This window comes from Triticum aestivum, chromosome 6D (genome assembly GCF_018294505.1).
Source record: "Triticum aestivum cultivar Chinese Spring chromosome 6D, IWGSC CS RefSeq v2.1, whole genome shotgun sequence".
Classification (NCBI taxonomy): Eukaryota; Viridiplantae; Streptophyta; class Magnoliopsida; order Poales; family Poaceae; genus Triticum; species Triticum aestivum.
In genome coordinates, this window is record NC_057811.1 from 126,455,862 (window position 1) to 126,527,950 (window position 72,089).

Below are 72,089 nucleotides of genomic sequence, written 5' to 3' on the forward strand. Positions count from 1 at the left end.
CAATCCTTATGTCGAACACCGCGATGAGATAATAATCGTCGTAGCCGCGCCGCTTTGTCGGTGGGTCCGCAATTGCTATCTTCTTCAATCTCATGTAGGCATCATCATACGTATTCAAGCCCAGCCAGTCCTGAAGGCCAATCCCAATGGTGGAGAAGGGGTCTACGGGAATGGCCGCACTGTTGTGGATGTTGTGCAAAATGATGGTGGTACCCAGCCAGAGGTATGCAAGCCAATCTTTGTTGGCACCGACCCAGACCTATAAATAAGATAGTGGGCAGCGGAGAAATTACGGGATGGAAATGGAATAACTAAGTACTACACGATCAAACTCCATGACTGACTTGCTCACTGGACAAAATCCGACTACCTCTCAACGTCGGCAACTCTAGCGGAGTCAACGTGCAACCATGGCCAGGGTGCGGTGGACAGTTCGAAGGATTGTCCCATAGAAGAACCTTCTCCTTGAGGACGCATGGAAGACCAACAAACATGTCCTTTTCCCAAGCCTTTTTAAGCACCGCCTTAAAAAAGTTGGTGCAGAAAGCACCGAGTCTTGCAGCGGTGAGGACGTCGGAGCGGCGTGTGATTTCTCCTAGAGGATCGTCGTCCAAGGTCTCCCAGCCCCGACGAGGAGGAGAACCGCCTGGCGAATCCATGGGAGCAGCGATGAACTGCCTTCTCTTCGGGGCGAGGGGAACTGGCGAGGAGGAGATAAGAGCATAGTAACCGCATAGCCTCGTCCCTTCCAACTGTAGCTCCTCGGTCATTCCTTAGCGAAGGGATGAGGCTATTATTTACTACGCACTCATACTATAGCAATACTAGTACTACTTTCTCAACTAGTAGTGCGATGTAGTGTACTTCTAGTATAGTGCACCAGTTTTGAACTCTTGAATCTCAGGGCCAAGGAGCTACAGTTGGAAGTGGAGGGTACTACTATTCTCTAGAACCATCGTTGTACTATCAATGCAGGGAAAGTACACCTGCGTAGTGGGTACTCTCGGTGCTCTATTCAAGCGCGTATCTGGCCTACTCAGCCGCTCCTCTCACGCACACACTAGCAGCTTGCTTATCAGCGACGGTTACTGCGGGGGTAGAACATTTGAGTTATTTGATACAGTGAGACTAGGCTTTTCGCTTCCATTTGTGGAGGTGTAATCGATCTCATCGAACTTTGTTAGTAGTTCCTCATTATGAATGAGATGAGGCAAAGCTTTTGCCTCCGTTTCAAAACAAAAAAAATCACGTGAAGAGGAATTTCTTTTATAGAGCCGATAATGGAGTGACGTCCATGCGTGCAGCGCCACAAGCTACAGAGTAGTACAGTACTAGCACTTTACGTACAGAGCCATATTGCATAGTTCCCAATGCTGCGCCAGGCTTTTCCGGCTCCTCGGGCTTAATTGGGAGGCGCTAGTTTAAATATGCTAGCTAATGAGGAAGCTGCAAGCGAGGTTCGGCTAGGGAGAGCACGCGAGCCACGAGATGATGGGAGGGAAAACCCGTTCACGTGGCTGGGCTATCCAGTGCACCCAGATTGTGGTGTGACACATCCGTTCGACTTCAAAAGTCAAACTACCAGTGTACAATATTGGCTCACAGCAAAGTTACTATTTAGAAAAAGGCCGCCGTGCGTTCGGCCGGGATCGAACCCACAAAACGAACTATACACTCCCGCGACCACTAGTAATACTCATTGGAGTACAACGCAACCTAGAATCGCCTTTTGTTGCTAGTACATTGTTCCTTACAAGAAACCACTAATAATGCTAAGAAACTACTACCACTTGCATACGTGGCAGACTTAAGATAAGACTACCTTATCAACCATTGTACATGCCCTTACCAACCAGCCCTACCAAGAAACAACTACTCTACAAAGTGCCATTATAGGCACGTTTCAACCCATGTCGCCCCTTAAGTCAATGCCTTCTATTCGACCGGCAAGTTAGGCGTTATGACTTGTGGGAGCTACATGTCAGTCTGGATAAAAGTCCCCGAGTGACCTCCTACCTCCGGGCCGTCCACCTAGTCATCCTTGGCCATGGGACGCAGCTACCGCCACCGGTAGAAGGCGAGGTCAAAACCGCCGGCAGTGCGGATCCCATCTTGTGGCAGCCCGGTTGCCAGCTCCGTCCGGCGCTCGCGGCCGCTAGCTAGCCAAGATAGCACACACCCTGCTGGATGCATCCAGCTGCTTGTCTGCAAGGTTTGCTAGCTAGATTGGCACGGTGATGCGGCGGGTTGCTCGCGCGCGCCGCGCTAAGGCCAGCCATCTAGCTCGAGCGAAGGCTAGTGCGGCGGCTTGCTCGCGCGTGAGTCACGCTCGGGCCAGCCAGCCAACCCATGCGGAGGCCAACGCGGTGTCCGGCCCGTCCGGCGGAGCGACGGCCAACTCGCTCATCACCGGCGCCACCGACGAACACGCATCAGTACTGTTTGAAGTAATGTTCCGGAAAAATAATGATTTGAGGGGGAATAACAGGATAGAAGGTCAGATGTGCGTCCCTCGTGTCAACGTCAAACAAAATGTGTTGGTTTAAGCTGCCTCGTCAGCACGGACGTGTGGCCCAACTATCATAAACGGGTTTAAACGAGCCTAATCAGCACTAGGCAGTAGTTTTTGGCGCGGATTAAGAAATTTTGGGTATGTTTTTTCTATTTTTTTGTACAATAGTTTCTTCCTAGGGCTGGTTGAAATTGGTAGTTTTTTTGTTAAATACTCTACATACTGTAAGTAGGAGTGAAAGTTAAGCTTTGTAAGCCAATAAGCAAGGCTAGTTACATAGTGCCTATGTGTACGTGATTGAAACTAAATATCAACCATGAGTGACTAATATCTTGATGGAAAACTCGAAACTATGAAAATACTAGCATTTTTTTGCATGGTTGGAAATACTAGCAATGTTCACGTGTGTTGCAACGGATCATAATTAGAATAATACTTATTCACAAACTTGATAGAACACTCTAATTTTGATATACATATATCACTAGAGATATATTACGTTTCAATCAGAATATATTCCTTGGGCTGTTTTGGTGAGGTGAGGGAGGGATGTGGTTGGTTTTAAGATACTAATTATGGGTTTTCTGCAAATTGGTAGAGAAGTCGGATGTTGGTGAGAAAAGGTAACAACTTACCTCACAGTCGTTAGATGTAGATCTAATGGTCAGAAATGACGGATGGCAGACACACCATCATCACCAACTAAGTCTTCTGTAGGAGTTCTAGCAAGATGTCCGTGCATTGCACGGAACATCAAGATGCATTTTTTTATAAAACACCTGTTGTGATTGACCCATGCTGGAGTAATCCCGTGTGTAAAAACTAATGACATCTCGAGAAAGAGGAGATAAGGTGAAGAGGAGTGAGGCGTGGTGGTGATTGGTGGTCGGACTGAGCAGAGGCATGGGGATGGACAACGCCGATAGCGACCACCATGCCAGTTTGTTCCAGAGGCTTCCTTTTTTAATTGCTCAACAATGAGGTTGTTGGAGATAAGGATGAAGGAGGGAATGCCTTGTCTACAAATGTGGAGAGAGGTGCGGGTATCTTTTAGTTTAATTTCTATCCATCAGATATAGATCGAACGATCTATATTGCAAGATGGCACGTGTACCATCATCACAAACTCAGTTTTTTTGTAAGAGAAGAAATACAAGTATGCAGATACAAATGTATTATCGATACTTGTTTCCATAAACTTGGATCTACATTCTATTTAACGGCTCAGCATGTGGGGCCTTAGCACAATGACTTCTCGACTGTGTAAAACAAAGGTTTTCCCGTCGCCGATAAGGAGGGGGTGACGGCGTCGCGCTTTCGGCTTGCTCTAGTCCTAGTAGTCATACTAGGTGGTCTACGCACGTGTAGGTTTATTCTTTTTCATGTCTCGTGTTCGCCGTACTGCCATGACTGTTGATGAATAGACGATAAGTTATTCACGGGAAAACCTTTGTTGAGCATGTGTGCGAGAGAGAGAGACAGTCACTACAAAAAAAAGACACATCCATGACATTTTGGGCCGAACGAATTTTTTTCTGTCATGCTTATGACACTTCTATGACGATACTTGTGACAAAACCCGGTATCATCATAGATGTGGTGGGCTCCTACTTCTATGACAAAAAATCATGACAGAAAGTGGGCTTTTCGTCCTGGGCGGGCCAGAGACGCAACTGCATGACAATCTTTGGGCCGTCCATGTCGGAGAAAACCGTGGCAGAAGCGAGGGCGAGGAAAATATCGGGGGAGTTCCCGGTTACGGTGGGTGGTCGGGGGCCGAGCGATGCGTGTTTCTCTCGTACACGGCGCGTGGGTGCGAGGCATTGGGCTCTAACTAAACCCGAGCGATTGCACTGCAGCTACGTTACTGAACCCGAGCGATCGGATCCCTTGTTGTTAACTGAACCTGAGTGATTCCTTCGCTACTGCTGCTAACTGAAGCGATCGATGCTGCCTCTGGATGAACAGTGAGCGTTGGTGGGGGGTTTGGATGAACAGTTCCCGGTGGGGGGTTGGATGAACAGGACCCGTGGTAGTAGAGGCCGTTGCCTGGAATGAACAGTACCCCGATCGATCGAGCCGGTGGGATGAACAGGACCCCGTGGAGGCTGGAATGAACAGGACCCGTGGAGGGGCTGGTTGAACAGTAGCCGGTGGAGGCTGGATGAACAGTAGCCCATGGAGGGGTGGTTGAACAGGACCCCGTGGAGAGGGCTGGCTTGAACAGTAGCCGATGGAGGAGCGCGCGTGGAGGCTGGATGAACAGGAGCCCGTGGATGAACAGTCGCAGGTGGAGGCTTGGAGGAGGTCGACGGTGGATGAGAACAGTAGCCCATGGAGGCAGTCGACGGTGGAGATGAACAGTATCCCGTGGAGTCCCGTTTTGCGGTACGCCACACCCCTCCCGATGAACAGGACCCCCATTTTGACCGTAGCGCTCCAACACAAGTCCGTTTCCTTCGTTTTGTGATACGCCACACCCCTCCCGATCAACAGGACCCCGTTTCGACCGTAGGAGGTCCGCTTCCTCCGTTTTGCGGTACGCCAGACCCCTCCCAATGAACAGGATCCGTTTCGACCGTGGCGGTCAAACACAAGGCTGTTTCCTCCATTCTGCGGTACGCCAGGCCTCGTTTCCATCGGCTATTCCGTCCAAGCCGGTTGGCTCCCGATGAACAGCATGCATTCCGTTGCCTCCCGATTAACACGACGCATTCCGTTGCCACCCATGAACACGACGACGACGCAGTTTCTCCGTTCCGACCCAGCCATGTACACGAGCCCTGGCCGTACATATGCACGAGTAGGCGTTCGAGACCCCGCCGTATGTACGTACGTGGCCGTATTTACTTTCTTGCACCCTGGCCGCTGTACGTACGTGTACATGCTACGTGCGCGCCTCTACTATACGTGCGCGCCTCTACTACGACACGTGCCCTTCCTTACACGGCCACGGTTCATCGCTGCAGCCTGCAGACAGACCGATCGTATGTACGTACACGTTCGCGACCAGAATGACAAAGCTACGTACGCTTCGACCAGGTGGGTCCCGACTGTCAGGCACTTCCTTGCGTGCGAAGATGTAGCTGGTGGGTCCCAGCAGTCAGGGGCGAATCATTTTTTGCCCGTAATATGGACGCACTTCCTTGCGTGCGAAGATGTAGCTGGTGGGTCCCAGCAGTCAGGGGGAAACGTTTTTTCAGAAATACGGTGGCCCGTCCGGTGGGTCCCTGCTGTCAGGTGGAGGAATAATTATTTTGCGCGTAATAAGGAGGCACTTCCTTGCTGCGGCCGTGGACCCAGCTGTCAGCCTCTCCACGTACAGTACTCTTCCGATGGAAGTCGTTCGTTGACCACATTGACCACGCCGCGCCGAGAGCACCAGGGCGGTGGACGACGGCGAGGCCTAGGAAGGGGACGACGCGGAGCCGGGGAAGACGCGGCAGTGGATGCCCACGCGGAGGGGAGTACGTGGGTTGACTGCTTCGGCTGCGGTGTGAGGCTGCCGTCGCCGGAGAATAACAGGAGGTGTGGGTGAGTATAGAGGGATGGCATGGCCAGCGGTGGCAGCACAGCCGGACATGGGAGGCAGGAGCAGGCGGCACGGCCGACGCTTGTTTGGGCGGCTGGAGCAAGAAGACCAGAGGTTGAAGAAGCACTACGGCCGTTGGATGGACATCGTACGGTCACTGGAGCTAGAATCGTTCATATTGACTAAGTTGACAAAGCCCTCCGTCCCCGTCATCTTAGTAGGCCCACAAGTCAGCCTCCCACTATGGTGGGTCCCAGCTAGCAGGGGGAGTATTCATTTTTTTGTGCGTAATAAGGAGGCACTTCCTTGCATGCGAAGATATAGCTGGTGGGTCCGACCTGTCAGCGGGGGAACATTTTTTTCGCGAAATACAGAGGCCCTTCCGGTGGGTCCCAGCTGTCAGGTGGAGGAATCATTATGTTGCACATAATAAGGAGGCATTTCCTTGCGTGCGGCCGTGGACCCAGCTGTCAGCCTCTCCACGTACAGTCCACTTCCGATGCATGTCGTTCGTTGACCACGTTGACCACGCCGCGCCGAGAGCACCAGGGCGGTGGACGACGGCGAGGCCTAGGAAGGGAACGACACGGAGCCAGGGAAGACTCGGCAGTTGTTTCCCACGCGGAGGGGAGTGCGAGGGTTTACTGGTTCGTCTGCCGTCGCCGGAGAATAACAGCAGGTGTGGGTGAGTAGAGGGATGGCTAGGCCAGCGATGGGAGACGATGGGGCGGTGAGGCCTGCGCGGCAGCATAGCCGGCCGCGGGAGGAGGGAGCAGGCAGTCCCGCCGGCGCTTGTTTGAGCGGCTGGAGCAGGAAGAGCAGAGATTGAAGAAGCACGACGGCCGTTGGATGGACATCCAACAGTCACTGCTCTCGTGTGTTGACTAAGTTGACACGGCGTTGCGTGTGCGTCAACCTTTTTTTAGGAAAGCATACGCGTCAACCTGTAGTAGGCGCACAAGTCAGCCTCAAATCTGTGGAAAACAGCATACAACCCATCTGCCATTATTTCTAATAATTTACAGCCCATTTGCCAATTCTTAAGAATTTTTTTGGAGCCCATCTTCTTTTTGTTAGCATTACACCCCATATTGTGGCCACGGTTAAAAATTATACGAAATTTTGCATATTTCGGTGCGGTCAACTGTTTTTAATCCCGAAATATCGAGTCACATTCAAACTATTTTGAAAAATAATTTATATAAATATAAAATCCAAATAATTGTCCACGCATAAAAATCAATGGAATTTAAAATCTTGTAATGAAAAAAATTGAAACTAATTCCCGGTTTGATGTGTTTTAAAAATGTACAGCCCATTTCTGGGCAAACCGAATGAAACTCTCCTCGTCTTGAAAGATTTGCAGCCCAGCAGGGCTGATAAAGCAAGTAGGCCTCGTTTGGGTATTTCTTTAAAAAAATAGAACTGGGCTAGCCATTTTCAGCAAGAAAAAAACACAACTGGGCTCATGATGTGGTAAACATAAATAAAACCCTGGCTAGACGGGCCACAGCCCCGCACAGCCCCGTTGTTACCCTGATCCGTCGCTAAAACTAGTATAAATAACAACTGCTTGTTCCTAAAAAAAGTAAATAACAACTGCGCGACCTGCTGGGTCCCTGGTGTCAGCCGCTCGTTGTGTAATTCTCTCGTTTATTGACTACGTTGACAATGGCGTGAGCCCCGGATCTCCAACCATTAGGAGGAACCCTTTTTTGGGCTTGTAATAACGAGGCACTTGCTTGCGTACTGCCATGACGCTGGTGGGTCCCTACTGTCGTCCTCTCCACGTACAGTCATCTCCTTGTTCCTCTCGGTTGTTGACGACGTTGACAACGCAAGAGGGCGGCGCACCACGCACGGAGAGCGAACCAAGGCCGAGGATGACGGCGAGGCCTCGGACAGAACGAACAGGAGCCGTGGAAGATGCGCCGGTCCAGTCGCAGGCAGAGGGGAGTACGAGGGTTGACTGGTTCGGGTGCGGGTGCGTGTTGGGGCTGACGTCGCCCGAGAATAACAGGACGTGTGGGGGAATAGAGGGAGGGACTAGCCAATGTTGGAGAGAACGGTAGGGCGGCGGAGGAGCAGCCTGCGATGGGAGGCGGGAGCAGGCGGAGCCGACGGGGCGGCTCGAGGAAGAAGACAAGAGATAGAAGATACACGACAGATGTTGGATGTCAATCCAACGGCTGGTAGGCAGAATCGTTTGTTGACTAGCTAGTAAGTCGACACCACCTTGGATAGGCTATTTCCTGGTGGGTCCCAAATGTCAGAATCCAAATCTGTCACGGTCATGCAGCCTTTCCTATGAAAATTTACAGCCCATTTGGTGTGCTAGTTCGAAATAAGTTTGTGGGTGCTGGTGGGGGACTAATCACTTGGCTTCTGTAATGCACAGTGAGCTCAAGCAGCCGGCGAGAGTGATGTTATTTCCCTTGGTTGGGATTTGTTACAATATTTCACTCTAAATTAAACGAATGGCAAGCCATTTGCCTTGTTTCAAAGAAAATATGACAGTCACAGCCGAGTTGAAAAGGGCAAGAACATCTAACTCCAGCTTACAAACTGTACAAAAGCACGAGGGTTAATTGTTCATCAGGTTTAGACAAAACCCAGGTTGAAAAGGGCAACAACATCTAACTCCAGCACTGTTTTCGGCAGTCACAGTCAAATGGATCGGTCAGGTCCATAGAATGAACATCCTGGGTCGTAAAATTTACTGGATTATGACCACAATATGTTGTAAATAGAAGCCCGGCACGTTCAGAAGCTCTTTTGCCCACCTGAAACTCCTTTTTTTGCTCTTCGACATACCCATCCGTCAAAACCATGCTGCTGATAAACTTAAGCCTGATGGACAATAGTAACCTCGCATTCAGCAGGAAGAATGTGACAAATCTAGTGTTTGCATGGTTGGCTACATATCGTTCTAGCGTTATTGTCTTCAATCGAATGTCATGAGAAGTGAGAAAATCCCGGTGCTTACGAATCCACCGATTGGTTATAACTTTCTTACCCCGTCCTGTTGCCTAAATAGACATGAAGATTGAAAACAGTTAAGGTCTAAAAAAAGAGTGTGGAAAGAGCAACAGCTGAACGGTTAATTCTAGTACACTATATGCGGGCTTCCAATGTGCGTGAAATTATCACCTTTATATACAACTTCTCCAGACATGGAAAGCATTGCAGCAAGCCAATAATCTTGTTCAGATCAAAACTATTCATTTGGATATATAAGATCTTGACAGAATCCAGCACCATTGATAGGCTATCCATGGAGAAACTCTTCATTGAGCATAGAACATAATATTAGTACAAAATGTGTACTCCGAGATGATATATAACTTATGCGCAGAAATTTAAAATGCAGCTTATGGTTACAAGTGTAGATGATAATATAAAGTACCTGAAGAACTGTGGAGCCAAACACCATCTTGAAATGAGCACAGAGATCATGTATTACACCCAAGGTCTCCAGTTTAGGCGCAGAGAGGACGGTTATTTGCGACGGTGAATAACTAGAATCAAGGATCAACCTTTGAAGTGAAGGGGCATCTTGGATGATGAGCTGCCTTCCGTCAAAAGAAATTCCAATTCTTACAAGGTTAGGCGACTTTATTTGGAGACAACCGATTCTAACTGTGAAAACAAGCACCAAGCACTCCAGGGCAGGGCAACTGGAGTGGATGATGCTGTGCAATGAGGCCTCCGATATACGAACCCGCACAAGTGAAAGTTTCTTGAGAAATGGGAGTCGAAGGTTTAGTACCAGATTGTCTGGTAGGTAGCACAGCGCAAAGGTGGCGGTGTGGAGAGAGGAGGAAAACCGCGAGATGGACATCGGTGCTGAGGGCACAGGTAGATGGCGTTCGGTATCTGGTAGGTGATTTCCAGGGGAATAGTAGAACTCAAGCAGCTGTAGTTCTGTGAATTCAGGGGATTTCAGCCAGGCGTCCACCGTGCAGGGCATGGTATGCTTGCTCAGGTAGCATGACGGGATGCAGAGGCTTTGAACGGAGCCCTGGTGGGAGGAGATGATGGCTCTGGGGATTTCAAAATCATTGAAGAGAGATAGCTGACGACAGTCGAGATTAAGGGGCACGGCGCGCCATAGAGGGCGCCACCGAATTGAGAGGACTTGGGTGCGGCAGCAATCCTTGGTGGGGAGAAGCGAGATGATCTCCCCAAGGACGGCGTCCGGGAGATCGCTGATGCGGTCCACCCGAGATTCTACGGGTTCCTGGGATCCGGTGGGGGCGGGGTCGCCGCTTCTCCCCGCGCTGCCGGGTGCGGGATCTACAACAGGCGTCGCCGCTGGCGGGAGCCTCATCTTCTTGGCGCTGGGGTCAGCCGACTCCATTTTCCTCGAGGGCGTCGCGTCGCGCTCACGGATTTGAGCAGAGTAACGAATGACGAGCCTAGTTGTAGTGCGAGTGAAGAAGAAGGGGAGCTGGGGTTTTTCTGTAGTAGTGAGGAAGAAGGGGAGCTGGGGTTTTCTGTAGGAGTGAGGTGAGGAATTTGGGGGTACGAGTGGAGCGAGCTGACGTGAGGTGGGTGGGAGTGAGGAGGAAGAAGAGCACCCAGGTTTTTTTGGGGGGCGGTGTGCTGGGTGTGGGTAGCGCCTCTCATTAAGTAAATATATGGGCTTTTGAATTGATTTTATTATTTACTAGGGTGGATGGGCTGTTTTGTCTTGGGCCCAGAGAAACAATTACTACTAGTACAGTGGAGACACTCTACAGCTACCAGAAAAACAATTACTACTAGTACAGTGGATACACTACCGCTTCTGGCTCCTCCTAGGTCATCGAAACGTCTCCCTCTACTGAATGCCGTTTTACTTTTGTTCACCGACATGCGGGCCATGCCGCGCGCGGGCCCAAATGCCATCCACCAAATTAGAAGGCAGTATGCAGGCGGAGAGTCACCCCGGTCGTAGCGCGGCAGTAACGAGCCGTCGTATCACAAAACCCCACCTCCCCGCAGTCTAAGTTTGACGGACGAAGCAACCATCATTTCACTCTTCGCTGAATCCCCTTCTCCCTCACCGTCTTCAAGAAAGCCAACACTCGCATCTGCCACTGTTCTTCTCTCCCAACGAAGGGAAGGTAAGCGGATCCGTGATATTGGTATATTTTCGTTCAGAGAAAAAAAGAACTTTTGCAAAGCAGTAACCGATCCTCACTCTCTTTTTTGTTTCATTGTCATTGCGATTGTGTTTTCCTTTCAGTGGTCTCCTAGTATTCGTCAGTTTCATGATGGACCAAGGAGAACCAGGCAAAGATCTGCCGATATTGGAGCAGACGCGGGAGGCTGATCCCCACGAGACAGAGAGCTCCAAGAAGATGGAGGCAGCCACCGAGCCGACCCCAGATACGCTCACGGCCACTACTGAGATGGTCAATGCCCCGTTTGAGGTTACAGCCCCCGTGGCACTGCAGGAGCAGTTTTCCCCCTTCGAGGATGTGTCCCCCCCCCCCCGCTGAGCTGCCCAAGGTGATTTTCTTCTTTGCCGATCTCGATTGTGGTTTTTCATCTAAGTATGTGGTGATGAATAATGCAAAATTTTATTAGCTTCGATGCCATGCTATACATAGTGGTTTAAATAACTTGTGTTTCTTATACTGGAAAGTAATTCAGAATTTGTTTCTGTTTCAATTAGAGCCCTGATGCAGACAAGGATTGTGTGGTTGTACATGTCACTCGCTATGAGGCGGATGACCTGAATATACGCACTGGGAAAACAGAGTTCTTAGGCTGTTGGATCCTGGAAGCCATTTGCGCTTATACCGATGTCGAGTTGTATTCCAGCCTCACTGTTGTCAGGCGTGTTGTCCAGGGTGTACTGAAGCACAAGAAGTTCAAAGCTACTCCTTCGTTTGTGAGGCATACTGTTCTTGTCAAGCTTACGCAGGAAGATGACGTGGCATGCCTCCACAAACAAGTTTATGAGTGGCAAGGCCACAAGGTTATCTTCATGAAGGTTCACAGGATTGAGCTGCTGCCGGACGTCCTCGATGATGTTCATGGCAAGGTCCGTCTTGTGTCCAGCCCAAATTAGATCGAGGCATGAAATAGTTGCCCCAGCTAGTGTTTAATACTAGTTTGGATTGTGTCTACTTATCCGAACCTTGCCTATTATCGAGCCCTCTGGGGCTAGTACTCTGTTTGAATCCGTCTATGGGAACTGCTGCTACTTTTGTGTGCCCGTGAATCATGTGAGAACCATCGTAATTGTTGCCGAAACAGATGCGTCCTCACTAGTTTTTTCATGAATATGGCATGGTAAGACATAAGTTGTCACGGTTTATCATACGAGCAGTGTGTGTTTGATGAAATAGAGTACTCGTTCGAGAACTGTGCGCCGACGTATACATAAGTACTTGTAAACACTGTTGGTGCTACCCCACTTGTAAGCAGTTGTGCAAAACACGGCACATTGGCTCAGCTCGCTTCAACACTAGGCTATCGACCAGCTAACAATCAATAATCTGTTGTCTGACATATAAGCAACTACGTATCTTGTTACAGTGGTTCATGCAGTTAACTGAGGCCACAATGTAAATTCCAAACGTTCACACGCTAGTCCAGCGTTCATGTGGAACACTCACATTAAACTCGGCTTCATAAAAAACTTGAAAAGCATAAGTTAAGCTATTTTATACATCTCAATGATTCATAGAACATAACAAACATATACTAGTTCACAGCAAAAGACAAAGTTGTGAGAAGGTTTACAAATCAGGAAAAAACAAGCAAGGCTTCTCTGAGCAAAGGGCCTCCCGGCAGGCTTAAATTTCCTGGAGTTCACTCTGGTTTTTTCTTGTTGCCACCATCCAGGGTTAGGTTCTCTCATTCCAGAATAACCAATTATAATTGTGTTCTCAGTTGGAATGCTGAACTGAACCATGTAGTGTACTGACAAGGTGAAATTCTTGTGCATTCCACTAAATTTAAGCACCGCTATTTGCAGAAATAAGCAGACCACAATGCCTCTTGTCCGCGCACCTGTCCCAAAAACCTCCGTGCAGCCGTGCCAGCTAGTCCTCGGTCCATGGATCAACTCGTAGAAAGTGCATTCCGGACTAGGATGCAGTTGTTTTCGCTCGTCCCTGCACTGCAATCAGGAAGTAAAACGTACGAATCAGCTTCTTTTAGATTGCGTTGGTCATTCTACCTAGTTACTACCAATGTAGGAATACCTGGAACACTGGAGGTTAGAGGACGGCAGCTAGGAATAGCCATCTCATTTTGTGCAGTTGTACTAAAACTGAGGTGTGTACTTTTGATTGCGCAGATAGAAACGATATGGAGACAGACATCCCTGTTTGCGCAAATATGGAATATGGTTATTTAAACAGTGACATGTATTTGCAGTGGCGTATGATTAACAGCAGCATCTATTGTGTTATAATTGGCACTAGATTGACAGTATGAAAGTGCCCTTAAGTAAGTAGCATCACATCACATCAACACTGCCACTAGATTAACATGCAGAACAATAGCATTAGTATTACTGTCATGAGAGTAGCACATGGTCAGTAAATGTGCAATCAAATTTGTGCAGTTCCACTGGGATGACGCAATGTTAGCAGTGTGAGATTTAAGTGTAACGGCAAAAACACAATTCATGGGAAATAAAACAAGACGGAAGCACTTCATAAAATGGTGGTGGCATTGCTTCAATTTGTCAACGGCACTAGACCATTACTTATAGTGACATTAGGTGGCATTGCTTAATGCTTCATGTGATTTTACATTAACGGTAGCGATATGGTCGTAGGGACAGCAGGGGCATAAAGTGGTGAGGCAGATGTGGTTGCCGAGAGCGGCAAACACTCAGGCAACATGTCTGCATTTGTCCCATTTTTATCTCCTCGGCGACATTTTCCTATGTGAGCACAGGAAATCTAGACCTGCTCATTCTCATTTGCGTTGTCCCCCAAGACCCCTCACTTTCTTTCCTTTTTCAACCAAGAGACTCCACTTCCCCCCACCCTTCGCCATCCACCATGCTTTCTTCGCCTTTTCAGCCAAGAGACCGGTTGGGTAGCCAGTATCTACTACTTTCCCTCGTTTCCTCTTAGAACCAAGTCCTAGATTCATGCTACAGCTTTCCCACTTTCTTCCCTGTTTGAACCAACTCTTAGATTCGACTGTATGAACTACCTTTACCTCTAATAATAGTAAAAGTCTAGGTGGCTTTGGAACAGCCGATGGAAGTAGAAAAAGATCCACACGCAGCCACGTGGGGAGCTGGGGCAGTAGAGAAAGGCAGGTTTCGAATGAATATATACCTGAGGGTCGTCGGCATGTGGCAAAGACGGCATCGGGAGGCCGCATCTTGGCCACAATACCGCAGGGAGGAAGAAGGGGTCGGAGGCCCTCCCGAGCCGGCGCTCTATCGGAGAGAACGACACGGCCGCCGTTCGGGACGCGCGGGCAGCCGTTGGTCTCCTCCCCCGCCGCCGACGATAGCGTGAATGATGCACCTACACCCCTGCCCCAGTCGAGGTGGTCCGGCCGGATTTGTGACCAGCCGTGAGCAGAGAGAGTGTGGCCACCTATGTCTTGCTTAGATCTGAAGAGCATGAGAGAGTGAAAGAGAGGAACCCTAGTAAAGCAAGCGCTAAGGCTCCTGCTTATATATATATATATATATATATATATATATATATATATATATATATATATATATATAGTGGAGTGATTTTGTTGTACCAGCTTCAAAAAAATGTGCTCCTACGTGTACCCGCGAGTGGGTGTGAGAGAACTAGTGCGTGCGTGCACCACTTCTCTTCGTGAGAGTAAAATATACTATGCCCAAAGAATGTTCGCCACAAGAGTAATAGTATAAGTGTGTGATGTGTGAGCTAAAATAAAAGGTGCGCGACGTCTTTTGTTTTTTAGAAGTTCTGAGTGTAGGGTGTGAAGAGCACATATGTGTGTGACGTCTACCTGCAGATAGACGGTGGGTGCGAGAGGACTCGGGAGAGTCGTGACTTGTGAGGGTGCGTGTGTGCGTGAGAGAGAGGGGGCACGTATCAATGCAATGCATGTGTCCGTAAATCATTATCCGACAAACGTTCGCCACAAGCAGTTTCCTGACGAACGCCGTAAGAACCGTTAGATCGGCATCCGACAGTGTCATTTTTGCCATGTCATTTAATAGAACATCCGCTCCTCCTACACACAAATCTTCCACGTGAGTGTTAGCAACTGCCGTATGCTCCTCCCTCCGTTCAAAAATGCAGTGCATATAGCTTTTGAAAATTCGAACCTCGCAAACTTTTACCGAGTTTTCGTGTACCAAAATGCACATATAGAATACCTAGTATATATCATTTCATTCATCTTCGAGAGGTAACTATAAAGATGGGGGAGGAGTCTACAAAGAAAGACCGTCGTATCACCTACAACAATTTCAACCATCCTTTGGTGTGGAGGAATATCATAGGAACTCTATATGATATGATTTTTATAGGATTTTTTCCTTTAGAGCCAATTGGTTCATAGGAATAGATTCATATACTCCACATTTCAAAGGAAATAAACATGATATCATTTTTATAGCTTTAGAGCCACTTGGTTCATATGAATGGATTCGTATACTCCCATAATTTCAAAGGAAAATAAACATTAGCGTATATTCAATAGAAAAGTTCGTATGATGTGAACCAAATGACATCTATTTTCTAATCCCTCCTCATAGGAATTGAGATACATGTCATCTCTAGATTCAATAGAAAAGTTCTTATGATGTGAACCAAATGACATCTCTTTTCCAATCCCTACTCATAGGAATTGAGATACATGTCATCCCTTTCCCTACAACTTCCATGTATACATCTTCTATTCCTAAATAGCTAGTACAACCCACTAGTAGCTTTTTTCCTAGACATGCAACTATGGCACAAGAACACGTCATGCATGCAAGTCATAAATCACATTGTTTTTCTACTCTATGCACGCAAGCACCACATCATCAATTCGTGCATGTTACTCATAAGTTATTTCTTGCATTAAATTTTGTATTGACAATGTATGTGCTGGTCACATGCACACATATGTAGTTCACATTCACATTTTTGTTAGAAATGTCATTCTTTTAACTGCAATTCATTTTTCTCATTGTACTCCCTCCGTCTAGGTGTGGAAGTCATTTTCTGAAAACAAAATAATCCCAAAACACTTTGGCACGGTACATTAACTCCCTCCTCGTTTCTTGTTTCGTGACATATCAACCAATAAGAGATGTGGGCCGTGCATGCTTTCCCAAAACACAAGCACTTCTCCTTTGTTCTAGAATCTTCCGTATCATAATTGACCAAACTTTTTTTCTAAATGAATTGCCATTATTTGTTTTTTACTTTATGCTTTACAATGCACAATCCCATGAATCTTAACCTTTTTATAAAACTAATTGATTTTGAATGAGATTAACTATAAGAACTAAAGAACATCTACATCATGCATATATGACTCAAAGCTTTACATGCTATATTGTGTATTTATTCATAATTTGGTTTCCAAATCTCATGCGTTCAATGCATGTGTACCTTACTAGTTTTGAGTACAGTAGCAAAATTCACGCGGCCGCGGGTATATCAAAATGCAGGGCCCATGCATCATTGCCTTTCGGTCGAACCTACGTCCACAATTTTTTGTACGTATATCTCCACTGGTCCCCGAACCCAAAATGCTGCCTCGTTCCCATAAAACCAAGCGGCCCACACATATTAAGGCGTCGACTCGAACTCAATCCCTCTCCCGTTTACTACGACATGGCTTCGCACGCCATAGTACTCCTACAAACCCTACCGCCGCACGCATCATCGGTTTTCTTTAAGAGGATGAGGGAGAAGCGGATTTGTACCGGAGGCGCTTTAAAAAAATATGGATTTGTAGTGGAGGCCCCTACCCTAGGGTGCCCTAGGTAGCTGCCGCACGCATCATTGGTTTTCTATTTTCTTTATGCTCTTGCGCCCTCGAGTGAAATGATGGTTGCTTCCTCCGTCCAGCTTAATGCGGGAAAGGTGGAGCTTTGTGATTTGACCCCTCATCGCTCATTTACTACTACTGCGGCGCTACGACCGGGGTGCCTCCAAGTCCAACCGCTGCTCCGAACTGTAGTTTGGTGCATCGCACGTGGAACAAGATGGTGGATGAGCCACATGTCGGCCAAAGGGGTCCTGTTAAGTGTGTCACCATTTCATGTGCGGACTGACCCTGCTTGAGTTGCTACGCCAATACGACAGGAGCAGCCTACCACTTGGTTTTGCTCCTTGGTGAATCCCGACTATATTGATCTAAAAAGATACGTACTATACTACCCTCTCGGTCTCGGTTTATAAGGCGCACACGTAGTTCTCGGTCATCCGTTTGACTAACAAAATATGAGTTACTATGTCACAAAAAGTATATCATTCGATTCTTAAGCGGATGTAGTTTCTAAACATATACTGTTCATCACATATATAGCTAGTTATATTCTCAACCTAGAACGACGTGCATGCCCTATAACCCGATACGGAGGAAGTAGTAAAAATGAGGTGATTTTACCGAGCGATGGGCGGGGGAGCATGGCCTGTCATGCGGTCCCACGTGTCATGATGTACCAAGGTGATGTGTGTGTCCCTCTTGAGGCAGAACAATGGCAGAAGCAATACTACGTGGTTTTCTTGAAGGATATGATGGCGAAGCGAAGTGTGAAATAATGGTTGCTTCGTCCATCTGGCAAGGTGCGGCATTGTGATTTGACGTCTCATTGCTCATTACTACTACAGGGGTGCGTCCCCCTGCTGTTTTGCACTGTTATTTGGTGCATGACACGTCGACCCGGTTGCTATATGTCCCACATGTCGGCAAGAGGAAGTACATAATTCATGAAAGCGAGCGTCGACGGAGGAGTACAAGACACGGCTTGGTTTTTGCTGCTTCGCGCGATCCGTCGATACAAACCCGGACTAAAAAAAGGCGAGGGCGGGTCTTTTCCCGCGCGGCAGGCAGGGGAGTTTGGCATAGTCTGTTTGAGGCAACGAGGCAGGAAGGGAAACAAGCAAATAAAGGTTGGGCGACTTAGTTTTGGGAAAATCTGATTCTACGGAGTATGTACCCACTATGGAGGTAGTATACTACTTACTACTCCCTCCTTTCCGGTTTATAGGGCTCGTCTAAAAAAATCGTTTTTCCATTTTATAAGTCTCAATTCTACTAGTAATAGTAGTACCATCACATGTTGGATTTCAAGGTGCGTTAAATCACCCGATGCAAGCATTGTCAAGAGAAAACTCACCAATGCATGTAGAAGTTCATGGAAATTTAGTGGTCATGCATGCATTCATTCTAATTAATGCCTCAGTAAACACAACTTCTTGAGAAAAACGAGCGTACATTACTTGTGCAAACTACGAAATTAATTCGACCACTCACCGTCTACCTTGGTTGGAGAGATTTTGAAATTGAGCCATAAACTGGAAAGGAGGGAGTAGTAACATAGCCTAGGGTAGCTTGCTGCACCACGGACTCCAAGGAAATTGTTGTAGTAGTACTACTCCTATATACCACTATACTATTCCTACTACTACTAAAAGACATATATTCCAAACAATATGATAATCTCTCTAACCAAGGTAGGGACGAGGAGTAAACGGAGGGAGTAGCAAAATTTTCTCCCCGTCCTGCGAGCCACCGCGCGCGTGGGCGAGGGAACGGGCGTAAGGCGTAGTACTACTACCCCCGTCCTGGTTTATAGGTCACCTTTCTAGTTCGTGCCAAATTTTGACCAAATATTTAGCTAACAAAATGTTAATGCATGTCAACAAAAATTATATCATTGGACTCGTATTTCAACATAGTTTTCAATGATATAATTTTTGGTAACATGCACGAATGTTTTGTTAGTTCAATCTATAGTAAAAATTTGACACAATATACAATGGAGACCAATAAACCAGGACGGAGGTAGTAGTAAGCAAGCTTCACCTCGTCCTGCGAGCCACCGCGCCCGTGGGCGGGGGAGACGGCGTAGTAAGCAAGCTTCTCCTCGTTTTGCGAGTTGACGGGACATATCAAAAGTAATTTGTTTGTTCAACCGTGGTAGACGATCCAAGTGGTTTGCCTCTTTTTTTACATAACCAGTTGTAAGGGCATATTTATCCCTTAGTTGTTTTGGTGATTGATGACAATGCTTTTGCGGACTAATCGTGTGCATGGAGTATTTCAGACATATCATGACTAGGCACAAGACGATTTGGTGCCCCTCGAAGACTATTGAAGACGGCGTTTCTCTACGTTTTTCTTGGTGGATTTGAGTCGTAGGAAAGCCGTACTATTAAGAGGGGGTCCGCTTTGGAAATGTTTGGGTGGAATCATCACGTACACGTCTACTCCTTTTGCACCACCTTTCCTTTGGCTCTTTGGAGCATCCTCCGTCTCTCCTTATCTATGCAAAATGAAGGACTCCTAGTGTTGTTGAACTGGGGCAAATGGTAGTACTGCTCTTCGGAGCGGTAGTACCGTAGGCCCTTGCAGTAGTACCGGCCTCTGGCGCAGTAGTACCACACCTTGGGAGCGGTAGTACTGTGGCCTCAGGCCAGGCGCTGCTGCTAGTGCGGTAGTAGGGGCAGATGTAATTTTTTACATCCGCGCCCTACGCGGTAGTACCGCTCCATGGGCGCGGTAGTACTGTGCGCTCTGGCCAGGCTTAGCAGCATGAGCGGGAGTAGTGGTGGATGTAATTTTTTACATCCGCGCCCTATGCGGTAGTGCCGCTCCAGGTTTGCGGTAGTACCGTGTCGGATTTTTGCATGGATCAAAACTCAGCGGAAGTAGTCATGGATGTATTTTTATATGTCCGTGCCTTCCCAGCCTAGTCCATTCCTGCCTTGCGGTAGTACCGCGCCAACGGTTCTACCGCTCCTTGCCTTAGCGCACCAGGCCTGGTCTTAGGCCCTGCCGTGGCAACGGAAGTACCGCGGTTCGCCGTGGTAGTACCGTGAGCCTCGCGGTAGTACCGCTTGTTTGGGCGGTAGTACCGCACGTCGCGGGCTGGTTAAGTGGATAACGGTTGGATTTGTTCTTTCACTATATAAGGGGTGTCTTCTTCTCCAAGTTGACTACCTCTTCCATCCCCAAGCTCCATTGTTGCTCCAAGCTCCATTTTCGCCCGATCTCTCTCCCTAGCCAATCAAACTTGTTGATTCTTTAGGGATTGGTTGAGAAGGCCCCGATCTACACTTCCACCAAGAGAAATTTGATTCCCCCCACTAATCCCTTGCGGATCTTGTTACTCTTGGGTGTTTGAGCACCCTAGACGGTTGAGGTCACCGCGGAGCCATATTCCATTGTGGTGAAGCTTCGTGGTGTCGTTGGGAGCCTCCAATTAAGTTGTGGAGATTTCCCCAACCTTGTTTGTAAAGGTCCGGTCGCCGCCTCCAAGGGCACCAATAGTGGAATCACGGCATCTCGCATTGTGTGAGGGCGTGTGGAGAATACGGTGGCCCTAGTGGCTTCTTGGGGAGCATTGTGCCTCCACACTGCTCCAACGGAGACGTACTTCCCCTCAAAAGGAAGGAACTTCGGTAACACATCCTCGTCTTCACCGGCTCCACTCTTGGTTATCTCGTGCCTTTACTTGTGCCTTGCTTGCTTGTGTACTTGTTGTTGTTGCATCATATAGGTTGCCCACCTAGTTGCATATCTAGACAACCTACTTTGATGCAAAGTTTAAATTGGTAAAGAAAAGCTAAAAATTGTTAGTTTCCTATTCACCCCCCCTCTAGTCAACTATATCGATCCTTTCACGCGTCAAGTTGCAATTTGTTTGTTCAACCATGGTAGACGATCCTCCATCAAGTGGACAAGCAGTACACGTGTCAAATTACCACGTGCGCTGCCTTTTCGTACAGAAATGAGCTCCACCGCGCGGGTGTGGTTGGGAAAGAGATAGGAGTACGTGCGCCATGCGTGCACCTCTTCTCTTCGTGCACGCCCCCACCTACGTGGGTGTGTGTGAGAGAGATACAAACCTAGACATAATGCGCCGTCCATCCCCATGCCTCCGCCCAGTCCGACCACCAGTCACCACCACGCCCCACTCCTCCTCACCTTATCTCTCATCTTTCTCTAGATGTCATTTTCGATGAAATTCTCAAGATACCATTTTTTCGATAAAGTTCTCGAGATATCATTAGTTTTTACACATGGGATTACTCCTGCATGGGTCAATCACAACAGGTGTTTTGTAAAAAAATGCATCTTGATGTTCCATGCAATGCACGGGCATCTTGCTAGTCCATGAAGACAACAAATGGCAAAATTTCACGGCGAACGAGGGATTTGAATCTGCTGGGAGGGGCTGTTTGGATTTTGCCCGGGGTAGCCAAAATATTGGTGACCCTTTTGTCCACCGGTGCCTTTGCCACTGATGAACAAGGAATGGCTCGGGTGCTCATGCATCCTCCAGCGCGCACGTTGGAGACGAGCTCGCATGAGCTGTGCTTTTTTTTGTCCCACCACGCCGCCCGAGCCGGCCGCAGACCGACCGGCGACCCGCATATTACGCCATCCAACCGTAGCCGCACACATTCTGACAGCAACTCAACCAACCGGACGAAATTCATGCAAACACGGCGATATTTATCATAAACAATGACGGAATTCATATAAAATACCGGATTTTCATACAAACATGACGGATTTCATTACATTCAAATCAACTAAGCGGTGCTAGTTCTCGACAGCACAGGTATATAATACCTGGCCTAAATGGTCGCCCGTCGATCCATTTGTGTTCCTCATGTCCGGCAGCACGATCACCGGACTGCCGGGAGCCCTGGAGGTATATGCTTCAGTGCAAAGGACGGCTCGCTTCCCCACTGCCCAACTGATATGGTTGGCTGATGCACAAGAAGATGGTGGAAGGGGGCTTCTCTGTTTTCGTGGAGCCCATGCGGGGTCGATGAAGGTCCTCGCAACAAAAGGATCCGGCAAGACACCTGCTGTGTACGCCGGCGTCGCCTCCGCGGTGGCCTTCATGGGACCCAAGCGGGGGCGGCCTCCCGTGTACTACTTCTCCTCGATGATGGCGGCGGACGCGAAGGCGCTGGCCACCGACTTGTCGCTCTCCGCGCACCCGGCTTCCATCTCTGCTTGCATGGCGCGGCCGCCGGCAATGGAGTCTCGGCCACAGAAACGGGAGACGCGGTCGCAGACATGGAGGCGCGGTACGAGGCAGTGGCGTGGACGGCAGCGACAACGCCCGTGCGCCGCTCCTCATCAAGCTGGCCTGGAGCGGCGAGTTGCTGAACCGCGTGCCGGATTGGGGCGGCAACTGGCTTCGTCGCGCGAGGGGAGGGAGGTGGATCAGCGAGCTGCATAGCTCGTCTCCGGCGGGCTCGGCGGGCCACCCAGCCGGCTTGGATGCGGGATAACTACTCTTCGTAAGCCATTGTCAGAGTGGACAAAATGGTGAAGGAGGAGATAGGGGAGCGGCGGAGGTGTGCGATTCTTGGCCGGCGTTTGGCCTCGTTTAAATAGGAGATTAAATAGATGGCGGACGGGAGGAGCTCGACCGGCGTTGCATTTAATGCCGGCCCGGTCATGAACGGACGTGTGGCCAGAGTGGGTTTCTCGGCTTCCACACGGGTTTCATGGAGGTATTTGAATGCGGCAAGGAGGCGTGTTCACCCGGGCGTGCATCGAGTGGCGCCCTCTACTCTGACGTACGACACCGTGTCGTTTTCCCACTGACGTGTGGGCTCTTTGGGTACATGGCCTGCTTGTCAGTGACCCAACGCAGGCAGCGCACGACAGAGGAACTTTTGGTGGGCCTGGGCGGTCAGAAGCGGGCATTTCATAAACCGATGATTGTTCATTGAGTGTGACATCATCTATTTCATCTAGATAAGCCTACTAGTATATAATGTAAGAGAATTTTAAAAATTTCATATATATGTTGATAGCCCGTTAGATACGTTGTGATTCATAAAGACCACTCCAAACATCAATGTTCTGCTTATCACAGATAAGATTGATTAATACCCGTAACAATCCATGTCCTTAACAAAGGGTGAATGCACATATAGGTTGAACGTGTGTCTTGCGTCGTGTGCTGTGTGCATGCAGGCATGCGAGTGTTGCGTGCGTGAATGTGTACGTTTCAGTGTTGCATGCATGTGTGCGTACGTGCGTGTGTTCGTGAGTGAATGTGTACGTGTCAGTGTTGCACGCCTGCATGCGTGCATGTGTTCGTTATGTGTACGTGTCAGTGTTGCACGCTTGCATGCGTGCGTTTGTTCGTGCGAGTGTTGCGTGTGTGCATGTGTACGTGCGGGGTGATGCTACACGTCAGTCGACTGACTTTTTCATCTCTGGTCAGTAGATTTTCCAGCTGTTGGATACGAAATCAAGGGCCTGCAGTTTATCTTCAACCTCCACCCCCCTGAGCCGCCAGCCACCACCGGCCGAACCGCCGGCCGCCGCCGCCCGCGGCCGGCCCGCGCGACCATGCCGCCCCGCCCGCCCCGAAACCACTCCCCAACACCGGTCCGCCGCCTCCCCGACCATCCCTCTAGCCCCCCCCCCCACCGCGCCGAGCTTTTTCTCCAGCGATCCGCACGCCACCGCCCAATCACCGCGCCTCCCACCGCCGGCGACTGCCAACCAGAGGTCTCACGATTTCGAATCCCCACCGACCACTAATTTATTACCATTTTTGTCCTTCATATACGCGCTGACGGGTGGACCCTATGGTAATGTGCACTGCTGAATGTGGACCGTTTGACTGGTCAATTGATCGTGTCATCAACAAATTACGGAGCTGTATGGTGAGCCAGTGACCATATGATCAACCTAAAATGTATTTTATTAACACGGTACATACTCAAACTACCATTTCTTTCTTTCATGTACGCGCTGACAGGTGGGCCCCACGGTTACGCGCCCCGATGGTGCAACACTAGTTGCGCGACGTGGAACATTTGACTGGTCAATTGGTTGTATCATCAACAAAATACGGAGTTGTACGGGTGAGCCAGTGACTGTATAATCATGACATGTATTTTTTTAACACGGTACAGACGCATGCGCTCATATATACGTGCAAGCACTCACCGCTATAAGCGCACACACGCAGACCCTACCCCTATGAGCACCTTCGAGAGAGTGAGCCAGCATATGATCTTGAGATTTTACGAAGTCACCATAGGTGCCTCGTAGTCGAGTGGAACCTCTCCTCCCACTGAACGCACATCGCCGGAAAAATACTGAAATTAACCCAGGATAAATGCGAGCACTAGGACTTTAACCCTGGTGGGCTCAAGAAACCACTATCCTCCTAACCATCCAACCACAGGTTGGTTAGCACCACAAAATGTATGTGCTGACCGTGATGAGCTTATTCTGAAGTCCAGTGACCATATTGTGCTTTCGCTTCAAATACAATGTCCGTAAGTGTCATCAACAAAATACTGAGCACGCATCAAATACAACGTCCGTCAGTGTCATCAACAAAATACGGAGACGTATCATGAGCTAGATACCGTAAGATCACCACGAGAATGTATACGGTGACCGTAATGAGAATATTCTGAAGTCCAGCGACCGTATAGTGCTTTCACTTGAAATACAGTGACCGTCACGCGTGAATGTGTCATGGGCATGCATACTTTTAGAGGGCCGAGAGATATTTTGTGTGTGTACGTGAAAGTGGTGTAGAAAGAGGGGGTGTCCGGTGGAGACAAGGAGAGATATGCCCTTCGTTTCTCTTTCCCGTGACTAATATTTTAGGAGAAAAATATAAACATTCACAATGCAGAACAAATATTTTTGGATGCACCATGCAATTAACTTTCATGTATAACATTGTACTATTGTATATGCTTATTTTCTTAGTGACCGATTGCGTGTGTGGTGTGGTGGGCACATCATTTTTAGTTGTGGTGGGTCAACATGAGGACTCATGGGTCGGTTCCATCCTGCGCCACATAGGTTGGACCGAGACGCATTATACGAAGACCCATGTGGAGGAATCGGCGTACAACACGAAGCTACCAGAGTCGTGGAGGACTCTATCCCCACTGGTGATAAGCCGACTATATATGATTTGTAACCCTAGGCCCCGAGTATGTTATAGAAGCCTGGGGGCTAGTTCGTCGATAGTATACACACACGCACAATGCCTGGTATTCACGTGTACTTTGTACACACCCCTATCACTAATATACAGTACCAGGAGTAGGCTTTTTCCTCAACTGCAAGGGTCCGAACTTGGGTAAAACTCTGCCTCGTATTACCATCCAGCCTAACAGTCAGAGATATCCTACCGAATGATTTGATGGAATCATATCTGCCAACTACTAAGAGAGAGGTGTGTCTGGGGGGGGGGGGCAATGTGTGCGAGAGAGGCCTAAAGATAATGTGCGTGCCGGAGACACGTAGGCACATATATGTGCGTATAGAGGGCTAGTAGAGACCATGCGTGTGTATATATGCATGTGAGAGAAATAGTGTTTTCCAACTGAGATTAGTGAAAAGAGTGGTACACATAGTAGTCAGAGAGAGAGAGAGAGAGTGCGTGAGACACCCCAACACCCCGGAAGAGATTGTGAGCATGTGTGAAAGAGAAATGCTGATGTATATAAAGTGTGTGCACTTATGCGTTAGATAGAGAGATATATATCGCGTTTGTGAGAACGGGCCGAGGCATAGTGCATCTACGTGTAAAAGGCGGTTCTACACATTAAATTAAAATATAAATGACATTATTATTTTTGGATGAGATCATGAATTTTGCAATTTGCGTATGAACGAAAATCGGTCTATCAGACACCCATACTCTATTGAATTCTAGCATGTGCATGTGTTTATTTCATATTATCGATCCATAGAGTGAGAGCGGTTTGAAATACAGGCAATGCATTGCTTTTGCAATTCATATATAAACATTAATTAGTGCACTCCATGTTGTTAGTGTGAAGCACTTTATACATTTGTCACTTACATGGATACATTCCAAATTGCTAGCTACGAAATAGAATACATGTTGAATTCAAAATAAAGGGGGTTTCGAAGATTTGAATTCATAGGAAGTGCATTCATCTATTTGAACCCGAGATAATGGCATTTGTAAATCAGATCTAAAAGGGGTATCAATCTTTGTTGTGCGTTTGAACATGCTATATGTTCATACACATGTCTAACTATTTTTTTGCAACCAAGGAGATTATATCTGGAACCATGCACGAACTGAGGTAAGTTGCATATTTTTTAATATATACTCGTGTACAATGAATATTCAAATGTACCCCCTCCATTCCAAAATAATCGTAGTTTTAGGATTTTCAAGAGTAAAGATTTGTGAAGTTTAACAAATCCTGAAAGTTCAATTCAAGAGAATCGAAAACGTTAATGCTTCTGCTCCCAAATATTGTACAAAGCGCCAAATAAGCCTCTGGTTACTCGAAACCGCGCGAGACTAATGTTTGGTGGTAGGAAATTACTGTCCTGACTCTGGCACGTGTAGCCTATCGGCCCGATGTCCAAAGGTCTAAACCGGGGTAGGTTTGTAACTTCACCAAGACGCCAGTCTTAACCGCCTCCGAGAAGCATTCATACGCCGTGGGCGCCTAAACACCCATGCGCTCGGCCGAAATCTATCCCGCCCACCATTTGGGACACCTGAGATTACTGTCCTACCCCAACCCGCAATATGTCTGAAATTTTAGATGGGGGCAAAGTTTGTACCTTTCCCCAAATTTCAAACAAGTGCGTCCCAAACCGAAACATTGTTCACCCTTAGTTCCCCCACGCCTCCCTCCGTTTCCCCATTCATACTCCGTGGGTGCCAAAACGCCCTCTCCACCAGCCGCGAAACCCCAGCCTCCTCCGTCCTCCACCCCATCGCGCCCGATCCACCGCCGCCCTCCTCCATCACGCCAGAGCCGGTACCCCGACGTCGTCGTCCAATGCAACCGCAACCGCAACATCCTCAAGGACTTAGGAGCTGAAGCCGAGGCAGAGCTGCCTCCACGACGCCGACGCCAACGTGCGCCGTACCAGAACCACTTCGACCACACCGTCCTGCGCCTCACCACTGCCGCTCCACTATCGCAACCGTCCACCGCACCGGAATTGTTCCCGCTACGCCGTCGTTCGCGGCCTCGGATCTGGTTCCCCGCCGCCGACAGACGGCCACCGCACCACACTCAACAACTTGGCCATGGGTTCGTCCAAGGCTCCACCGTCCTCCACAACTTCTCGTTTCCAGCGAACCACAAGAAGATCGTTGGAAAAACAGAAGGAGAACACAACACTGCCAGCAGAAAGAGGTACTCCTCTTCCCTTATTCGTGCAAATCTTACGTCTCTGCTCACACCGTATTCATCCCACGAAAGAAACTAGTTGAGCGCTTCGTACTGCATCTTCTTCGTGATACTAAATGCACAAGGTTTTCTCCCATTTACTATTTCACCTTTGCTAGAGGTCAGTAGCCCGCCTGGATTTCAATTCAGGGTCAGTCGAATCGCAGTTAAAAGAAGCAGCATCCGCCTAGGCGCGCGGAGCACATAGTCCGCCTGTTCGCTGGGGAAGCGGTGCATCGGTGTCTATCATAGGGGTGTGGGTTGCAGGAGCTGCTTGCGCCCGATCTGGAGGTCGGCGGGGCTTGAAGGGATGGCTGGGGGCGGTGCCAAGCACGGCGGTGCGGTGAGGTCGAGGGGAGGGCGGAGGCAGGGGACTGGGCCGATGGTCGCTGGCGTTTCGAGAAAGATTGTAACACTGACTGGCTGGAGGTAGATGAAGGCGATCTGCCCGTTCTTTGTACATCGGACGGTGCAGAAAAAATGGACTGGCCTATTTGTTTTCAGTCGACTGTTATTTTCATAGGACCACACCTTGTGGTGTGCTGGAGGAGCATCTGCATTTCCTAGCCATCCCTGTGCTCATATTGCAAAATCCTAGTCCCTCCATTCTCAAATATTTGTCTTTCTAGAGATTTCAACAAATGACTACATACGAAGCAAAATGAGTGAATCTACACTCTAAAATATGTCTACATACATCTGTATACCATTTGAAATGTCTAGAAAGACAAATATTTGGGAACGGAGGGAGTAGAATCTAGTAATTTCGTGTTCCATGCATGTTGTAGAGCTATCATATGTCTCCCGTCATTTATTTCTCACCGACCTGCTATCTGCTACCTTTACATTGTACTACTTATGCACACACTTCACCCATACTCACACTATTGTTTTTTTATGCATGGGTATTTCAGACTCTGACGCAGTGTTGATGAATACAAAAAATAAAAGACATAAGTCGCTCCAATGTAATTCGAAGATAAGCACTAAACGTCTCAGCGCTCTAAAGGGTGCAGTGCCAGCAGGTGGAGACAGTAAACGTAGCTCTGCAGTTGATGATCTCAATTGCCACACATAACCATCCCAGGTGCTTGCTTTAACTTCGCGCTATCAAATGTTGTTGCATGTTGCATATGGTGCCTAGCTTGTATTGATTCCAATTTGGTTAAATTGCATCAGCTTACTTTACACATTATACCTTTGATAATGACATGCCTTCCTGTTTTTGATACATACTACATATGTCTATTAACCATGTTCATACATCAAACTAATGCTTTTTTGTATCCCTCATCAACCACTTATGACGAGATAGTCACCCCCGTGGGTTACTGTGAGACGCGCTACTTGTTTAAAGAATGCAGTGTCATCCTCCCCACATGATTCTCAAGAAACACCAAGGCTAAATGAAGATAGTCAACGTAGCTCTCTAGTTGATGACCACAATTTCCCCACACCACCATTGCAAGTGCTTGCTCTTACTTCGCAGTGTGATATGTGGTTGCATGTTACATATGGTGTCTACCTTGTAATGCTTTAATCTATTTATATATAAAAAGTGCTTTACGAGGTAACAAAAAAAGAGAATTAGGCTAGAAAATCCCATAATAATGAGAAACATCTGGCCATCAATTTAAATTCATTAGGCGAGCACAACCAATGGATTGAAAAGATTAAAAATTACCCACCAATGCCCTTAATAAGTTATCTTGCCCTCGTAAAAAAGAACCCTCTTACCAAAAAAACTTCAAAGCCCTTCGCTCATGCACGTCAAAAGAAAACCTCATAGCTTTTCCCTCTATCTGTTGCATCCTCATAACGTGAAAAAGAGGCAAGCTTCAAAAGAAAGAAAAAAGAGGAAACGACCTGGCGGCAGCCATGACTATCACTGAGGCCTCGAGCGCCGGCGACGTCGGCTATCAGCGGAGACCGAAGAAGACGACCTGGTACTCCACCGACTCAATTCTTCCAGTTATCCTCTTAAGGTATGCTGCCCCTTTCCAAACCCTAGGGTGTAGATCGGTTGATATTCGCTATCCCATTGCTTTAATCAAGATGTGCCAAGATTGATTAAGGAACTTGGCTTCATAGAAAAACATTTAGATTCATGATAAATTTTAGATTGGTTGTAGATAGCCGCCGCGCGCGTAGCTTGGCAAAGCTAGCTTCGTCAAGTGGCTTGATATGTACATGCACGGCTAGCCGGAAACACCTCGTACATTGACCTGCTAGGGCTAGCTTGGTCTATGACGCCGCCGCACACGTAGATTAGCAAAGCTAGCTTGAAGGAGTATCTCTTGATCAGTACATCCATGGCTAGCCGGTAATCCCCCGAACGTGCGTGCATGCCCCCAAGTTAATCAGCCTCTGAAATCCATAGCGTGCATGCCCCCAAGTTAATCTTGCTAGCTTTGTACCAATTGATTACTAATTCTGCTATGTTACAAGACGTATATACCAGGAGTTGGATAATTTAATCCTTACTTTATTAATTTACAGTTACAAGTGTCGCTCACTAGCCGGAAACAGAATGTGACTGCATTTTGTTCCATATTTATATAAAGTGGGCAAGGGAAGCAACTTAAGCAATACAATTTAAAATGAAAAGTAATGCCGCCCATGGCCAGGTGATCTTTCTTAGTGTAGCGGTGGCACCAAACAGACAGATAAACACAGCTTGGTTAAATGATGTCTTCAGGTCAGCAGCTTTTACATGTTAAGACCATGTTACTGCGAAAAGGAGCAGAATACAAAAGAATAAAGTTGCGCATTTATATATATTGGTACTTAAATAGATCAATGAATACTATAGTATGATAGAAGCAAATATATTCAGAGTTAGGAGCGGTAGCGTTACCGTGAATCATGACAATACTTAAGATAGAGCTGCACCTTCCTTTATAAGGCAAATGTACTGAACTTTGCAAGAGAATGCAAATTTAGAGTATAAGTAGGAACAACAAATATCACAGAATAAGATGGTCTTGTTAGAGTTATAATATAAGTCATGTACCCCTTTGTATTTATCCCGTTGTATAAGGGGTTTCCTGCATATGTTCCACACCTGTACATGTATATATATCGGCCTATGGCCTCATGGGAATACAAGTTGCTTATTCCTAACATGGTATTAGAGCTCTAGGTTTCTTTTTCGCACGCCGCAACTCGTGCCCGATCCGCTGCCCCGGCCGACGCATCGGCCTCCTCGTCACGCGTCGTGCGCAGCTCCCTCTGCGCCCCCGCGCTCCCGCTCGTCTCGGCGCCCTGCATCGGTCGCCTCGCCCCCGCTCGTCGGCCGCCGCCGAAGCTCCCGCTCGTCTCAGCGCCGCCGAAGCTCCCGCTCGTCTGCTCTCCCCGTGGACTCCCTCTGCGCCGCCGACGCTCCCGCCGCTCCCGCCCGCCAGCTCCCGCTGTCCCTGCGTTCAGGCGCCGCTCCCGCCTGGCAGCTCCCGCCGCCCGCCGGGTACCTGCTGCTCCCTCCGTTCCCGCGCTCCAGTGCCTGGACTCCGCCCCTCCCGCCTGGACTTCGCATCCCCTTCCCGCGGCCGCCGATCTCTGCTCAGATCGAGCATCTCGATTGGAAGGTCTGATCTCTGCTAAAAAAAATGTCGGGCTATGTTGCTGTCCCTCGCTGCCCGGTGATTCCTGACGGAGTTTTCAGTGTTTGCTCTACTGACCCCGTCTCGCACATGTGCGTTTCTTCCGCGCTTGGTGCTCGTTCGTCTGTGCTATCGTCCCCTGTGGCGACTCTCGCACGTGGTGATTGTCGCTCTACATCGACTCTTCCTGCGACTTTCATCGGTGATTATCGTTCTACACCGGCTCCTCTCACGGCCCCCATCGGATGTGTTGATGCATATGACTCTATTGACCCGCGTCTTCCTTTGGCGCTTGGGGCTTGTCTGCATGTGCCCTCGTCTCCGTCACCGGCCTCTACGGATGATGTTGCTTATGCTATGTCGCCTCCTCTGGCGGTTTCCACAGGTGGTGGTGGGCCTGGTGGCTGCTCCTCTCCCAGTGCTACTGCGTCATCTAATTCAGCTATGTACTTCACCAAGCAGGAGATTGTGGGACTTCGTGGTCTGCTCACTGCCTCCGGCTCTTCATTGCCGGGTGCATCTCCGTCGACCTCTTCAGTTGAGCTCCTGACTGAGCAGGAGATTACGCGCCTTCGGTGCTTGCTCGCTGCATGCTCTGGTTCTTCACCGACGGGTTCTGCTGGTTCTGCTACTGACTCCTCTGGCATTGTGAGACCACCTTCATCACAGTCAGGTACATCTCCATGGATTCTGGATACTGGAGCATCTTTTCATATGACTCATGATTCATCCACCTTGTCTTCTATTCGTGCTCTTGATTCTCCTATTCATGTTCTTACTGCTGATGGTACCTCCCTCCCGGTTAATGGTCGAGGCATTCTTAGCACCTCATCTTTTCATGTTCCTGATGTTGCTCATGTTCCTCGACTTACCATGCAGCTCCTTTCTGGTGGTCAGATTGTTGACTCCGGTTGTCGGGTGATTCTAGACTTTGACTCTTGTTCTGTTCTGGACCGTCACACTGGTGCTCTCCTTGGTGCTGGCCCCCGACACCGTGACTCTCAGGGTCTCTGGGAGCTTGACTGGCTTCACCTTCCCTCCGCTGCTTCCGCCGCCAGTCTTTCCCCCTCTGTTGCCTTGTCTACTAGCTCTTTTCAGCAGTGGCATCATCGCCTTGGTCACTTGTGTGGCTCTCGTCTCTCATCCTTAGTTCGACGTGGTCTTCTTGGATCTGTCTCCGGCGGTGTGTCTTTAGACTGTCAGGGTTGTCGGCTTGGTAAACAGGTCCAGTTACCTTATCCTCATAGTGACACTGTGTCTCAGCGTCCTTTTGACCTGGTTCACTCCGATGTCTGGGGTCCAGCTCCCTTTGCCTCGAAAGGAGGTCATCGCTACTATATTATTTTTATAGATGATTTCTCTCGATACACCTGGATATATTTTATGTCTTCTCGTAGTGAGGTGTTATCCATCTATAAGCGTTTTGCTGCCATGGTTCACACTCAGTTCTCTACTCCTATTCGTGTTTTCCGAGCTGACTCTGCTGGAGAGTATATCTCCAAGATGTTGCGTGGAGTCCTTGCTGAGCAGGGTACTCTTGCCCAGTTCTCTTGTCCTGGTGCTCATGCTCAGAATGGCGTGTCTGAGCGCAAGCATCGTCACCTTCTTGAGACGGCTCGTGCGATGATGATTGCCGCCTCTCTTCCGCCTCATTTTTGGGCCGAGGCTATCTCCACTTCCGCCTATCTCATCAACCTTCAGCCGTCCGCTGCTTTGCAGGGTGGCGTTCCTTTTGAGCGTCTTTTTGATCGTTCTCCCGATTATTCGATGCTTCGCTTGTTTGGTTGTGTTTGCTATGTTCTTCTTGCCCCTCGTGAACGCACCAAACTGACCGCTCAGTCTGTTGAGTGTGTCTTCTTAGGCTACAGTGATGAGCATAAGGGCTATCGTTGTTGGGATCCTATCGGTCGTCGGATGCGTATCTCTCGCGACGTGACTTTTGATGAGTCTCGTCCTTTCTACCCACGCCCATCTTCCTCGATTTTTTCAATGGAGGATATTTCTTTTCTCACTTTTCCTGACTCACCTATCACCCCCGTTGCGCCTGTGCCTATTCGTTCCACTCCCTCTGCTTCTCCACCTCTAGTCGATTTGCAGCAACCATCTTCTCCGGTTTCCTCGCAAAGCATGTCACCGGATTCTACGCCTTCATCTCCGGTGCCTTCTTCATCGCCACCCCCCGATTCTACCTTGGCGATTCCTCCTTCTATTGTTCCATCTTTTCCTCAGCATTACACTCGTCGTTCACGACCTGTGGATGCCTCCTTGGATGAGTCGTCCTCTTCCACTCAGCCTACTTATGGCTTGCGTTCTCGTCCTCGTCCGCCTGTTGATCGCTTTGGATTTCCCACTGCTGGTGCTGCTGTTCTTGAGCCGACTTCTTATCGTCAGGCTGTTGTTCATCCTGAATGGCAGTTTGCGATGGCAGAGGAGATTGCTGCTCTTGAACGCACTGGTACCTGGGATCTTGTTTCTCTTCCTCCCGGAGTCCGTCCCATCACTTGTAAGTGGATCTACAAGGTTAAGACTCGCTCCGATGGTTCTCTTGAGCGTCACAAAGCTCGTCTTGTGGCTCGTGGTTTTCAGCAGGAGCATGGTCGTGATTATGATGAGACTTTTGCTCCTGTGGCCCATATGACCACTGTTCGTACACTTCTTGTTGTTGCCTCTGTACGTCACTGGTCTATATCTCAGCTTGATGTTAAGAATGCCTTTCTTAATGGTGAGCTACGTGAGGAGGTGTACATGCAGCCACCACCTGGGTATTATGTTCCTGATGGCATGGTATGTCGTCTTCGTCGCTCTCTCTATGGCCTTAAGCAAGCCCCTCGCGCCTGGTTTGAGCGTTTTGCCTCTGTGATCACTACTGCTGGTTTTTCAGCAAGTGCTCATGATCCAGCATTGTTTATTCACCTTTCTCCTCGTGGTCGGACTCTTCTTCTTCTCTATGTTGATGACATGATCATCACTGGGGATGACCCCGAGTATATTGCCTTTGTAAAGGCCCGTCTTAGTGAGCAGTTTCTTATGTCTGATCTTGGACCTCTTCGCTACTTTCTTGGGATTGAAGTCTCTTCTACCTCTGATGGCTTTTTTATATCCCAGGAAAAGTATATTCAGGATCTTCTTGCTCGTGCTGCTCTTACTGACGAACGGATTGTTGAGACTCCTATGGAGCTCAATGTTCACCTCCGTGCTACTGATGGTGTTCCTCTCCCTGACCCGACGCGTTATCGTCATCTTGTTGGCAGTCTTGTTTATCTTGCTGTCACTCGTCCGGACATCTCTTATCCGGTTCATATTCTGAGTCAGTTTGTTTCTGCTCCCACATCGGTTCACTATGGTCATCTCCTTCGTGTTCTCCGATATCTTCGGGGCACGATCTCTCACCGTCTATTCTTTCCTAGCTCCAGTTCTTTACAGCTTCAGGCCTATTCGGATGCTACGTGGGCTAGTGATCCTTCTGATCGCCGTTCACTTTCTGCTTACTGTGGTTTTCTTGGTGGTTCTCTCATTGCCTGGAAGACGAAGAAACATATTGCAGTTTCCCGTTCGAGTGCTGAGGCTGAGTTGCGAGCCATGGCTCTTTTGACGGCGGAGGTGACTTGGTTACGGTGGTTACTTCAGGATTTTGGTGTTTCTGTCACTACACCGACTCTGCTCTTATCTGACAGTACAGGTGCTATTAGCATTGCGCGCGATCCTGTGAAGCATGAGCTCACCAAGCATATTGGTGTTGATGCTTTCTATGTGCGCGCTGCTGTGCAGGATCAGGTTATTGCTCTTCAGTATGTGCCTTCCGAGTTACAATTGGCAGATTTCCTGACGAAGGCCCAGACTAGAGCACAACATGGCTTTTATCTCTCCAAACTCAGTGTTGTTCATCCACCATGAGTTTGAGGGGGGGGGGTGTTAGAGTTATAATATAAGTCATGTACCCCTTTGTATTTATCCCGTTGTATAAGGGGTTTCCTGCATATGTTCCACACCTGTACATGTATATATATCGGCCTATGGCCTCATGGGAATACAAGTTGCTTATTCCTAACAGGTCTCATATATCCTATTAGATTTGGGTCAAAAACTGGATAAATAGCATATGTGCACCTTACGATTTGAAACCAAATGAATCATTGTATAAGTAGTTTACCGCTCTTACTGTACATGAGAACAAAAATCTTGATCAGAAAAACTATCAAGAGGTCATGCCAGACTAGAAGACAGGCCACGACTGTTGCTGTACATAGAACAGAGAGCTTGATCAGAAAAGCTATTTTTCTAAATTGTTTAAGCAAAGCAGACATAATGTTGCACAAATCTTATGGAAGTTAGGTACGTTCACTAATTCAACTACCAGAAAGTTTTGTGTGTGGAGAAAGCATTAATGTGTTCTCTTCATAGTAAATTAACTACCTATATTTAGTACGTGTTGTCGTTTTATTTTGTCTGACAAATTACCTTTCAAAAAAATTATATTGGGTGCTGAGCTCTAGATGGTGGAGGTACTAGAGAATAACGATGACCATACCAAAGAAAACTCATGTTACAAGCTAGCCCTTATTTTTCCTTCCAACATTAGAATTCATATAATTTTGTTGTTGTTGCATCATTCGCAATACTCTGACCGTTTTCGGGTAAATGTTTCTCTTTGATCAAAATCGATTTGTTATGATGTCAGTGAACCAGATAAAATACGTATTCTGGAAAAAGTAAATTAAATTTAGTTATTAATTACTGTTACTTTTAGCTTTGATGAAGTTTTCTATTACACAATTAAATAGAAATACGAAAAAAGGATGAAATAGCCTATGCATTCTAAAGGGAAAGGTAAAATTAATTTTTCGACTACTACTTTGAATTTGCTGATAGTGATACATTAGAAAGTAGAGTAAATATTGAGAAACAATGGTCAGGTATGTACAAAATCCATATCAAAGAACAAGTATAGTTGAAAAGATTTATGAACATGATTCTGTGCAGATGTCAAAACAGCCATGAGACTGAAGGTAATTTATATAGCTACGTCAATTTTAGACTACATAGATGATCCTTAAGTCACTTTTTCATGCTTAAATTCTTACAGTGGCGACAATATCAGGGATCACGCTATGCGGGGATATTTTATCAAATATGGTGAATGAAGAACTTTTGCACAAGCAAACGATAGTGGTTGTCACTTCGAGTTTGGACAGAAATTCAATGGTCAGAACTTTAATCTTTTTGTGTAAATCTAAATCCAAATTTACTAAGCATTTATTACCAGGGCTATCAATACCAAATATGGGCACTCTATACTTTCTGATATTTGTGGCTTAATTTGTAGTACAACCCAATAATCAGGGCATCCGTGTATCATTAAAATTTGTATAGACTTTTTTACTGCTCAATTATTGAAACAATTGTCTTTGGGAAATATTAAACTATAGCTACTCACAAATACACTAATTAGTAGTACTTAAATTTTTCGAGTATGAATGGGGGCCTGTCGATGCCAAACGGAAGCACAGAAAAAGTGGAGGGGACAGAAGAAAATTAACACTTTTCACTAACATATAGTATTTTAATTACATTATATTGGTACAATCGTACACACACAGGAAAAGGCTAAGCAAAAAAAATGATATGTAGAAATGAAAAGGGAAAAAGGAGACCTGTAGGTCGAAGGATGTTGCCGCTGTGGAGGAAGACGACGACATGTCGGGCTTCCTCGAGTGGGAACAGCGACGAAGTCTGGGTTGCAGGATTGAGGAAGACAACGGCGCCAATATCCTCATACAAAAGCTGACTCCATGCTGGCTGTGGGAGTAGAGATCCATGCCCAAACATCCCCTACACGGATGCTGACAGCGACGACACCGTGCAGATCAACGATCTCGCCTCCTCCCTTGGAGCTGCTACTCGGGCCCTGCTATACATCCATCGCCGCTTACAAGGCGAGGAGACGGAGGAGGCGTACGAGCCAAACCAGCCGTCAACGACGGTCACCATGTTGCCGCACTGGCGAGTCCAGCTGCGGGGATGCCTGCAGCTGAGGACTAGCAGGCACAAATCAACGGAGCAAACTGATGGGGATTAAGAATTACCAGTGGTACCAGCCGGACCTGATTCAGTGGCAATAATTTTGGAGTGAACGGATAGAACAAGGAAAGGAGAAAGGGGATCGGGGCATCAGGCAAGAGTGAAGGTGTGAGTGACAAAGAAAAAAAATCTCATTTTTGTAAGCGTAGAGTGAAAGAGAAGATGTGTCGTCCCTGTGGGCATCTGCTTGAGATTGTTGGGCTAAAGCCCAACCAATCATACCAGCACAAAAGAATCAATTTTTACTTCTTCTAAAAAAATCATTTTTTTTACAAAACAACACAATTAAAAAAACACAACAATCCTAATTGCCAGCTATTATTACAGAAAAATATAGTGCATATTCGGCCTAAATTATAGTATATTTTATCATGCAAACATATAGTACATTATCATATGAATAAAAAAACCGTAACAAAGGAAAAAAACTCACTACTCATATTTAGATGGGTATGTCCGACCATATTTGTTGTCATAATTTCCACTCAATAGTAATACATCGCCTTGATATTTTGACATCATGTCAATACTTAGGTATTATCCCTGTTCTCCACTCATATGTTTTTGACATAATTTATATTAGTACATATATGGAATCATATGCTTTTCATAAATAAATTTCGTTTCCCTCTCATAATCTGCTGTACCATGGTTTAATATATGCATAATCTACTTGAAATATGACGACCAAATTGAAACTACGGGCAATCACATTTTTCTTCCTTCCAACTTGACAAACCGCAGGTAACCGAGAGATGGCACATCTATTTCTCCCTAAAAAAGGTGAACTACTAAGCAATTTTTAATTAAAAATAGATAAAACATCATAATGCCAAAAATGATATGAATTATAAATTTCACAATGTGATTCTTAATTAAAAATACATTTAGTACGCTTTGCATAATAAGCATGTAAATGACAAACATATATATTTACATGTCACTGAGAAAAAAAATACCCAGAAAAAACTATGTTAAAATGAGACTTATATTTGTAAATTTCAACACATTTGGTCTCAATGCGTCTTTAGGAAGAAAAAAAAACTACTATGTTCTCATATTAAAATTTCTAAAGTTCTAGCCCGCGCATCGAGCGGGCCACTTTGCTAGTTAGGGTAAATTGCATCTGCTTAGTTAACACATTATAATTGTGAATATGACATGCGTTTCTGTTTTTGGTACATATTACGTCTTTCTATTAACCATGTTGTTACATCAAACTACTTTTCTTGTGTATCCCTCATCAATCACTTCTGACGAGACACCTTCAAGTTGACAGTGTAATATTGGTTGCATCTTGCATATCATTTCAAACATGTATTGCCTCTAATTTGTTAAAGTGCCACTTATAATGAGACACATCTAACTTGGTAGAGTGATTTTGGTTGGATCTTTCATATGGTGTCTAGATTGCATTGCTTCCAATTTGTTGAAATGCCTTCTGCTTAGCGTTTTTCATACATATTCCATCCTCCTACAATGTGGTTGCCATACATAAAAGTTGTGTTCGTCAGTATCATGCATCAACGAATTTGGAAGTGTGAATTTCATTCATTTTTCTTGTGTGTTTACTTGAGAAGGCAAAATCTAAAAGGACGAAGGCACAGAATGATGGTGGTCCTCTGGAGCAACTGAAACAGATGATCTCTGCAGATTCTCCTGCTACTCCTACTGCAGTGCAAGTTTCGAATCTCATCTCCCCTACTCCACAACCCCAGGTGCTTGCTCTAACATGGCAGTGTGATATCTGGTTGCATGTTGCATATGGTGCCTAGCTTGTATTGCTCCTAATTTGTTAAATTGCATCTCCTTAATTAGCTTACACATTATACATGTGAATATGACACGCCTTCCTATTTTTGGTACATACTACATCTGTCTATCACACCATGTTCTTACATCAAAATACTGTTCTTGTGTATCCTGCATCTATCGCTTATGATGAGACAGTCACGCCCGTGGGTTAGTATGAGACGCGCTACTCTTATAAAGAGTGCAGTTTCATCCTCTCCACGTGATTCTCAAGAAACAACAAGCCTAAATGAAGATATTGAACGTAGCTCTGTACTTGAAGACCGCACTTCCCCTACACCACCATCGCAGGTGCTTGCTCTAACTTCGTAGTGTGATATGTGGTTTCATGTTGCATACGGTGTCTAGCATGTAATGCTTCTAATTAGGGTAAATTGCATCTGCTTAGTTTACACATTATACCTGTGAATATGACATGCCTTCCTATTTTCAGTACACACTACATCTATGTGTTAACCATGTTCTTACATGAAACTACCTCTCTTCTGTATCCTGCATCAATCACTTACGATGAGACACCTTTATTCGTTGCATATTACATATTATTTCTAGCCTGTTGCGATGTATTGCTTCTAATTTGGTCAAATACATTTGTTAGGCTACCCTTTTAATTTGGCAGAGTGATGTTGGTTTCATCTTTCATATGGTTTCTAGCTTGCATTGCTTCTAACTAGTTTAAACACCTTGTGCTTAGTTTACACTTTATACATCATACATGTCAATATGTCATGCCGTCCTGTTTTTCATACATATTCCTTCCTCCTATCATGCGGCTATCTTACATGAAAGTAGTATTCGTCAGTATCATGCATCAATGAGTTCTGAAGAGCAAATTTTATTCCTTTTTCTTGTGGGTTTGTCTTGACAAGGCAAAATCAAAAAAGAGGAAGGAAAAGAGTAAGGAAGGCGACTATATCTGATCACACCATGTTCTTACATCAGACTACTGTTCTTGCATATCCCGCATCAGTCACTTATGATAAGGCACCTTTAAGTCTCCACTGTGATATTGGTTATGTCTTGCATATGATTTCTAGCATGTACTGCTTCTAATTGTTGAAACACCAGACAGTTTGAACTTGGCAGAGTGATATTGGTTGCACCTTTCATATGGTGTCTAGCTTGCAGTGCTTCTAATTTGTTGAAATGCCTTCTTCTTAGTTACCACATCATAGGTGTGAATATGTCACGCCATTCTGTTTTTCGTACATATTCCATCCTCGTATCATGTGTTTGCCTTTCATCCGAGTAGTGTTCGTCAGTACCATGCATCAATGAGTTCTGAAAAGCAAATTTTATTCCTTTTTCTTATCGGTTTGACTTCACAATACAAAATCAATACAGCTGAAGGAAATTAGTCCGGCAGTGGATGATGGTGGTCCTTCGGAGCAACTCAAACAGTGGGTCTCTACAGATTCTACTCCGCCATCCTACCAACAAGATTCGCAAGACAACACAAAGCTGGACAGTCAACGTAGTTGTGTAGATGATGAGCACATCTCCCCTACTCCACCATCACAGGTGCTTGCTCTAACTTGGCACTATTATATGTGGTTGCATGTTGCGTATGATGTCTAGCTTGTATTGCTTCTAACTTTGTTGAATTGCATCTGCTTACTTTACACATAATGCCTGTGAATATGCCACATGTTCCTGTTTCTAGAACATACATGTAGATGATGAGCACATCTCCCCTACTCCACCATCACAGGTGCTTGCTCTAATTTGGAACTGTTCTATGTGGTTGCGTGTTCCGTATGATGTCTAGTTTGTATTGCTTCTAATTTTGTTGAATTGCATCTGCGTAGCTTACAACTTATATGTGCAACGATCAGTTACCCATAAGACACATTTAACTTGGGAGTGTGATGTAGGTTGCATCTTGCATTGTCTTCTAGCTTGTACTGTTCTAATTTCTTGAAATGGCACTTACGACGAGACACTTTTTACCTGATAGAGTGATATTGGTTGCATGTTCATATGGTGCCTAGCTTTCATTTCTTCTAATTTTGTTGAAATGCTTTCTGCTTACTGTTTTTCATACATATTCCATCCTCCTATCGTACGTCTGAATATGCAATGCTGTCTTTTTTTTGTATATATTCCATCCTCCTATCATGCGCCTGCCTTACATCAAAGTAGTGTTCGTCTGTATCATGCATCAACCAGTTATGCAGAGCTAATTTTATTCATCTTCTTTCGGTTTCGACTTCATAAGGCAATATCAGAAAATAGGAAGGAAAAGAGTAAGTTAGGGGATGTTGGTGGTCCTCGGGACCGACGCAAACAGAGACTCTCTAGATTTTCCACTGCTACTGCTAATGAAGTTGAAGTCCCAAGTCTACATGATGAGTTCATCTCCCGTACTCCACCATCGCAGGTGCTCGCTCTAAGTTGACAGTATGATAATTGGTTTCATGTTACATATGTTGTCTAGCCTGTATTTCTTCTATTTTGATTAAATTACACCTGCTGAGTTTATACGTTATACATGTGCATATGACATGCCTTTCTGTGTCTAGAATACACTGCATCTATCAATCATACCATGTTCTTACATCAAAGTAATGCTATTGTGTATCCCGCATCAGTCACTCATGATTGGACGCTTTTAACATGGCAGTTTGATAGTGATTGCATCTTGCATTGATTTCTACGTTGTACTGCTTCTAATTTTTCGAAATGCCACTTATGACAAGACACTTTTAACTAGGCAGAGTGATATTGGTTGCATCTTTCATATGGTGTCTAGCTTGCATTACTTCTATTTTCTTCAAAATCCTTCTGCTTAGTTTACACATCGTAGCTGTGAATATGTCACGCCGTCCTGTTTTTCTTACATATTCCATCCTCATACGGTTGTCTTACATCAAAGTATTGCTTGTCTGTATCATGCATCAATGAGTTCTGAAGAGCGATTTTATTCTTTTGTGTTGTGGGTACGGCTTGACATGGCAAAGTCAAAAAACAGCAAGGAAAAGAATATAGTAGGGAATGGTGTTACTCGTTGGGTGAAACGGAAAAGGATCTGTCCTCGAGATTCTGCTGGTACTTATAGTGAAGTAGAAGGTCCAAGTCCACCGGCTAAATCTACAAACACAGTATCACCTGCTCCACCAGCTGCAACATCCGCTTCAACTGTACCAGCATCTCAACGAGTTACTCGTTCGTTTGCTCCGGAACTGGCCAGTTCCCAAGCTGCCTTCACACCTAACACTACTTCCGAAGCACTGCTGACACAACAGGACTTGGCAAGATCAGATGAACCTCATGAGCATCAACACCAAGACGGTACCTGACCGAGTCAAGTTGCAGTTGCATGCTCCTTTATATGTACTCTCATAGTTTGATGTGCACTAACACTTTCCATATTCGTTGTTGAACTAGCACCACGGCGCAAGCGGAAACAGACATCAGGGATAATGCTTGACAGATTAACAAAATCTAAAGGAGGAAGAATGGAGATCCATTTTGAGGCAGGTTTGAAAAGGCCACGTGATGCTACAGAGTCAGCCAAGTTAGTATCAGAGGCAGCCATTGCCCTTAGGTGTCATGCACGTATCCTCCCAACATGGATCCAGTACAGGAATGAGAAAGACAATACCCAGTTTAACACCTTCCTTGACCATTTATCCGTAAGTAATGTTATTCATCGCAATTTGAAATATTGTCTTGCTCCGTGCCATACTTTCTAGCTTCCTCCTAATAAGAATCACATTCTTTTTTCAATAGATGATGTTCAAGCTGGATCCGAAAGATGATGCAACTAAACAAGCATGCACTCATGTTTTTCAGTCTGCTTTGCGACCGTATCGGTACCACCTTAGAAAATCTCACTTTGAAGGCAAGGCTAACAATGGAATCGCCCAAACATCTCCAGTGGAATATATTACAGATGAAGACTGGACAACCCTTGTTAAACACTGGTCTGATCCAAAGTATCAGGTAGGGTATATGTATTTGATCAGACCACATATTGAACTTGTATTTATGTATGTGCCTTACAAGTGTATCTTCTTCTAGGCTAACTGTTTGAAGAACAAGACCAACCGTTCTAAAGTGAAATTCCAACAGACAACAGGATCTCGTAGCTATATTGCACACTGCGAGGCTCTTGTAAATAGCTGCTAGTTCCTTCTTTTTTCTGTGCCATATTATCGTATCTATATTGACTTGTTCCAAATACAGAGGAAAACCCGTGCGGACCAAAAAGAACCTGAACCGAATGCAGTGCAAATCTTCAAGGATTGCCACATCAGCAAGATGAAGGGCATGAGCACACCAGTTGAGGTCACTGTTGTAAGTCCTTACTCCTCCTGCCTTTGAACTGATTGGTACTGTGATGTGTTCATTTAACTGCTTGGTTTGCAGCCAATGTCAGTTACTCTGTTCACTTTTATACACAGTTGTCTTAACGTCTCATTTCACCTTACATGGTTTAAAAGAGATGAAGGATATTCTTTTGGTCTTGATGTGTAATCTAGTTGTGATGTTCACGTGCGCACACAATGATACAATAGGCTGTTTGTTTTATATCTGTTTGCCCATGATATGAATGATGTCATACTATGTTCATCCTACTTTAAACCATGTCTCTTTATCCTTAGATGTCAACGAATGTGAGGAAATAGACAATACAGTAGGCATGCTACATGGACATATGTTCCGAAAGTGATTTTATTGGCACTTCAATACATGCTAATGTATTACAGTAGTTCACCAAAATAAGTTATGTATAAATGTGAAACCTACTTTGTTTGTTTTTGTCTCATTAGTAACTTATCTGGTACACTAATCTACAAGTTCAAACTTTCAGCAAGCTATGGAACAAATGATTGAACAACCACAACCACCTGAAGGTGACGAGGCTACCACAGGCACAATGTCACCTCTTGCTGCAGTGCGTCAGTATCTCTCCACTAACAGTGCAAAAAGCACCTTCCTGCGTAATTCTGGGTTGGTTGTCAAGGTAACCTCATCCAAATCGCCTACTGAACAAAATCTTCCGGCTGGACAGAGTGATATATCTGTGCTCCAAACACAAGTCCAATCCCTAATGGACGATGTGTCGAAAACAAAAATAGTGGTTGACAAATGTCGTGAAGATATGAATGGTTTTGAAACCAGACTATCAGACATTTGCTTCGTTGTTCAAGGGCAATGGCGGAAAAAGGGGAAGATTGTGCTGCTCCATCAGATTCTACAGCCTGAAACATTAGCACTCAGGTCAAATGATCTGTGCTTCTATACATCTGATGGTGCTTTTATCTAAATGGACTGTAAACTTTATGCCAATAGGCCTTTTGTTGTATGGTTGGAATTTATTTTGTTGTGATACAACATTTATGATGCTGCCAAAGGCTGCAGTAATTATGACGCTATTTTTGTATAGTGTAGGTTTATCTTATTAATGTATTCGGCTGAAAGCTTCGTAGGAGCCCAACATGCCAACATTCATCGGGCCCATTCCAATTGGGCTACAAACGATTCTGGGCCGAAAATTGCATGTAGACCACTAAAAATATCTGGGCCTAAATCAGCATAAGCTTTCATATTTTTCTGGTAGGCCTGTGCCCATAGTGGGCCTTTAACAGGCCTAAACATAATTTGGGCCCTCAGTAAGAATAGGCCGTTTACATGTGTAAATATCTTGAGCCCATAAAAAACATGGGCCTTTAATAGGCCGAAAAAGTAAGATTGGGCCCTGATTGTGCCAAATAATCCACTGGTCTTAGTAGGCCGAAATGGTGGCCCATTTACAATGTGGATCGTCCGTAGGCCGAAATTCAGACGGGGTCGTAAATACGCCGACCTACTACACGGGCCTTTAGCAGGCCGGAAGTTTGGTCGGGCTTGATTAGTGTCATTTTTATATGGGCCGTTAGTAGGCCCGATGTGGCGTTGGGCCACATATGGCCCATGGATTTCGTCCGACGTTAATAGGCCGAAAGTCACAACAGGATGAAAGTGGCCCAAATCTATAGTGGGCCTCTAACAGGCCGAATGTCAGACATGGCCGAATATGACCCATATCCTTCACGGTCGTTTATGGGCCGAAATTTCAATGGCCTATGAATGGACCCAAATGAAGCAGGACCTTTAACAGGCCAGAAACACACCGGGCCGTAATTCGGCCAAAATTCTTAGCAGACTGTTAACGAGCCAGAAGTGACCATGGTTCGCGATGATGACAAGTTTAGGACATGCCGATTTGACACTAGCCGTACGGGCCTTAACTGAGAATGTTGGGCCTTTAGCTGGGCCGGCCCATTATGGTCTGCAAAATCTTGTGGGCCTTTAGCTGGGCTGGCCCATTATGGTCTGCAAAATCTTGTGGGCCTTTAGCTGGGCCTACCCATTATGGCCCGCTAAATCTTGTGGGCCTTTAGTTGGGCCGACCCATTTAATCTTTATGGGCCACTTTTGGGCTAGTCCACATGTCAATGTACCATAGGCGCATCTCGCCTGTTGGATGAGTGACACCTGTGCCAACGCGGAGCTGACACGTGGTTCCGTCAGCCAATGAGAATTTTACACGTGGAAAATCGGCATTGGTCGTGGCTGTTAGTGGGTTATCGGATCCAAAACCGGACCCGATAGCTTAATGGCGTCCCGTTACGGTGGATGCCACGTGTCGGTTACCCTTGACGAAAGCACTTCTATGTCGCGCAATTTATCGTCATGGAAGTGGACACTTCCGTGATGATAATTTTGGTAATGTCATGGAACACTTTTACGACAACACAGGTATGACTATCTTGATTCTGTCATAAATTTGTCATGGATGTACATGCATGACAGAAAACGTGACCTACTGTGACAAACACGTATCATCACGGAAGTGTATTTTTTTGTAGTGAGTGTGCGTGTGTGATATGTGTAGAGGCTGAGGCAATGATAAGAGATTCTTTGTGTCTCTGTCTGTGTGGAGGATAGAGGGACATGTACATGGGGCTTTGTGTTGTGTAACGCGGAGACACATAGACATAATGAGAGAGTGAGTGTGTGAGATACACATGCGGACATGGGGAGAGATGTGTGAGTTAGACAGATGGAGAATTTTGGTGTGCATCTGAGCTAGAGAGGGGGGATATACATACCTAGAGCTGGAGAGAATATGCAAGTGTGTGTGTCTTAAAAGAAGGATCCAGATAGATGGGTGATTGTGCGTGTCTGTGTGTTTGTGCGCGCATTTGTGTGTGAGTGGGAGTGTGTGTGTATGTGGAGTAGAGAGACCACTAATGATGTAAACCTAGTATAGGGAAGGGGGAATGGTGTGAGATGTGTGGCAAAGAGAGACAAAGGCATGTGTAGTAGCGGGATAGCATGGGTGCGGGCGGGGATCAGACTATTTGGAAGAGACATCGAGTGTGTTTGGGAGAGGGGTGTGAGAGCGAGAGAAAAAGAGAGACAAAGGCATGTGTAGTAGCGGGATAGCATGGGTGCAGGCGGGGATCAGACTATTTGGAAGAGACATCGAGTGTGTTTGGGAGAGGGGTGTGAGAGCGAGAGAGAGAGCTAGCGACGGAGAGAGAGAGAGAGAGAGAGAGAGAGAGAGAGAGGAAGAGAGGGGGGGGGGAAGAGGGGTCATTTGTGTGCAGAAGTGGCGTATAGATAGGGAGAGAATGTTGATGTTGTTCGAAAGTGGCCTATATATGGAGACGTAGAAGCGAGTCATCGTGTGTGTGATAGGGACTTCATGAGAGATCTAGAATAGATGGTGTAGAGAACAACATGCGAGATTGAGAACGATGATACATTAGGGAGTTATGTAAAGAGTCACGACATATATGTATACAGGGAAGGAGCCGATGTATGCTAGAACTACGTCTGTATTTCCCCAAAGAGGAAGGGATGATGCAGCACAGCAACGATAGGTCTTTCCCTCAGTGATAAGACCAAGGTTATCAAACCAGTAGGAGAACCAAGCAACACAACGTAAAGAGCACCTGCACACAAATAACATATACTCGCTACCCGACGTGTAAAAGGGGTTGTCAATCCCTTTCGGGTAACGGCGCCTAGAGATATGCAAACGGACGTGAGAGAGTTGTAAATATTGATAGATCGAACGCCAAATAAAATAATTTGCAGCAAGGTATTTTTGTATTTTTGGTTTAATAGATCTGAAAATAAAAGGCAAATAAAATAGATCACAAAGGTAAATAATATGAGAAAGAGACCCGGGGGCCGTAGGTTTCACTAGTGGCTTCTCTCGAGAAAATAGCAAATGGTGGGTGAACAAATCACTGTTGGGAAATTGATAGAACTTAAAATAATCATGATGATATCCAGGCAATGATCATTATATAGGCATCACGTCCAAGATTAGTAGACCGACTCCTGCCTGCATCTACTACTATTACTCCACACATCGACCGCTATCCAGCATGCATCTAGTGTATTAAGTTCATGGAGAAATGGATTAATGCAATAAGAACGATGACATGATGTAGACAAGATCTATTTATGTAGAAATAGACCCCATAGTTTTATCCTTAGTAGCAATGATACATACGTGTCGGTTCCCCTTCTGTCACTGGGATCAAGCACCGTAATATTGAACCCACTACAAAGCACCTCTTCCCATTGCAAGATAAATAGATCAAGTTGGCCAAACAAAACCCTAATATCAGAGAAGAAATACGAGGCTATAAGCAATAATGCATATAAGAGATCAAAGAAGACTCAAATAACTTTCATGGATAAAAAGATAGATCTGATCATAAACTCAAAGTTCATCCGATCCCAACAAACACACCACAAAAAGAGTTACATCATATGGATCTCCAAGATACCATTGTATTGATAATCAAAAGACAAAAGAGAGAGAGGAAGCCATCTAGCTACTAACTACGGACCCGTAGGTCTACAAAGAACTACTCACGCATCATCAGAGAGGCACTAATGGAAGTGGTGAACCCCTCCGTGATGGTGTCTAGGTTGGATCTGGTGGTTCTAGACTCTACGACCGCTGGAATTGATTTTCGTCGACTCCCCTAGGGTTTCTGGAATATTGGGGTATTTCTAGAGTAAAGAGTCGGTTTAGGGGGCACCCGAGGTGGGCACAACCCACCTGGGCGCGCCTGGGCCCCCAGGCGCGCCCTGGTGGGTTGTGCTCCCCTTGGAGCACCCCCAGGTGCTTCTTCGGCCCGCTGGATGTCTTCTGGTCCAAACAAAATCTCCAAAAAGTTTCATTGCGTTTGGACTCCGTTTGGTATTGATTTCCTGCGATGTAAAAAACATGGAGAAAACATCAACTGGCACTTGGCACTATGTCAATAGGTTAGTACCAAAAAAATGATATAAAGTGACTATAAAATGATTATAAAACATCCAAGATTGATAATATAACAACATGGAACAATAAAAAATTATAGATACGTTGGAGACGTATCAGCATCCCCAAGCTTAATTCCTGCTCGTCCTCGAGTAGGTAAATTATAAAAACATAATTTTTGATGTGGAATGCTGCCTAACATGTCATCTCATATTCTTTTCTTTATAGCATGGACATTTGGACTTTTGTATGATTCAAAGCAATAGTCTAGTTTTTACAGGATGACTTAAATACTCAAGCATATCAACAAGCAACCATATCTTTCAAAATATCAATGCTAAAATAAGTTATCCCTAGCCCATCATGCTCAATCATTGATCCATTCATGAACCACACTCGCATATTAACTACACCCAATACTCAAGTACGATCATAGTGCCTCCTAGTTGGTGCTTTTATAAGAGAAGATAGAGACTCAAATTCAAAAATAAAAATTGCATAAAGTAAAAGAAAGGCCCTTCGCGGAGGGAAGTAGGGATTTGTAGAGTTGCGAGAGCTCAAAGCGAAAAACTTAGAGATAAAAACATTTTGGGAGGTGTGCCTTTCCCACCAACAAAAATGACTTAGAGCTCCCAACACTTTCCATGCTAGATATATCATAGGTGGTTCCCAAACATAAAATAAAGTTTATTCCTTTTTCCACCATACTTTCACTTTCCATGGCTAGCCGAATCCACGGTTGCCTTCCATACCAACACTTTCCGAGGAATTTATTATTTGACAACATAAAGTAAATTCATTTTTCATTTCGGGACTGGGCATCCCTAATACCTTTGCCTTACTCTCGTGTAATGGCAAGTGAATAAACACTCATCGTGAGAATAACACATCAAGCATGGAAAATATTGGCCACCCCTCACAACCTCGCGAGCGGTACGAGCACACAAAAGAGAAATTTATTTTGAAAATTAGAGATGGCACATACAAATTTGCTTAGAAGGACAAAAGAATACCGCATATAGGTAGGTATAGTGGACTCATGTGGCAAAACTGGTTTAAAGGATTTTGGATGCACAAGTAGTGATCATACTTAGTGCAAAATGAAGGCTAGCAAAAGATTGAGAAGCGACCAACCAAGAAACGAATAATCTCATAAGCAAGCATTAAGCATAATTAACACCGAATAATGCACCACAAGTAGGATGTAATTTCATTGCATGACTATTGACTTTCGTGCTTGCATAGGGAATCACAAACCTTAACACCAATATTCTTACTAAAGCATAATTACTCATCAACATGACTCACATATCACATCATCACATCTCAAAACTATTACAGGGAATCAAGTTTATTTTGTCCAATGGTCTTCATGAAAGTTTTTATTATATCCTTCTTGGATATCTATCACTTTGGGACTAATTTTCATGTGTTGCTTTTGATAAGCTCCAACAAATATAAGTGAAGATCATGAGCATAATTTTTCTTTCTCTCAAATTAATTTAACTGAAGCAAGGGCGAATTTCTTGAAAATTTTACTAGCTCTCAAATAAATCTAAGTGAAGCAAGAGATAATTTATTTGAAAATACTAAAGCACACCGTGCTCAAAAAGATATAAGTGAAGCACTAGAGCAAATCCATAGCTCATAAAAATTTAAGTGAAGCATAGAGAGCAATTCTAACAAGTCATGGCATAATTTTGGCTCTCTCAAATAGGTATGTCCAGCAAGGATTCAAGACATAAAACTCAAGGCAAAACAAGCGAAGACTCAAATCATACAAGACGCTCCAAGCAAAACTCATGGTATGTGGCGAATAAAAATATAGCTTCGAGTAAAATACAGATGGTCGTTAGAAGAAAGAGGAGATGCCACTCGGGGCATCCCCGAGCTTAGTTGCTTCTCTTTGGATAATAACTTGGGGTTCCATGGTCATCCCCAAGCTTAGGCTCTTCTTACTCCTTATTCCTTCATCCATCGTAAGATAACCCAAAACTTGAAAACTTCAATCACACAAAACTCCAACAAAACCTTCGTGAGATCCGTTAGTATAACAAAGCAAATCACTACTATAAGTACTGTATCAAACCAATTCATATTTTATTCTTGCATTATATCTACTGTATTAAAACTTTTCTATGGCAAAAACTCATCAAATAAAACCATAGAATCATCAAAATAAGCACACAACGCAAAGAAAACAGAATCCGTCAAAAACAGAACAGTCTGTAGTAATCTGGATATTTCTAATACTTCTGTAACTCCAAAAATTCTGAAAAAATCAGGACCACGGGAGAAATTTGTAAATTAATCTTCTGCAAAAAAAATCAACTCAAAATCGCTCTTCTGTTAAAAATGAGAACTATTTTCATGAGCGCTAAAGTTTCTGTTTGTTCAGCTAGATCAAGCAATTATCACCCAATAAGATCCTAAAGGCTTTGCTTGGCACAAACACTAATTAAAACACAAAAAACACAATCATAACAGTAGCATAATGGTGCAAACACTCAAGAACAGAAAGCAAAAAGCGAAAATAAAATTTATTCATTGGGTTGCCTCCCAACAAGCGTTATCGTTTTACGCCCTTAGCTAGGCATAAAGCAAGGATCTAAGTTTTGTCATCCGTAGTTTGGAAACCTTTGTGAGGGTTTTCTCAAACCTGGGAGGCTCTTTGCGCTTCCCTAAATTCTCAGGAAAAGATACCATCTTGAGATCCAAAATATCCAATCGCTTATTGCAAAGAGTAATCAAAGTATTCATGCGATTGATACTACCATTAAGATGTTTGAGGGCTTCATTATACTTTTGCAATTCAACCATATGTTTGTAAATCACCAAGTTTGTCCAACATTTGAACTCCCTCTGGGGTAAAAGAAAACCCCTTATTTAAATGTGGAACACCCAAAATTCTTTCTAGTAATTCATAGGCAACATTAGTGTCAAGCTCAATAAAATTCCCTTTAGCGGCAAAATCTAAGAGTTGTCTATGATGCAAAGCCAATCCTATGTAAAAATTACGAAGCAAGATCTTAGGGTCCCCCTCTAAATTGCAAATACATAGGATTCCATAAGCCTATACCAAGCATCTTTCAAATTTTCTACTTGTCTTTGCTTGAAGTATAGAACTTCAAAATTTGGTGACAAAGGAGGGGTAGACACGCTAGCCATTAGGACTAGGAAGCAAGAAAACGGCGGACGAAAAAGAGGGCGAATAAAATGGCACATTTTTGTGAAGTGGGGGAGAGGAAAACGGGAGGCAAATGGCAAATAATGTAAATTGCAAGGAGATGAGATTTGTGATTAGGAACCTGGTATATGTTGAAGATCCTCCCCGGCAATGGCGCCAGAAATTCCTTTTGATGTTCGCTAGAACTATGTCGGTATTTCCCCAAAGAGGAAGGGATGATGCAGCACAGCAACGGTAGGTATTTCCCTCAGTGATGAGACCCAGGTTATTGAACCAGTAGGAGAACCAAGCAACACAACATAAAGAACACCTACACACAAATAACAAATACTCACAACCCGAAGTGTAAAAGGGTTGTCAATCCCTTTCGGGTAACGGCGCCTAGAGATAGGCAACGGACGTGAGAGAGTTGTAATATTGATAGATCGAACGGCAAATAAAATAATTTGCAGCAAGGTATTTTTGTATTTTTGGTTTAATAGATCTGAAAATAAAAGGGAAATAATGTGAGAAAGAGACCCGGGGGCTGTAGGTTTCGCTAGTGGCTTCTCTCGAGAAAATAGCAAACGGTGGGTGAACACATTACTGTTGGGCAATTGATAGAACTTCAAATAATCATGAAGATATCCAGTGTGACGCCCCCGATTCAATCGTACACTAATCATACACGCAAATGTGTACGACCAATATCAAGGACTCACGGGAAGATATCACAACACAACTCTAGACAAGAATTAAAATAATACAAGCTTTATATTACAAGCCAGGGGCCTCGAGGGCTCGAATACGTAAGCTCGAATACACAAGAGTCAGCGGAAGCAACAATATCTGAGTACAGGCATAAGTTGGACAAGTTTGCCTTAAGAAGGCTAGCACAAAAGCACCAACGATCGAAAAGGCAAGGCCTCCTGCCTGGGAGCCTCCTAACTACTCCTGGTCATCGACGGCCTCCACGTAGTAGTAGGCACCCTCAGTGTAGTAGCAGTCATCGTCGAAGGTGGCATCTGGATCCTGGGTTGCACCATCTGGTTGCGACATCTGAGAAGAAAGGAAAAGGGGGGAAAAGGGGGAGCAAAGCAACCGTGAGTACTCATCCAAAGTACTCGCAAGCAAGGATCTACACTACATATGCATCGGTATCAATGAAATGGGCTGTATCTGTGGACTGAACTGCAGAATGCCAGAAGAGAAGGGGGAAAGCCTAGCCTATCGAAGACTAGCATCTTCAAGCGTCTTGCAGCATCAGAAGAGATAAGAGTAGCATAAAGTAAAGTAGTAGTAGTAGTAGTAGTAGTAGCAGCAGCAGCAGCAGTAGTAGTAGAAGTAGTAGCAGTAGTAGTAGCAGTAGTAGCAGCAGCAGTAGTAGCAGTAGTAGTAGGAGCAGCAGCAGCAGCAGTAGTAGCAGTAGTAGCAGTAGTAGCAGTAGTAGTAGCAGTAGTAGTAGTAGTGTTATCAATCTCGGCCAGAGATCCTTCTCAACTCCCTGCGAGAAAGCAATCCCAGAGCCATACTATCCAGTTATCACCTCAAGTATCCAGTTCTAGTTGTATCGATCGGGATAAAACTACAAGTGTCCGTTACCGTAGGACAGGCTATCGATAGATGTTTTTCTTCCGTGCAAGGGTGCACCAACTTACCCACCACGCTCGATTAACTCTGGCCGGACACACTTTCCTGGGTGATGCCCGGCCTCGGCCAAACAATACGCCGCAACCCGACCTAGGCTTAATAGAGAGGTCAGCACGCCGGACTAAACCTATGCCCCCAGGGGTCATGGGCCATCGCCCCGGGAACTCCTGCACGTTGCGAACGCGGCGGTGAGCAGACCTAGCTACCTCCTTAAAAAAGGCAGGTGCTTACACAGTCCAACCCAGCGCGCGCCGCTCAGTCGCTGACGTCTATTAAGCTTCGGCTGATGCATACGACGCAGAACGCCCATACTATGCCCACGTGATGGTTAGTGCTATCAGGCCAGAGGCCCCTCAGATCAAATATCCAAACCGTTAGTGTGTTGGTAGTGCGGCCACGAGCAGAGACTCACGAAAGATGTGACCCCGTCGCCCCGTCTCGAGGACTTGCGGCAAGGGCTAAGAATGCCCGGCCACACCTCGTATTCAACTCTTGGGTACCCTCCAGGTCAACCCGTCTCCACATCACTCGCGGGTACCCCTAAGGGTCGACCCGCCTTTCCAAGTAACAGTTGTAAAGTCCAAGTATCCGTGTGTCCAAACACCAAGGGGAAACTCCGAGGAACCACCCTCAGTGTATTCCACTCGATGTAATCATCAAGGTGAACGTAAGAGGATCCACCGTCGAGGTTCACACTTGAGGGGTTGCACGACAGAGTCGTATCGGAAGTGGTTAAGGCGGAATCACCCTCGATGAGCACGACCGAATAGCTACACTATAGGTTTAACATCAGAAGTGCTGATGAGGTCTCACCCTCGGCACTTGATAGTAACTCTGCAGAGTCGTACAACTAAGGGGGGTGATGTGTGGTGCCGGGGCCTGGTCTTCGATCTCGTTGATCGGGTCTTCGAACATAAAGCGGGGCAACTGGGACAAGGTGGGGGTCACTGATGGATCACTAACCAACCTATATTTAGCAGTTTAGGATAAGCAGGTAAGGTACAACAGCAGATACAAAAGCAGGCTATGCATCAGAATAGGAGCAATCAATTACAGTAGCAAAATCTAATGCAAGCATGAGAGAATGGAATGGGCGATATCGGGATGATCAAAGGGGGGGCTTTCCTGGAAGCTCTGCTGAAAGGGAAGAAGGGTCGGCGTCGACGTAGTCGATCACAGGGGCAGCATCGATGTCGGGGTCTACCGGAGAGAAGAGGGGGGAGAAATAATGAATATAAAGCAAACAAAGTATCATAAAGCATAACATGGTAATACGCAGTGTTAGAGGTGAACTAACGCAGTGCTAGACGTTGCCGACGGAAAGGGAAAACATCCGGAGGGGTTTTTCCGACGTCTGATGTTTTTCGGACAGATGAAAAGAGAGGGGACGGTTCCATATTCAGCATGCTAGGGGCATGTGACAGATGAACAGACCGCGTATCCGTATTCGTTGGATTTTTCTGAGCAACTTTCATATATACAACTTTTTCATCGGAGTTACGGTTTATTTTCTATGAATTTCCAAAGTTAAATAATTTTCTGGATTTAATATTAATTCGATAATAAACTGCAATTTGCCATGGGTACACGGAGTGTACCCAGATAGGGGGTATGACAGGTGGGGCCGGTCAAACTCAACAAGTCAAAGTTGAATGGGTCAAATAGTGAACAGTGCCTGTGGGTCCACATGTCATATGCTATACCTATAAACAAATAAATAAAACAAACCTAATTAATGGGGGACCAAACGTCATCTGTTACCAGACTAATTTAGTACCAACTAACCTAGCTCTAATAAACAAGGGCCGGCCTGGTTGCACGGCCAGCCTCACGGGTGTGCACACAAATGCACACATAGCACATGACCAAGCTTGGACGGGGCAAGCTCTCTGGTAGTCTCGTGGGTTTCTTCACAGTTCCGTTTCGTCAGTTGTTTCTTCAGCAAACAACTTTGCAGCTACGAGCCAGAGCGACCAACAAACAGCAGCGACAGCAGCTAAGGAAACAGCAGCGACGGCGGTAGCTATGCAGCGGCAGCAGTAGCAAGAAACAACAGTAGCAAGAAGGCAACAACATGGCTCGGCAGCAGCAATAGCAGCAACTAAGCAACCAGCAGCACAGCACCAGGACGAGCAGCGGCAGTGCATCAGCAACGGCAGGCAGCAGCCGAGCAAGCGCACGCGCATCATGGTGCCAACATGGCCGAGCTCGGGGACAGCCGCGCCAGGCAGCGGCGGGCGCGGACGGTGTCAGGTGCAGCAGGGCGCGCGCGGATGGGGATGGGACGGCTCCGGCCAGGGTGGGCGACGACCGGCGAGCGGGCGGCGCAGGCTCGGTCGGTGAGCAGGGGGCCAACACGGCGCGCGGCGACGGTTGCCGCGGCGACGGCAGAAGGTAGCAGTGAGTGGGGGCGCGGCGTCTAGCGGTGAAATACGGCCTAAATCGGAGGAAGAATCAAAGGGGGATCGAAGGGAATCGGACGAGGTGTCCTCACCGGGCCCTGTAGTTGTGCAAAGGCGAGCTCGGGGGAGGTGTCGGGGAGGCGTCGGAGCTGCGGGGGCGACGGATGCGGTCGGCGTTGGGGAAGAAGAGGATGGATCGGGCACCGCGGGGATCTCCAGCTCGAACGGCTCCTCCAAGATGATGTAGCGGAGCTCGGCGCAGCTCCTAGGCACGACGACGGAGCACGGGGCGATCGGTGGCCGCGGGTACTAACGGCGACGGCCGCGCCGGCCCCCTCTCCAGATCGACGGAGAGGGAGAGGTAGAGAGGGGAGAGCGAGAGGATAAGGGGGAGCGCGAGGGGGCAAGTGGGGTGGGGAGACGAGGGGAGTCCGTGGCTTTGCCCTTATCCCCTCCGGCGCCGCCTGCGAGGCGGTCTGGCGGGAGCGCATTTGGGCGCTCGGTCGCTGCAGCAGTGAAAGGGGGGAACGACCCCGAGGCGCTGCCCGACCGGCTGGGCCTGCTGGACTAAGGCCCAGTGGGGCAGGGGGGCTTCTCCTTTTTTTATTTCTTTTGCTCTTTTCTTTTTTTACAAAAAATGCTTTGCAATATTTGAGCTGCCCAAAAGGATTCTGTAAAATGTGGGACTTGGCCACATAATTACATTGCACCAGTTGGCACTGCCAAAAAGGATTGTGAGGCTTTTGAAATAGTTTGCCACTTTTATAATTTAAAAAGGCATTTAATCTATTTGTTTTAGCCACTGTTTATCCAGTTTAGGGCACTTAGACATTTTGCAAAATGTTGGTTCACCACCAATATTTGTTATGAATTATATGGCACAACATGAACATTTTAGACTTCATGTATGAGAAGTTTGAATTTTGACTTTAAATTGGATTTGAATTTGAATTGTGATTTGGATCAAGTGAAGATTAGCAACAGTAACATGATGACATGGCACCATTAACATGGGATTACTGTAGCATGACACTGGGGGTGTTACAAATCTCCTCCACTACAAGAAATCTCGTTCCGAGATTTAAGTGGGGAAGTAAAGAGTAACTTCGGGAGAACTGGCCCTTATAGGGTTAATTATCTGGTGAACAATTCAGGGAATGAGGCAGAAGTATCTCTCGAGTTGAAACTTAATAAAACATCGAGAGCAAAGTATGAAGGTACAATCGGAAGTTTCAACCGAATAGACAAATGATTGATACCTGAACAGAGTGTGAGAAAGGGGTTCAGAGCATCGGGAATAGATCATCTCTCGGAAGGTGGCTCGTGACATGATACGAATCCAAATGCAAGAATATTTTGGAATCAAAGATATACAACAGAGTCAGGTTTCGATCCTGTGGAGCTATGGGTTATGGGCCCACCATGTGGGTCAAAAGTAGGAAGGACGCCGACATATTGCACGGTCATGGTAGAAAAGCATGGCAGAGGATAGAGTGTCAGTTATGTTGGCAACAACGTTGGTACCAAGGGCGAGGGACGAAGAGAATCATTTTCCTGCTCGTTGAACGAGGCGGACCAATAGGCAAAGTTCTCGTCCATCGGGGGTTACCAGGATGTCGTCAGCAATAGTAACAGGGTCACACTAACAGAGTTGTAAACCGAGGTGTTTCCATAAGCAGGGAATTATTTCTGCTTATAACATATATAGATCACAAGAAAGGTGAAGCAAACCAATGGAAAGGAAAATGTGTTTATACACAAGATTTAGGAGTGTAACTTTTCCCAAGGAAAATTAGAGCATGATATACATGTTAGATCAACAAGTACATCACCATTTGGATAAATGGGCAAGGGAATTCATGATTTTATCCATACAACGGTGTTTGGATAATAGAGCAAGAAACATTTGGCAATGCACTTCCAATGTTCTTGTTGTTGTTCAGCGTACCGCAGTCATGCTTCGAGGTAACATTAACATGGTGTTTCAAGCAAGATTGAATCTGCAGGTCACAAGAAGTACAAAGGAACAATTCCAAGAATGTCAAGGAATGTAAGATATAATCAAAACATGACCAAGTCTGTATTGGCAGGAAGTCAAGGATGGTGTCGATGACAACATGAATCATCGAAGGGCAAGCATGGTATTTCTCCTCAAGAATTCGATTGATATCTTAGAACAAGGCAGTATATTGATGGTGATCATGACCAATTTTGTCGAGAGGCTCTATGAAGATGCCATCGAGCAGCAACGACATCAAGCAAAAGGAATGATGAAGCAAAGGCTATTGGAACCATGTATACGACACAAGCTCGGATTCAAGCTTGTTGTTCAAGGTGGAATGATAAGATGAGGAAGATCGACGTAAGGTTCGCTCATCGTCAAAAAGTTGTGCTCCTGGAATAAGGACCAGGTAGCACAGTTAAAATTAGCACGATAATCATATATCCGATAAGGCTAGGAATGATGTGACAGAGTATCACTCCAATTAAGAATTTACAAGAGGTAGTGCAATGACACAATATCCTCGAGATAACATGAGGCAATACTTGAAGGTAGATCAAATTGGAGGTTGGACAGGTGAAATGACTTGCAGGAGACAAGTATTTTAACTTGTCCGGAAATGGAATTAAGGAGAAACTATGGTCGGAACCATGATTATGAATGATCAAACCACCGATACAAGATGAACTTATAACAAGGGGTAAATATTTTTACGAGCAGCTTCCATGATAAGTTCTACCTCGGGTCCATGGGCATGAACACAAAGGTTCAAGGTCGACTCCCACTTCTTCAATGCATAACCTTTCATTCACTCTTCGTTTTCAAAGAATTTGTAGTGCGAAAATTTATCTGGTGAAGCACCAGAAGAGTATGACTCGTGAGAACTCTCGGGTTCACATGGATTATGGAAGGCATAAGTTCAACCCATCGGGGCTTTTTTACGAATCTATACAACCATCAACCAAGCAAGAGATATGAGTTCGAAAACAGAGTATCAAAGTCAAAGCAAGTGATACAATTTACCGAAGGTATTATGTATCAGGGAAAAACTCATAAGATTTTGGATGTGAAGGACACTGTCGGATAACAACCCAACAATGGATCTGGCGATTCACTATAGAGTTGAGGTGAGTATCGGTAAACAATCAGATGAAGAAGGGGATGCAAAGGCATCGGCTTATAGAAACGTCTGAATAATTCGATGCTTGAGTACAAAGGACTCATGGTTTCAAGACGAAGGATCAGAAGCAGAGGCTCTGATCAAAAGATGAGTAAGTTGAATAGACTTAGAGGTGCACCCGATCAAATCTTGATCGGGCAAGAACCAGCCCATATCCAGAGCGATGTCGGAGCCGGAAAGAAAAAATTTCCAAGGATTAATTGATGATTGCGAGTATTCGCTCACACGTTAAATCCATAGGAACAAAATGACAATCACAAAGAATTTTAAAGAATATTGCTAGACATATGGAATTAATCCTAATGCAAGCAGGCAAGGAGAATCAAGAGTAATAGGCTGCAGAGGATTTTTGGAATATCATATAGTATTTCCAAGTATTTAGGAAAGCATATGAACAACTGGGGATGAACGAACCCCGGTTAAGTGAATTATCCGCAGTGCAAAAGAAGCTGCAAAGGAGAAGGCACAAAGGATTCTCGGAACAACGGAGAGTACTAGGGGTATCTCGTAACAACAGGAGCAACTAGGGATGAAGGTACAAGTGGCAAGGATGTTATTCACGGGGATTACCGGCGGTCAGAAACTGCAAGGCAGTGGACACAGGGTCTCGGGATACATCGAGAAGTATCTTCAGAGTCTTCTGATGTAGCAGACGATCATCTGTGTTGAAGGAGCTCTCCGGGAGGAAGTGGTTATGAGAACCTAGTGTTAGAGTTAGCAAAATTATTTAACCCGAATAGAAGAGATATCAGAGTCCCAGAATAATGACGAGGAATAAAAGATCCTAATAGCACCCAATTGGCAACGTGGGCCCGTAAGCCACACAGCCATGTTAGTAAAACCGTTTTCAAGTACTAGACTCAACTTCGGCCAAGGAGTTGGAAAGGGGGATCCTACAGGCAGTCGGCTCTGATACCAACTTGTGACGCCCCCATTCAATCGTACACTAATCATACACGCAAATGTGTACGACCAATATCAAGGACTCACGGGAAGATTTAAGAACACAACTCTAGACACAAATTAAAATAATACAAGCTTTATATTACAAGCCAGGGGCCTCGAGGGCTTGAATACGTAAGCTCGAATACACAAGAGTCAGCGGAAGCAACAATATCTGAGTACAGACATAAGTTAGACAAGTTTGCCTTAAGAAGGCTAGCACAAAAGCAGCAACGATCGAAAAGGCAAGGCCTCCTGCCTGGGAGCCTCCTAACTACTCCTGGTCGTCGACGACCTCCACGTAGTAGTAGGCACCCTCAGTGTAGTAGTAGTCGTCGTCGAAGGTGGCGTCTGGATCCTGGGCTCCACCATCTGGTTGCGATATCTGAGAAGAAAGGAAAAGGGGAAAAAATGGGGAGCAAAGCAACCGTGAGTACTCATCCAAAGTACTACTCGCAAGCAAGGATCTACACTACATATGCATCGGTATCAATGAAATGGGCTGTATCTGTGGACTGAACTGCATAATGCCAGAAGAGAAGGGGAAAAGCCTAGCCTATCGAAGACTAGCATCTTCAAGCATCTTGCAGCATCAGAAGAGATAAGAGTACAATAAAGTAAAGTAGTAGTAGTAGTAGTAGCAGCAGCAGCAGCAGCAGTAGTAGTAGTAGTAGTAGTAGTAGTAGTAGTAGTAGTAGTAGTAGGAGTAGTAGCAGCAGTAGCAGGAGCAGGAGCAGGAGCACGAGCAGTAGTGCTATCAGGCCAGAGGCCCCTCGGATCAAATATCCAAACCGTTAGTGTGTTGGTAGTGCGGCCACGAGCAGAGACTCATGAAAGATGTGACCCCGTCGCCCCGTCTCGAGGACTTCGGCAAGGGCTAAGAATGCCCGGCCACGCCTCATTTTCAACTCTCGGGTACCCTCCAGGTCAACCCGTCTCCACATCACTCGCGGGTACCCCTAAGGGTCGATCCACCTTTCCAAGTAACAGTTGTAAAGTCCAAGTATCCGTGTGTCCAAACACCAAGGGGAAACTCCGAGGAACCACCCTCAGTGTATTCCACTCGACGTAATCATCAAGGTGAACGTAAGAGGATCCACCCTCGAGGTTCACACTTGAGGGGTTGCACGACAGAGTCGTATCGGAAGTGGTTAAGGAGGAATCACTCTCGATGACCACGACCGAATAGCTACACTACATGTTTAACATTAGAAGTGCTGATGAGGTCTCACCCTCGGCACTTGATAGTAACTCTACAGAGTCGTACAACTACGGGGGGTGATGTGCGGGTGCCGGGGCCTGGTCTTCGGTCCCATTGATCGGGTCTTCGAACATAAAGCAGGGCAACTGGGACAAGGTGGGGGTCATTGATGGATCACTAACCAACCTATACTAAGCAGTTTAGGATAAGCAGGTAAGGTACAACATCAGATACAAAAGCAGGCTATCCATCAGAATAGGAGCAATCAATTACAGTAGCAAAATCTAATGCAAGCATGAGAGAATGGAATGGGCCATATCGGGATGATCAAAGGGGGGGGGGCTTGCCTGGAAGCTCTGCTGAAAGGGAAGAAGGGTCGTCGTCGACGTAGTCGATCACAGGGGCAGCATCGGTGTCGGGGTCTACCGGAGAGAAGAGGGGGAAGAAATAATGAATATAAAGTAAACAAAGTATCATAAAGCATAACATGGTAATACGCGGTGTTAGAGGTGAACTAACGCAGTGCTAGACGTTGCTGGCGAAAAGGGAAAACATCCGGAGGGGTTTTTCCGACGTGTGATTTTTTCGGACAGATGAAAAGAGAGGGGACGGTTCCATGTTCAGCATGCTAGGGGCATGTGACAGATGAACGGACCGCGTATCGGGATTCGTTGGATTTTTCTGAGCAACTTTCATATATAAAACTTTTTCATTGGAGTTACGGTTTATTTTCTATGAATTTCCAAAGTTAAATAATTTTCTGAATTTAATATTAATTCGATAATAAACTGCAATTTGCCATGGGTACACGGAGTGTACCCGATAGGGGGTATGACAGGTGGGGCGGTCAAAGTCAACAAGTCAAAGTTGAATGGGTCAAATAGTGAACAGTGCCTGTGGGTCCACATGTCATATGCTATACGTATAAACAAATAAATAAAACAAGGGACAATTGCATTTTTGCCCCTAGTTGGTTCCTACCCATGGGTTTTGCCCTTACTTTTCGAGCTTGCTCAGTTTTGCCCTTACTTTTTCCGTCGAGGTCCCTCGAATGCCCTTTGATTGTCTGACCAAAACTTTGAAAATTCATAACTAATTCATACGAACTCAGAAAAATGCAAATAAGATATCAAAATGTTCAGATAAACATTACCTTTATGTGCATATCATTTGCATTCAGGACAGAAGCACCCTTTAAACTACCTGAGGTAATTAATGTTATTAACATTATTAAAATAAAGAGGTATAAACAATTTTTTCCATGAATAAAAATTACATGCAAATGTAGGTGATGTTTCTTGAACATCCTGATATCTTATTTGCATTTTTCTGAGTCCGTATCAATTTGTTATGAAGTTTCCAAATAATGGTCAAAGTCGTTAGAACATTCATAACAAGATGATACGGACTCAGAAAAATGCAAATAAAATATCTGGATGTTCAGAAAACATCACCTACATTTGCATGTGATTTTTATTCATGAAAAAATATATTGTTTATACCTTTTTATTTTTAATAATGTTAATAACATTAATTACCTCAGGTAGTTTAAATGGTGCTTTTGTCCTGAATGCAAATGATATGCACATAAAGGTTATGTTTGTATGAACATTTTGATATCTTATTTGCATTTTTCCGAGTTCATATGTATTAGTTATGAATTTTCAAAGTTTTGGTCAAACAGTCAAAGGGCATTCGAGGGACCACAACGGAAAAAGTAAGGGCAAAACTGAGCAAGCTCGAAAAGTAAGGGCAAAACTCGTGGGTAGGAACCAACTAGGGGTAAAAATGCAATTGTCCCATAAAACAAACCTAATTAATGGGGGACAAAACGTCATCTGTTACCAGACTAATTTAGCACCAACTAACCTAGCTCTAATAAACAAGGGCCGGCCTGGTTGCACAGCCAGCCTCACGAGTGTGCACACAAACGCACACATAGCACATGACCAAGCTTGGACGGGGCAAGCTCTTTGGTAGTCTCGTGGGTTTCTTCACAGTTCCGTTTCGTCAGTTGTTTCTTCAGCAAACAACTTTGCAGCTACGAGCCAGAGCGACCAGCAAACAGCAGCGGCAGCAGCTAAGGAAACAGCAGCGACGGCGGTAGCTATGCAGCGGCAGAAGTAGCAAGAAACAGCAGTAGCAAGAAGGCAACAGCATGGCTCAGCAGCAGTAGTAGCAGTTAGTAGCGGAGCAGTAGCTAAGCAACCAGCAGCATAGCAGCAGGACGAGCAGCGGCAGTGCATCAGCAACGGCAAAGCAGCAGCCGAGCAAGCGCACGCGCATCACGGCGCCAACATGGCTGAGCTCGGGGACAGCCGCGCCAGGCAGCAGCGGGCGCAGACGGCGTCAGGCGCAGCAGGGCGGGCGATGACCGGCGAGCGGGCGGCGCAGGCGCGGCCGGTGAGCAGGGGGGCAACACGGCGCGCGGCGACGGTTGCCGCGGTGACGGCAGAAGGTAGCAGCGAGTGGGGGCGCGGCGTCTAGCGGTGAAATACGGCCTAAATCAGAGGAAGAATCAAAGGAGGATCGAAGGGAATTGGACGAGGTGGCCTCACCGGGCCCTGTAGTTGTGCAAAGGCGAGCTCGGGGGAGGTGTCGGGGAGGCGCCGGAGCTGCGCGGGCGACGGATGCGGTCGGCGTTGGGGAAGAAGAGGATGGATCGGGCACCACGGGGATCTCCAACTCGAACGGCTCCTCCAGGATGATGTAGCGGAGCTCGACGCAGCTCCTAGGCACGACGACGGAGCACGGGGCGATCGGTGGCCGCGGGTACTAACGGCGACGGCCGCGCCGGCCCCTTTCCAGATCGTCGGAGAGGGAGAGGTAGAGAGGGGAGAGCGAGAGGATAAGGGGGAGCGCGAGGGGGCAAGTGGGGTGGGGAGACGAGGGGAGCCCGTGGCTTTGCCCTTATCCCCTCGGGCGCCGCCGGCGAGGCGGTCTGGCGGGAGCGCATTCGGGCGCTCGGTCGCTGCAGTAGTGAAAGGGGGGAACGACCCCGAGGCGCTGCCCGACCGGCTGGGCCTGCTGGGCTAAGGCCCAGTGGGGCAGGGGGCTTCTCCTTTTTTCATTTCTTTTGCTCTTTTCTTTTTTTCCAAAAAAATGCTTTGCAATATTTGAGCTGCCCAAAAGGATTCTGTAAATTGTGGGACTTCGCCACATAATTACATTGCACCAGTTGGCACTGCCAAAAAGGATTGTGAGGCTTTTGAAATAGTTTGCCACTTTTATAATTTAAAAAGGCATTTAATCTATTTGTTTTAGCCACTGTTTATCCAGTTTAGGGCACTTAGACATTTTGCAAAATGTTGGTTCACCACCAATATTTGTTATGAATTATATGGCACAAGATGAACATTTTAGACTTCATGTATGAGAAGTTTGAATTTTGACTTCAAATTGGATTTGAATTTGAATTGTGATTTGGATTAAGTGAAGATTAGCTACAGTAATATGATGACATGGCACCATTAACATGGGATTACTGTAGCATGACACTGGGGTGTCACATCCAGGCAATGATCATTATATAGGCCTCACGTCCAAGATTAGTAGACCGACTCCTGCCTGCATCTACTACTATTACTCCACACATCGACCGCTATCCAGCATGCATCTAGTGTATTAAGTTCATGGAGAAACAGAGTAAGGCAATAAGAACGATGACATGGTGTAGACAAGATCTATTTATGTAGAAATAGACCCCATCATTTTATCCTTAGTAGCAACGATACATACGTGTCGGTTCCCCTTCTGTCACTAGGATCAAGCACCGTAAGATCGAACCCACTACAAAGCACCTCTTCCCATTGCAATATAAATAGATCAAGTTGGCCAAACAAAACCCAAATATCGGAGAAGAAATACGAGGCTATAAGAAATCATGCATAGAAGAGATCAAAGAAGACTCAAATAACTTTCATGGATAAAAAGATAGATCTGATCATAAACTCAAAGTTCATCCGATCCCAACAAACACATTGCAAAAAGAGTTACATCATATGGATCTCCAAGAGACCATTGTATTGATAATCGAAAGAGAGAGAGAGAGAGGAAGCCATCTAGCTACTAACTACGGACCCGTAGGTCTAAAGAACTACTCACGCATCATCGGAGAGGCACCAATGGAAGTGGTGAACTCCGTGATGATGTCTAGATTGGATCTGGTGGTTCTGGACTCTGCGGCGGCTGGAATTGATTTTCGTCGACTCCCCTAGGGTTTCTGGAATATTGGGGAATTTATAGAGCAAAGAGTCGGTTCAGGGGGCACCCAAGGTGGGCACACCCACCTGGGCGCGCCTGGGCCCCCAGGCGCGCCCTGGTGGGTTGTTCTCCCCTCGGAGCACCCCCACGTGCTTCTTCGGCCCACTGGATGTCTTCTGGTCCAAAAAAATCTTCAAAAAGTTTCACTGTGTTTGGAATCCGTTTGGTATTGAATTCCTGCAATGTAAAAAACATGCAGAAATCAACAACTAGCGCTTGGGACTATGTCAATAGGTTAGTACCAAAACATGATATAAAATGGCTATAAAATTATTATAAAACATCCAAGATTGATAATATAACAGCATGGAACAGTCAAAAATTATAGATACGTTGGAGACGTATCAGGAGCTGGGGCAGGTCCGCATGTGGGAGAGATAGAAAGAGGAGAGTGGTGCACAAGGAGACAAAGTGTGCTTGTTTGCAGTGGGGGTGGTGTGTGAAGTGAGTGTGCGAGAACCACAAAACGAGGGAGATAGACGTTTGGGGCGACGTTTTGTGTGTATGGGAAAGATACACTCTACATAGTGTGTGTGCTTGGGAAAGAGAAATGCCGGGAGACCTAGAGAGTGGGGGAAGAGATATGTGCATGCCCGAGAGACAAAGTGATAGAGACCTATATTGGGGTCTGGACTTTAGAAGAAAGGGGGTGTTAATGTGCTCGTGTGTTTGTGTCTGGGGGAGAGAACGACTTGTGTGTGTGTGTGGGTGGGGGCGACCGGGGGGGGGGGGTTGGCTTCAGATAAAGAGTGAGGTGTCTATATTTGAGGGACTTAAGCGTAATTGAGATATATATGGTCAATAGTGTGTGCACTCATGGTTGATCAATTTGTTTCACAGTTTGGACTATGAGATAATGATACTTTTGAACATGCGTGATATACCTTGATGTACCAGAATTACAAACCTGAGATTGGAATTTTGGAATTCGACTCCATCATTAGCTTTTGTGATTCATTTAAATGGAGGTACATTTTTTTGCCGGGATTTCGTGATTTCAAATTCATATATCAAACCTAGAGATATACACATACATGCATGTTCAAACTTTATAATCATCCACTTTATTCATACACATACACATTTTTGCTTTTGTCATCATATTTAGGATAAACACATTTGGAATTTCATTTGAATTGGACCGTATGATGGTATATGCTTGTACTAGCTCAATGATCCATATTTGAATTGAATGGACAATCTAAGTTTCAAGTTGGAGACATTGATTTTCAAAACATGCACTTTTTTGCGTGCAAAACAAATAAATTCTCGGCCATGATATCATAGTCGGTCGTACAAGAGCAGAACACTTAATTTCAGGCGCCAAAAGCTTTCAAACTTCCCGCTCACATCGAAATATCTCGCGCCCGAAAGTTTAGCCCTGTGATATTCCTATTTTACCCCTGCCACATGAACAGAAAAGGGCTGCTTTGGTAAATCCATTGTTTTCCCCTCTTTGCCCCCAACATTCTTCCTAGAGCCCCTTCCCTTCCCCTCCCCAATCCCCCCAACCACGGCAAGCCGCCGAATCTAGTCCTCCGCTGCAGCGGTGGACCTCACACCCCGCAGATCTACCTTCCGCACCTTGGAACCCCCCACTGCCCACTCACCACTTCACCGGAGCTGCTTCAGCGACTGGCTTGTCCACCGCTCCAGAACTCCTTGACCGCCATCATGGTCCACCATACCGGATCTACTTAAGCGGCGCCCTCATCCACCACAGGGTAGGCCCTTCACTGACTCCCTCGTCTGCCTCATCGCTGGCCCTTCATACAAGCCCTCCTCCGCTGCAACAGATCCGCCTCATCGAAAGCACTATACACCGGGCCCGCCAATGCCTTCGTCCACTGCATCAGACCCGCTCCACGGATGCCATATTCAACTCCACCGGCCCTGCTTTACTGGCGCCGCAGCCTCATCAGATTATTTCAATTTGTACTCCTTCGGTTTTTCTCTTCTTTATCGTGGAACTGTTTTTTTACCGTGAACAGTAGGAAAGGCTCCTACTGTGTTAATATATTAAGATAGTAGTCAAACTGTACAATGGGAACTACTAGGAAAAGGCCTGTTAGTGGCGCACCTGTTTTGGCCATTAATGGCGCACTACAGGTGCGCCACTATCATCACACCATTAGTAACTAATACTAATGGTGCACTAACAGATAATGCGCCACTAGTATACCAGACAGTAGTGGCGCACCAGGCAGTGCGCCATTAGTATGTCACTTGGTGCGCCATTAGTATGCCTCCCAGGGGGCCATATTTACCTTGTGCTCTGGGTTACTAATGGCGCACTAACAGATAATGCGCCACTAGTATTTTTTATAGCAGTGCACCACTAATGTGCTGGATGGTGCGCCACTAGTATGAATATTAGGAATTATTTTTTTCTTTTCTGATATTTGCACAGGTTACAAAATATATTACTGCACAGAATATAGACAGCAAAACATATAAACAACAGATTCATCGAATACAATAGAAGATTAGTCTCCGAATACAATTCATCATATTAGCTAGTCTCCGAATTCAAAATACCGAACAAAGTTAGAACATTACAAGTCTCGAGACCGCGAGTAGCGAGTTTGTCTTCACATTACAAGTCGATATCGATCATCTAAACTACCATCACATAGAAGAGAGCTACGGTCATCACGATGAGCATCATCGCGATGAAACTGGTCTTCATCCGGTTCCTCCTCCGCTCCCTCCTCTCTCCCGCTAGATAGTGCGTGTATCTAGCTTCCGCCTCCGCCCTAGTGGTGTACCCTTTGTAACTGTTACCGCTAAAACGGTGAACCTGTCTCTGACGCTCCTCCCAGTCGTCGTAGACTCCGGGAACCTTACCCTTGTACACGACATACGACGGCATCTCTATGCACTAGCCAAACAAAACGTTAGTAGCAATTCACAGACAATACATAAGCAATATATAAGTATGCAACAAAAGGATCAGAAGAGAAAAGCAAGACATTAATAGCATGATTCATGGTCCTACTAATAAATAGCATCGATTACATATAAGTTGAGCGACTGTCCAAACCAAAGAGACATACAAATTCATTAAAGTTTAATTACAACATGAGCTAATCGATATTTCAGAACTACATAGCATCACTACTTTTGACTCGACTCAGGGACCGGAGCGTGGATGAAGCCGCCGTCTGTCGTGATGGTCATGAAATCGCGGGCGTTGTCAGCCTGCATTTGTAGCATTGTTTCTATCTCACTGTTGGACGGTTGATATCTGAGGTAGAACTGCCCCGAGGTACGAAGGACATCTTGATGGATGATTTCCGCAAACTCCGACTGAATGCGAAAGAATTATTGTCTGATGTCCGCGTCCTGGATTGCCGACAAGCTTGCGGCCCAATCTTTGAGATTATTTGGTAGCAGAAGGTGATTATGGTCCCGTACGATCGCCCACATGTGATGGAGGGCGTAGTAGGCATCCTTCTGACCGCCAGACGGCTGCTTGACGCAGGGGAACGTCGTATTGTGGGTGAACACGTGCTTGCCGTACCTACGAACTGGCCTGCTGAAGGTGCCTCCAGATCTGGCGTAGCCGGGGAGAACATCATCAAGAACTTTCTTGATATTTGTGTAGTCTTTCTTCGACTGACGGTCCGAGTCGAAATACGTGGCCATGGAATATTTCGGGCTTAAGAGGATGAGTGTGCAATGTGTGTCACTGCACAAAACACGGAATGTTAGAAAAAAAAGAACGATCAAAATCTATGAAATCATATGTTACGGGGCGGTGAGGGGATGACTTACTCGGGAAAGTAAGGCACGAGGAAGTTATCCTTATCTGGGTTTGCCAGAATGACGCCTTCGAGGGATGAACTCGCGACTTGCCGGTCCCCAGCGCTGCCCAAGATCTTGGCACGCATGTAGAAGGGGTCGACTATCACGATGTCCGGGGTCTTGTCTCTAATGATCCGCATCTCCATACTCAGCGAAAATAGCCGAACGAAGGTGTAGTGCAGCGGATGAAGGTTAAACATAGCGAAGATGTCATCAAACCGCAGGACGATCGTACCCCCGATGGCGCTATCCACAAAGCCCTTGCCCTCTAGCACCTTGGCCACGAAAACCGGGTATGCCACATCATTCTCGGAGAGACGCCGCTTCTCCAAAGGAAGAACACTGTCATGCAGACTCCGCATAGCACCGGTTGCAGCATTGAGCAGATTAGTCGGTAGCATCAGCCTACCCGCCACATGCACCCTCCTCGAGATATCCTTAGGTGAAGGTGGACCGTCCTGAGCACGGATCGTACTCAGTGCCGGCTGGCTCACACCCTTGTTAGTCTTTCTTTTCCGTCCCTTCTTCTTCTGCTGTAATGGGATCGAGTTCTGCTCAGAGAAGGCCTTCTTGAGTGTGTTGGGGCTGATAATATTTCGCACCTCGGCTATCTGAGGCTCGGTGAAGGCGGCAGCTGGAGGCATCTCCTGAGAACTGAACGCCAGACGACGCCTATTGCAATTGGGTTTCTCCGCGGTACCAGCTAGATCGTCTTTTGCAGGGTTGGGTTCTTGAGAAGGAGGCCCCAAGAATTCGTCACCGTACCCATGTTCGTTGAAGTACTTATCGACGTTGGTAAATGTACCGTCGTCGTCGTCGTCCCGATCCTGTGCCATATGCATGTCCGGCATGTCCGGTAGCGTTGCGGGGGTCTTGCCATGGCTTGGCGCCGGCACGACTGGCGGTGTTGTCTGTGGGGTGGTGTCCCCCGCCCCCAAACGAATCTGGCTCTTCGGCCAAAGCATGGGCCAGCGTATGCAGGCGCAGAGGGTCATCACATCATCTTCGTCGGCCCCATGGGGTCGATACGGAGGTAACATGTCGTCGAAGCCCGGCAGCACCCGAACCAGTTGAACCCTATAAACGATGGGTGGCATCGGATTACCGTGGAACACGCGGCTGCCCGGTTGAACAATTCTGCCCTTGGCGACATCGACCAACTCGTCGTTCATGAAGTGCAGGAGAGTGCACGAAACGTGGGCGGCGCCCTGCGAAAACATGTAGGGCGTCAGGGATGCCCAGTCAAAGGCAAGGAGATGAAGTCATCGGCCGAGAGGCTTAAATAGTTACCGTGATGGCGTCGAGCTCGGCTAATGTCGAGGCACCGCCAACGGCGGGCGTGCAATTGACGGAGGGGCCGCTTGCTGCCGAGGTGCCGGCCGGCGTATTCTTCCCACACCCGGGTGCATTAAGCTGCAATGCCGGCGCCGCCGCGGGAGACACCAATGCCGCCTCCGCCGGAGACACCAATGGCGCCGCATAGAAACATGACTGCATACATTAGGGCAGATGTGATTTTGGTACAGCTACACTACTGCAGGCTGCATACATTCAGTCATTCTAAAATTTATTTTAGTCTACTCCTAAACTTTAGCACTAGCAGATCTTCAACACTCCAATTTCTTTCAGTTTTGGCAGTTTATTTCCATCTTCAAAATGGAGAATACACATCTTCAATACTGCAATTTTACAAACAGTTGGTGTGACTGTACAAATTACTCTACTGATACATGATACATGTGTCATGTGCGTGTGCTCTGCTGACTGAAATTCAGAGCTGAATATAACACTACTCATATTTGGGATAAGATATGTCAGTGATTCACAAGTTAATGACCTTGGGAAGGCATATACAGCAGAATTCGTGCAACAATCTCTACAGAAAATTCTTGTACTCATCTTAGCTCTTAGCTAACACTGGACACTGGAGTAGTTTCAATTTCTAAAAAAATGGGGTGCATCACAAGAACTAAGAAACCTCTGCACACCATTTATAAGCTGTTCTAGAGACAAGATGGCACTGCACCATTTTACAAGCCATTCCAGTGACAAATTCATGGAATATTTTCTTTGATTTTAGTAGTCCAACATCATTCTTTCCCCAAACTACTTACTTTGTGTGGTGATCAATCCATCAACCCTACAAGACACATGCACATCCTCTTTTTTATGATACATAGATTTCCTTTGTGTGGTTTACCTGCTTGAAACAAAGGTAAACACACACCTCATGAATCACGATGGCAGGCAAGGCACACACACCTCATATGACACTTGCTAGTAATGATACCAAGAAACAACAGGGGCACCCTCTAATACAGAAATACTGAGGTAGTGCTTTACCTTTTCGAGAAATCCATAAACTTTAGTTAATTCAGTTAATTTGAAAAGTTCAGTTCGCATTGCAAAATTCAGTTAGCACGTTCAAGTTCAAAATCAGAACATCATGCAACATCACAAAGAACTCTTAACACTGGCAGATTCTTTTCAACTAAAAGGTAATAGAATTCTTCACAATGTAAGCAACCAATTTTGAAAACTCCATGCTATACAAACATAAGCAATTCAATAGGAAGGTGAGGTCCTTGACAGTAATGCTAGCATAAAGACATGCTCTCTGAGATTCATTTAACAAAAAAAAGAGATGGAAGCAGAGCACAATGCACAAGCTTCCAGAGTTGCAGAAAGAGAGAGGGAGGGGAAGAAGGATTGGGCGAAGCTCATCGAGAGGAAGATGAAATCGAAGGGGGGGGGAGGGGAACCGGTGCAGCTCACCGAGAGGAAGACGATGGCGAGCTCGTGCGGGGCCAGGGTTGACGAGGTGACGCGGATCGACGGTGAGGCCGCGGTGGCCGGAGGTGGAAGAAGACCTCGATCCGCACGATGCAGAGTCGTCGAGCTCGAACGGGTGGCCGTAGATGACGTAGAAGAACACTACAGAGCTCCTGGACTCCTTGGTGGGGTGCGGGGACGACGGTGGTCGCGGGGACGATGCGGTGACGGCGACGACCTAGTCGGGTGAAGCAGCGCGAGGGGAGGGGAAGTGGGGAGGTGCTAGGGTTTGCACAGGGGTCTGGCTCGGCCTTATCAAACAGGGGAGCCGAAGCGGGTGTGGAGCGGGCGCGGGGGTCGTCGGAGCGGGTGTGCCGAGGGAGGGAAGGGGGATCTGGCGAGGGAGAGGGAAGGGGGATCGGGCGAAGGGGTATCCAGCTAGAGGGGGGAATGTTAGTAATGGCGCACCATCTAGGGGTGCGCCATAAAAACACTGATAGCAATGGCGCACCATCCTCTGGTGCGCCAT